A 72,089-nucleotide genomic window follows, 5' to 3' on the forward strand; every position below is an offset into this window, starting at 1 on the left:
CTCATAAAAAACCCTTTACCGTTCGTAGCCGGCTTAAAGCTGTAGGCACCTTCTTTTATGGAACAACATCAAAACACACGCCATAAATAGGAAGAAGAGCTCGGCCAAGCACATAACAGAAGTGGATGCGCCAGTTATTTTGTTTTTAATTTTTTTATTGCTAAGAACCGTATTTTGCATAAAAATAGTGAAACGTCAAATAATCTAGGCGCGTCTTTTGAAAGACCCTTAGGAATTGAAAGGCTGCGAATTGAAGGTATGCTCTGCAATCCAACCGATAAGATTTGAAGAGCCAAATCCCTCTTATATTTCTAATTAGTTTAAAGACACTTGAAAGCATTCATTTTCGATGTTTGTTTACGAAGTAATAAGTTGTTCCATTTAATGTTCTGAACTTCCGATTAGTTTCGATATACTCGGCAGATCTCTTGAAAATGTTCTAAATCTATTTTATCTCCATTTGCTAACAGCCGATTTCTATTGCTCATATGCATACATAACAAAATCAGTAGTTTGTAGTTTGTAGTTTAAGAAAATCCAAAACGAAACAAACACAATTTTTCGAGTTTTCATCTCCAAGTTCTGCTTTTAAATCTTCTACTGACGCTCTATACTGCTGGTTTATGGGAGATGTTGCATTAGTTGCAAATAAAATAGTATACCTCTAGTCTGTCAGATATACCGGCCGTATCATAGACTAAATGAATGAAAATTAAATATATGTCATTACTTGTAAGTCTTATCTTTAAGTACAATCTTCATGTTGTACCTCTAGTCTGTAAGGCTTTTTAACCACAAATTTAATAAAATCAAAACTAAAATTAAAGTCTTTATACCTGTATAATTGCAATATCCTACCTATTCTGAGTGAAGCCCATGAAATGAAAGTAGTTATGGCATTTTCAATAAATTATTTCATTTTCATTTATTATAAGCATCTATACTTACAGAGTACATTTGATTAAATAAATCTCATTCAGGTCTACTTCAAAATTTAATTCACATAATTGTCATATACGAATATAATAAATACATACATATGTACTTTTATACTTGTTGTACTTAGTTAAGTTGTTTTTTCATTTTTTTTTTATAAATGATATTTTATTCGAGTGAGTTCCTACATATGACTGTCAATACAAATATGTATGTACATATATACTTACAATTGAGTTCTAACATATCGACTGCGTTTTCTGTGTTTAATACAAAGTGTTTCCAATGCCTCTAACAAAAGTACACATTTACACACAAATAACGCTGCATATAACATATATGTTCGTTTACGTATATACTTAATAAAATTCATGTTACAGATTGAGACCATTAAATATTTACAAATGTTTTTACAATGCTCAACAATGTCCACAATGAGAAGTTTTATACCAGCGTGCATTGGTTTCACGGACCAAAATTTTTAATATACATTTTTATTTGTTTTATTTTATTTATTTTTATTTCCAAGGGTGAACATTTTAAAACACCACAGATCAAAATATTATAGTAGGTGAGGCAAAGGGGTTACTCTGTGACTCTTGTTCCAGATAATTAATAGGCATTGAATGCTTTCTTAAACTTGGAATATAGAATTAAACTGAGAAACGTATGGAGTACTTCATAACAAATTATCGTGGTGGCAAGTTGTAAGTTAAAGTCACTTGGAGTATGGTGAAATATGTTTTTTATAGGAGATTGTTTCACATATACAAACATTCCACCAGACTGAAAGTAGCCTTCTGAATCGATATCGCATGCAGACTCTGAGAACCATTTATTCGCATACTGCTCACACACACTTAGACTCAACGCTCTCTACCTTACGGTTATATCTGCTATTCTGCAATAATACTGCACAAGAAGATCATCAAAATAATTCCTTCGGAGTGAAAAGTCTTCCCGATCTTATAAAAGTACCAACGACAGAAAATATATAGCAATGAATTATTTAAAGTAAGCGAAACTTAAATATATTTACAGCTCGACTTTTAATTCAGTTAAGATACAATTTCGGCGTAGACTGAATTGGAAAAAGTCTGCTGAAATTTGTATGGCTTCTATATGGGGAAAAAATACAACAAAAATAGATACAATGGCGAATATAACAGAGTGCATGACGATTTTTTAATATTACAATTTTAAAAATTAAAATTCATTTATTTATTTTTTTAATATTGTTCATTCTTTAACCAAGCCATATAAATCAAACTTTAATATATATATATACTATATATACACGGTGGCGCAAAAATATTCCTCCAATTTTGTATTGGTATAATAAATAAATACAAAAAATTATCAATACAAAAAATGTATAATAAATATATAAAAAAAAAATAAATAAATAAAAATTTGTGTGTGATGGAAGTCTTTATTTAGACCTTTACACGCTCTATTATATAACTGCTACACTACATTTGCCATTTCGCAAATGGAGACCAGAGTTCGAAGGCGCCTACTTCCACAAATGCTAAATCTGCAATTTACATACTAAAATGAGTTCGACTTCGCTACAACAGCATACAAATAAATGAAACCCACAACGACAAAGGTAGATCTGTGAAAGCTACATTTTACGAAATTGTGAATACTGGCAATTGCTGCTATGAAGGAAATCACTAAAAATATCAAAAATTGTCAGTTCATGGGAAAAATTATTTCGCGATATTTTGCAACAATTTGGCCTTCGGACAATTTTCTGTGGAGTCATCTTCTAGATAGAGTTAATAAACTAAAAACGATTTAAGTTTTAAAGCAAATGATTCGGTGTGAATTGTTATTGAAATATTTACCAAACTAATCGACATCTTTTAGCGTGCACGCCAGGAGTACTTGGATACTATCATCTATATATCATTCACAAATTGTTCACATTATTCTACTCAGGCTTAATAAACAGATAATTTGAGTTTAAAAAATAATCTTGATCTTGAAAACCCTTTTTAAATGAAAATGTACACTTTTATACCCTATTCCAATGCTTTATTTCAACAATTTTCTCTCGAGCATTCAAAGGAGGCGCCCTTTCAGGTATTGTAATCGTTTATGTTTCTGTCGCTCAAGGTAATTTCCACTTTATTTATTGCGGTGAGCAGAATAATAAGTCGCTTTCCAAATACCATAATTTGAAAGTAAGTTTTCCATCACTTCAAATGGGGTTCTTCATTTGATTCAAAAACCAAATTAATATTTCACACCCTTTACAATTTTCGCATTAAGTTATATTAAAAATTTCGGAATTTGTTACTAGTGTGCAGTGGCGATAAGAGGCTCTCAGCAATAGCAACCAACATTTTTGCCTCGTTTTGAGAGGTGATATTAATGCATGGATGTTTTTTTTTGTATTACTCGTTGATTGCAACAACGCAACTCATACAGATTGAAGTTAAAAAATTTTGATTTCATTTGCGTGTATGTGGCTATTACATTTTAAATATATTACCAAAATTATGTTATTTTACGTATTAGTACGCTAAAATATTTGCATACTCTTAAACTTTAAATACTTATCATATAAAAATAATATCTAAGCTCTGAAAAATATTGTTTTTACAAAAAATCGAAAAGGATATATTCTTAACTTTGATATGGCTGGGGATTTTTCATAAATTGTACAATGGTTGCAGGTTGTCTTTTATTGCGAAGATATTACATATGTAGTTACTAGACCTCAAAGCGAAACTCGTACATTTCCTTTCTTGAAAATTTAAAAATAAAGGAGGGTTAAAAAATAATAATAATAACAGATGCACAATTTTAATACTATATTTACTACTACAGTAATGGCAAAAAGAAAAAAGTAGACGTTTTATTTGATAAAACTCCAGAAAAATTAAGAAATGTGGAGGTTTGAACATTAAAGTAAAACTCCCATATTGACAAGCTATTGGATAAAGATACGGTCCATGCACAACAGCTTTCAGACATATATTTGGATCTTGTTCCTACAACTATCATAGGGGTTATATGAAAATATACCTTTCAAAACGCCAAACTAGGAATAACTTTGCGATTTATCGCTTGACACCTGCGATGAGCGGCATACATTTGCATTATATCGCATGAGCTGAATTTCATGCGATCAGCGGTCAGAGACTATGAAGATAATAAAGGTTCCCACAGTTCTACTGCACCTCAAGAATATTTCAGAAACGCTTTCTCTATTAGTTGTACCCGTCCTACAAATATTTAGATAGCATCACAGTCTGTATTCTCCTTGAGAAAAACTTTTGAATTGGATATATAAATATAGCATCTATGTATTGTTATTCTGGGAATATCTCCAAAAATTAGGTTAAAAATATTTAATTTTTGTTTCATATAGAGAAGGGGAAATGCGAAACTAACTTTTTTTTAATTATTTTTCGAATTCTCCGAAAGTTGCAATATCAACCAAATTAATGGTTTTAGATTTTTATAAAGGTTATGGTTTAAATTTTCATTTCAATAGTCTCGAAGTCGCTACGCAACTCTCATGGAATGATATTAAATACATAAATAGCAAATATCTCATCATGCAGATTACCAAAAATAATGCTCGAAATAGTGATGAAAATGAGATACAATACTAATTTAGAGCGTGAGAAGCATCACTAGGAAGAGAAGCTCCGTACAGCGAAACAGAGTGCGTTTTGAGTCGAATGTTATATCTTTACATCAACAACGCAACACCGCCAACTGAAATATACGGCAGCATGCAATTCTGTTAAAGTCGATGTTCAGAGCAAAAAGCCATGTAACTTTACATGGAACTGATATGTTAGGTTTTGTTTTCAGTAATAGAGTTTCTTTTAGATTTACTATATGTTAGGTGGGCAACTAAGTTCCCGCTGTTTGTGTGTGCTAGTCGATTCTAACATAACCTAAACGTCATAAACCAAGCGTAGACATATGGTAAACAAACTGTTTCGACACATTAGTGATTTTGTTTTGGTATCATTTACTTTTGGTTTTGTGAAAACGTCTGATTTTGTGCCGAATAATCGTCATTTGCGGGAAGTGTTGATTTTCCTCTTTCATTCGAAAAAACGGCGGCCGAAGCGCATCGAAAGCTACAAAAAGTTTATGGAGATGCTGCTTTAAGTGAAACAACGTGCCGAGATTGGTTCCGTCGCTTCAAAGACGGTGATTTTAATGTTGACGACCGACGCGTGAAGGAAGGCCAAAAACCTTCGAAGACGCTGAATGGGAGGCATTGCTCAATGAGGATCCGTGTCAAATGCAAGAAGAGCTTGCTTCAGTGTTAAGAGTTACCCGCCAATCCATTTCCAAGCGATTGCATGCTTTGGGAATGATTCAGAGACAGGGGACTTGGGTTCCTTATGAGTTAAAACCAAGGGATGTTGAACGCCGTTTTTTCGCCTGTGAACAACTCCTCCAGCGGAAAAAGGGAAGGGTTTTCTCCATCGTATCATGACGGGTGATGAAAAATGGATTCATTACAGCAATCCAAAGAAAAGAAAGTCATGGGCACTGCCCGGTCATGATTCTTCATTTATTTTCATAAAAAAAAAGAACAGCGAGAACTTAGTTGCACACCTAATAATTTATTTATTGATGAATATTTTTGAATGAAAATCGGGTAAAATTTTACGTTTTGATTTTAAGCTAAATAGTAATAGTTCATCCATAATAATAATAAATATGTCAAAAAAAAAAAAAAGGAATAAGATGTTTACCTTGCTGCTGTCCTACAAATCAGCGAATCCACATAAGTATTCCCGTATGACGTTTTTATGTGATAAGAAACTTTTTTATCGCAGAATATAGTGCTCTCGCAGGTTTGCCATTGCCAACATTGGAAAATGCCGTTTCCATCTTTGGTATTTCTTGCCCATCGTAGGTTTCCTACCCGGAATTTTCCATATGGTAGGAACAAAATATCCACTGGCGGTCGCCCGCTCGAGATGCATACATATTGTTTTTATGTTGCAAAGAAAGGAATAATTTTTTGTTCTTTGGACAAGCTTCGCCTTGAGCTAATGTATATATATACATGTGTAGTTGTTCATATATTTCTGTGCAGTTGAAGTAAGCTAATTCTTCGCTTTTTGCTTCATAGAAATTATCTACTTACATACATACATTTTAGTTTGAGGATTTTTCTTGTTCTTGCTTGTCTGCATATTTTCCTACTCGTATTTTAATCTTAATTTATTTTCTAATATTTTATCTAGTAAAATACAAATATGCTACAAGTTATTCATATATTCTTACATATATATACACACGAACAGATGGATTAGTTTCTTTCATACGAGCAGTTGTTCGTGACGTTTTCTGTTTTTGTCTAAAATTTTATTCAAATGTATGTTTGTAAATTACTGTTCACATATGTATGTATTTGCTTGCTTGAAGGTTGTACAATTCCTGTATATTGTATTTTGTAAGGATATAAAAAATATTTCAGATATGGTATTTGTTTAGAAACTTGCTGACTTATAAATACATAACGAAAGGTTGCACACAAAGACTTGTACAAAAAACTAGTTGCAGCACACATCTACAAATCTATGTTTTTATTTCGCCCATGAACTATTTTTATTTTTATTTCTATTTCTATTTTTTTACGCTACATTGTTGCGTTACTTTTTAGTCATCTTAGATTTGCCTGTTATTTACTTCGTTACTTATAGCATTTACACAATTTTGCTTCCCGGTTTTTTTTCTCTCAAGCCTGTACATAGTTTTACTACTCATTATAGCTAATCCCATCATTTTTACAATAATCTCTCCATATCTTCACTTTCAGCTTCGCTGGTGAAGGAATCCGTATCGGTAAAGTAATCGTCCCCACGATTTCGTCGACAGCAAACCCGTTGACTGATCTCATCATCACTCCAATGTTCGAATTCTTCTTTATGGTGTTCGAGTATCATGAGTGATGGAAACAGGCTATCGCATGCGCTGCAGCTGCAAGAGAATAGAGAAAGTATTGCAAAATAAATTAAAGTACGGTACATTTTTTTTTTCAAATAGTAAATCTATAATTTCTATTACTATAATTTTATCATCGTTTGGCATTGAAGTTTTCAAAGGCACAAACAGATTCAATTATGAATCTTAGTTTGTTTGCTACTAGCACTAGAAAGCATTGAATAAATGAATGAATGAGGCTTGCACTTGGACCTAATGGTCTTTTGTGCCCAAATACTAGAAAGTATGAACTGTGTGGAAAAACAATTTATGTACATATGGAGATGTAAACTTTTATCTCCAGAACGAGGAGCAACGAAAAAAATAAAAAAACTGGTTTTAAAGTTGAATCAATTATAAGCAAGCTTTCTTTATTTTACACTTTTTTAAATACTATTAGTTTGCTTTCCGTTGCGTTTTGGAAGCATATATCCAAAACAAATGTTTGCATAATAATTCTTAAGAAATTTGTCTGGTGCATTTTGCTAATTGTTGCATTTTCATTAGCGGAAAAGCCCTTAAACAAATAAATATCGGGCCAGTCCATAAGTTCGTGCGTTTTACATACAAAAAATTATTATTATTATATTTTCTTTGATATATTGTGCATTCAACAAGTGATTTTAATCGCGAATAGAAGTACGTATTGTTAAAAAATAAAATGGAATCTTCGAACGCGTATAAGAAGCATATTTTGTATTTTTTTTTATAAAAGTGGTTAAAAGTGCAAGAACTGCTGCTGATGCTGCAGAATACAATTAATAAAATTATTTGGAATTTATGGTGCATTTTGGCATTTTCCTAATTCCTTGGGCAATTATATGATAGTAAAAAAAAAGTTATAAATAGATATTAAAATTCCTTGGAATTTGTATTTTTTTGTAGCGGATAAAGTATTATATAAAAAATAATTGGTAAAATTCTTAATGAGTAGTAGTGGGAGACACTTTAACAATGTAACTGCTACGCGTAATTATATAAGAGCATCCCACAAATATATAAAATATCGCATAAAATTTGATATAAGATGCTTTCCATTTCAATTCAACCGGGCTATTCGGGTCATGTTCTTCGATTTCGATGTAACTGAAATATGTTGCTCTCTGGTCAAAATAATGAGACACGTATTTTTTTGTTTGCCCGAAAAAATTTTTTTTCAAGAGTTATCGGCAATTTTGTTTTTCGCCTCAAACTCGATTTTTTTTTAATAATATAAGAAACATTTTTTTTAAATGGTCATAACTTAGTCAAAAATGAACCGATTTTAATAATTTTGGGTTCAAAAATCGTCATTACTTACCTGAGCGATTTCATTTAGAAAAAGTTGTAAAAAAGTAGTCGAAAATTTTTTATTTTGCAAAAAACAAAAAGTGCGAAACAGGTTTTTTACTCAAAAATTCATTACTCAATAACAACTCATTTTAGCTACTGGGCATTCAGCTTAATTGAAGTTTGAGGTGTCCTCTTGATTTGGAAAAAGTTATAAAAAAAAAATACACTTTTTGAAATATTCAATTTCGGAAAAATTCCATTTTTTTTTCTTTTTTGCTAAATAAAAAATTTTCAACTACTTTTTTGCAATTGTTTCTGCATGAAGTCGCTCGTGTAAGTAATTACGATCATTGTGAACCCAGAATTATTAAAATCGGTTCATATTAGACTAAGTTATGGGCATTTAAAAAAAATTTTTTCTTATATAATTAAAAAAAATCGAGTTTGAGCCGAAAAACATAATTGCCGATAACTCCTGAAAAAATTTTTTTTCGGGCAAACAAAAAAATACGTGTCTCATTATTTTGACCAGAGAGCAACATATTTAAGTTTAATCGAAATCGAAGAACATGATCCGAAAGGGTTGAATTGAAATGGAAAGCATCATAACAAATTAAAGCAAGCAAATACCCGATTCTTACTAACTACTCTTGGTTCAAGAATTTTCCCCACGAAACGCATTTTCACATCTAAGTGGCAATTTTAACGAACGGCTTTAGCAACTTTTTCGACAGAAATTAATGAAATGAACTTATATAACCAGAGTTGTGGGTTTATTGAGGTATACTAGCAATCTGCCACATATCGTCAATCGTCTCCTCTCGGGATTTATAAACACTTCTCTTCGAGCTCATTATTATCTGAAATTCCCCTTTGCCGAGAGTCGCTGCGATGTTACTTTTATATTCAGCCAAGGACTGTGACTCCAGTAGTATTGGGCAAACACCAATAGGTAACGTTTATATTGTTACAATAACAACCAACCGAACTTTTAAGCTTCTTTTACATTTTTTCTAAATTTTAAGATTTATAGAACTTAAACTAAATTCAAAGGCTGCATAAAATTTACAAAGTTTGCAAACTTCTGGGGAGTCTGAAATACTCCATATCATCAGCTTAGCCTTAAGGTAAATATTGAGACAAGTGCATAACAGTAAGAATTTGAAAAATAGGAGCTAAATTGTGCCACAGAAACTAGCATTGAAATATTAAATTTACTCTCAATTTATTTAATAAATAAAGGTTTCCATTTTCTTTGGGACCATGTTGCTTTGAACAAAAATTTTTATTGTAGGATTTACTGAAGTCCCAGATACATGCTAATAAGCCGAAATCGGCGCATGCTCACGAAACTCTATGCTGCACAACATTCCAAAATTTGACTTCCCGCATACATGTGACCGTGTGAAACAAACATTTAGGATTAAGCTGCAGTCCACTCCGTTTTACAACTTTTATAATATAAATGTAAAGAGGTGGCATCACTGTTCGTCGTTGGCATCAGAAGTCGTTAAGTCGCCGAAGTAGAGAGAAGTCGTTAAGTCGCAGAAGTAGAGAAAAGTCGTGAAGTAACGTGGTCTACATTATAATTCGAGAAACATTGTTAAATACCTTTAATAAACATCATAATTCAATAAACATTGTTAAATACCTTCAATAAACATTATAATTCAACAAACATTGTTAAATACCTTCAATAAACATTGTTACATGGGGGCTCAACCTTTGAACACTCTAAAAAAAAAGATGCTATAATGTGTTATAGTGAACTATGTTTCTAAGATCTGGAAAAGAAGTAAATGCAGTAGAAGTTGAACGAGAAAAATCAACGGGAATTGAAAACGAAGAAATAACTCAAGCTAAGAGTGAACACATTAATATCGAAATGGCGTTAAATAACCAAAACTCAGGCGGTATAGAAGGAGAAGGCTTAAATGTTGAACTTTTACGTATGTTGACAGAAAAGCTTTGCAGCGATTCAAGAAGTTCAGTTTCAATTGAGAGCTTCGCAAAAATTGTCCCCGATTACGATGGAGTAAGTATACCTGTAAAGTTGTGGTTAAAGAATTTCGAGGACAATGCAGCAGCATACGAGCTAAACGAAAAACAGAAATATGTAAACGCAAGAAACAAAATGGAAGGTACAGCAAAACTATTCCTAGAGACGGTTACAGTATCAAATTATAATGATTTACGCGAAGCGCTTATATCTGAATTTGACAAAAAGCTTAGTAGTGCTGAAGTTCACCAACAACTTAGGGATAGAAGAATAAAAGATTCGGAGAACATTCATGAGTATATTCTAAACATGCGAAAAGTGGCAGCAATGGGAAGCGTAGAAGAAGCATCAGTTATCCGGTACATCATCGAAGGGTTAAAAATGCGGAACGAGTTGAAAATTCTTCTGTTAAATTCAAAAACGTACAAAGAGTTACTGGAACAATATGAAATTATCGAAACGATGAACAGGAGCAAAGAACGCACCGTAAGCAGCGAAAGGAAGTTTGGTAGCGGCACAGCGGCAGCAACTGCGCGTAGGCATAACACGCAAGCATGGGAAACAAATATGGCCTTTGGAGATGATCCAGCATGCTTGACTGAGCTTTGTGTGTGTTAGTGCAGTCGGGTGTCGTCGTGTCACACATACTTGTTGTCGGCTTTTGAATGATGAAAATCAAAAATTTTAGATATTAGCGTCAAGCACCCGACACGCACACATATAAAGTTCTTGTCAACAATGCTTGATCGTGTCCAAAGGCCAATAGAATGAATGAACGTAAGCAGCACTGCTATAACTGTGGATCGACTAGACATGTGAGATCAGAGTGTAGAGAGGAAACGAAATGTTTCAAATGCAATGGAAATGGTCACATTGCGAAAAACTGCGCAAAACAAAACGTCAACTTAGTTTCAAAGAGGTTGAAGCAAATGAGAATAGGTGGGAACAGTGTGAATTGTCTTGTGGATACTGGTGCAGATGTCACGCTCATGCGGTATAGCACTTACAAAAGATTATTTCAGCAATATCCTCTAAAAGCAAACAGCATAAAGTTATATGGTTTAGGTAACAAAAATACAGACGTTCGAGGCATGTTTTCTAGTACTATTGAAGTAGATGGCGTGAAAACCGAGCATACAATCCTAGTGGTGGACGACAATAATACAATGTTCGATGCACTAATTGGATTCGACCTAATAGAAAAATTCACGTTGACGGTGAATGCGACCGGGTATACATTTACAGAGAAAGGCGTAGACACGAGTATAGCAGCAGTTTTTAATGTTCAAGGCGTGGACGAAATTGATGTGCCGCATAAATACAAGAATATAGTAAATCAAATGGTAATGAACTATTCGCCAAACAATGCAACTGAAAAATGCCCTGTACATTTGAAAATTATTCCCAGTAATGATAAAATATGTTTTAAAGAAAACCCCAGTCGATTGTCGGCAATGGAAAACGCGGTGGTAAAGCAGCAAATTGAAGATTGGTTACAAGAGGGTATTATTCAGGAGTCTGTTTCCGATGTAGTAAGCAAAGTAGTATTGGCGAAAAAAAAAGATGGCACGTTCAGAATGTGCATTGATTATCGAAAATTGAATTGTCTCGTTTTAAAAGATCGCTTTCCAGTTCCAATTGTAGAAGAGGTTTTAGAAAAAATGCAAAGTGCCAAATTCTTCACGGTTATGGACCTCAAGAATGGCTTTTTTCACGTGCCGGTAGAAGAAAATAGCAAAAAATACACAGCGTTCATAACAAAGCAGGGCGTATTTGAGTTTAATAAAGCACCTTTTGGATTTTGCAATTCGCCAGCTGTTTTTGTGCGCTTTCTGAACATAATCTTTCAGGGCTTGCGCAACGAGGGTATAATGGAGTTGTATGTAGACGATATAGTTGTGTTTGGACAAACAGCAGAAGCGTGTCTAACAAATGTGCAAAGGGTTTTGCAGCGTGCACAATTGTACGGTTTAGAGATCAAGTGGTCCAAGTGCCAATTTTTACAAAATCGCATAAATTTTCTTGGTCATACCATACAGGATGGCAAAGTCTGGCCTGGCCATGAAAAATTGAAGGCAGTAAAAAATTTTCCTACACCAAACAACTTAAGAAGTGTACAAGCTTTTCTTGGTTTGACAGGTTATTTTAGGAAGTTCGTCCAAGATTATGCGTTGATAGCGAAGCCGTTGACTCAGCTTCTTAAAAAAGATACAGAATTCAAGATTGCCCACGAAGAACTGGCAGCAGTAGCTATGTTGAAAGCAATATTGGTAGAAGAGCCGGTCCTAAAGATTTTTAAGCAAACGGCAAAGACTCAGCTTCACGTTGATGCTTCTAAATATGGTTTTGGCGGTGTACTCTTACAGCTACAGGACGGTAAGTGGCATCCAGTGTATTATTGGAGCAGAAAGACTACACCACACGAAGAAAAGTTGCACAGCTATGTTTTAGAAGTAAAAGCTGCTTATTTGGCAACAAAAAGACTGCGACATTACTTACTAGGTATTCAGTTCGTTTTAGTCACCGATTGCTCAGCGTTCAAGCAGACGACAACGAAAAAAGACGTTCCACGCGAAGTTGCTCAATGGTTAATGTATTTGCAAGATTTCAATTTTAAAACCGAACACCGAACTGGGAACAGGATGAAGCACGTGGACTCGCTAAGTCGCTATCCAGTTTTTGTTGTTACATCTGAAATTCGAGCACGAATGGTAAAGGCCCAACAAAGCGATGAACATTTGAAAGCTGTAGCAGAAATTCTAAAAGAGAAAGCGTATGGAAATTTTGTTATTAAAGATGAATTGATCTACAAACAATTAAGTGGGCGTGATGTTTTAGCGGTGCCAAAGAGAATGGAGAAAGAAATTATTGATAAAGCGCATGGTGTCGGGCATATGGGTGTGCAGAAAACTAAGCACGCAATTGAACAAGACTACTTTATCCCACATTTAGAACATAAGGTCAGACAACATATTGCTAATTGTATCGAGTGTATATTACATAATCGTAAAATGGGGAAGCAAGATGATTTTTTGCATATCATAAATAAAGGCGATGCACCATTGTGTACAATTCATATTGATCATCTAGGCCCATTAGATACAACAGCGAAATGTTACAAATATATTTTTGCCTTGATTGATGGTTTTACCAAGTTCACTTGGTTATTTGCAACAAAGTCGACAGACGCCGAAGACGCAGTGAAACATTTGACCACGTGGGTGGATATTTTTGGCAGCCCACAAAGGATTATAAGCGATAAGGGCCCAGCATTCACTTCAAAATTATTTAAAGAATTTTGCGCTGCACGTAATGTTGAGCATGTTGAGACAACCACTGGCGTTCCAAGAGGCAATGGACAAATCGAAAGAGTAAATCGAGTTATCCTCTCAGTTTTATCAAAGCTGTCAGCAACGGAACCAAGCAAATGGTACAAGTACATAGGACAGGTGCAGAGAGCAATTAACTCACACGTTCATTCGGCAACTAAGTACACACCGTTCGAAGTACTCTTTGGAGTAAAAATACGAAGCGAGACACGGCCGGACGTGGTAAGAGCGATTGAAGAAGAAATTTTAACTGTATTTGCAGATGAGCGGCAGAAGGTTAGGATGGAAGCGAAAGAAGCTATTCAGAAGGCACAAGCAGTATATAAGAAGAACTTTGACAAAAGACGAAAACCTCATACTGGGTACCAAAAGTTTGATTTGGTAGCGATTAGACAGACACAATTTGTGGCGGGCAAGAAGTTGAGCAGCAAATTTATAGGTCCGTATAAAATTATAGAAGTTAAACAGAATGGCAGATACAAGGTCGAAAAGGCAGCAGATTTCGAGGGACCAGGACAAACATCTACAAGTGCAGACAACATGAAGCTGTGGAAATACATAGAAGACACACAACTTTTATCATCCGGGTCAGATGATGATCAGGATGACCGAGTGTAAAGAGGTGGCATCACTGTTCGTCGTTGGCATCAGAAGTCGTTAAGTCGCCGAAGTAGAGAGAAGTCGTTAAGTCGCAGAAGTAGAGAAAAGTCGTGAAGTAACGTGGTCTACATTATAATTCGAGAAACATTGTTAAATACCTTTAATAAACATCATAATTCAATAAACATTGTTAAATACCTTCAATAAACATTATAATTCAACAAACATTGTTAAATACCTTCAATAAACATTGTTACATAAATGCATTACTGACGAAGAGATAATTAGATAATTTTCGATTTAATGTTTTTATATGGAGGAAAATACACAATACCATCAGAAAATTGTTAAAAGTCCACACGATTGTCGAGCCACTTGAGACTTGCACTTCATTAAACCAAAATTTAATGGGCTTTAAAACTGCATACTCGAAATTTTTCTAAAAACTCTGATTACAAAGTGTGAAATTTTGATGAAAACTTACTGATTTGTTCTTAAATTTTCATATAGTTTGAAATAATATGGATTTATATGGTTTTTATAGGATAATGAACCATAATTTTATCATTGAAATTTAAAAACAAGCAAATAAATTGGCCAAACTCGTCTTAAAGTCAATGCGCTATTATAACTTTATGCTGTATATTTTATAATTTGTTTATTAACAGTTTCCACTTATAGATTATAATATACAATATAACATCATAAATATTTGCATTTGCACATATGTACTACTCACTTAGCCCTCCCTGATAACAAAAGTGCTACTTCTCATAGGAAACCAATTTATATGTTACATATATCCTGTTACACTTCCAGAGTCAATAAGACAAAATTTCAGTAATTCGTTTTCTGAATTTAAATGCAAAAAAGTAACACCATCACAAATTAAACTCAACTCTAGTTACTTATTTCACTTATTTACTAAGCAGATAATTTGGGTTACTCTGCCAGTGAATCAACCATAATAAATTTGACTGTGATGGCGGTGAAGGCACTCATTAGTCACTGCATAAATTGTGAGCAGGCTTCTCCCATTTACTAGTTCTGCGCTGCTTTTCCACATCGACTTATTCCTCTTGATGGTATTGCAAATGATCAAAATAATAATGACCTTAATGACAAAGATAAAGGGAAAATGCGTTGCTTTCCCTTAATACTAATTTGTATAAATGAATAGAAAGGACTCGTTGGTTGAGCTAGCTTGGCGGCTGCTGCATTTGTTGTCTCGTCTCGTAATTAGATTCAGTTTTTGGATTAGTTATTCTCATTATGCTTGCATAATTTATTTACTTACATTTACCCTGCAGGAAAAAATACTAGTAGGGACCTGGAATACTACCAGTTCACTTTTCAGATCAACTACTTTGTGTTCCATCTTTTTTCAATATTAGCCGGTGGTAATTTTAACATAGCGATGTCCTACAAAATATCCATTGTTCGGCCGAAATACTGTTAAAATATCAGTTCATACTAACCAAATCCAACATTTTAAAATATGTATTTTATTTCATGTTTAAAGTGAATATAGAATTATTTCTTCTTTAAATTTAATGTTCAAATTTAATATTACAATTTATTCCTAACAAAATTGAAATAAATTCTTAAAAAAAATTGAATAGAGAAATGAAATGTGAGGTATTTCTAATAACGGTCGCCCCTCGGCAGGCGATGGCAAACTTCCCAGTGTATTTCTGCCATGAAAAAGCTCTTCGTAAAAAATATCTGGCATTCGGAGGCGGCATAAAACTGTAGGACCCTCCATTTGTGGAACAACAACAAGACGTGCACTGCCAATAGGAGTAGGAGCTCGGCCTATATGCTCATATAATTTTTTTTTATGTTATAAAAGTGAAATTTGTGCATATATGGTATATACATTCACTTTTTGGACATAAAAAAAATCCTGCTATGCGTCCGATACAAAGATGATTGATCATAAGGTTTGGCCATTCGAAGCAAAATTGTGAGAGTAACTCGGACTGCCACGTCACCGGGGGCTTGGCCGCAGAATTCTGTCCATCATGCAATCGTTCGACGTTCAAACGCCAACGAAGAAACAGCAAATCAGCTACTTCCTTCAGCCGGTTAACGGTCTGATGTTGGTCACACTTTCAGAATTCCTTGCAACATGTATCCGGTTACTACGAGAGTTTTTCTGCGAAAACTCTGTTTTGAAAAAACCGTTTTTCATTTTCTTGAAGTGCTTTTCTTAATTAAATTTTTATTTATAGGCACTGGTACAGTGTATTAATGTTTATATAAAATCAAAATCCATATTTATATTTTGCTTCATATTATGTAAAAGTTCAGTACCCAAACAAACCGCATATGCATTTATATTTCCATTAGGCTCTTTTTTCTGTGAGTCCAGTCAGTGTTGTGCCCATTTTTATTTCTGTGCTAAACATGATTTTGAGATTATTTCTGGCAGTATGTTTTTGCAGATTCCTTATTGCAGAAATGTGCAAAAGTAAATTTAATGCGGTTTTCCGGTACGATCTTTTCATTAATTTTAATTGAACCGAACGAATATCTTCTGATTATGGCAATGTAATAGTGCATTAAACTTTTATCATCTTCGACTTTTTTGCTTTAAAAATGAAATCCACTGATTTGCAAACAAGCTGATAATTTTCTTACCGACATTATTCTAGTCCGTGACGAATTTCTTCTATCCAATACCAATCTCTGAACGAGAATATTTACATAATATTGTGGTTTTTTTCCCGCAGGGCATGTGTATTAGTATGGTCATGACCACGGCCGTTGTGGATATGTCCCAATGTGGCTTAAATTTAGTTCTGTTTGAGCCTTCGGCTTTCTGTTTTCTTCTTTATTATTCAACATATTTTGATTGTTGTTTATTTTTTTCGAGAATAAGCATTCATAATACTCTTATTTGTTGATGTACGGCATAAATTAAATCGTACAACACCAAACGAAATATAACAAGGTTCTGTTGGCGGCTTATGGTAAATGAGGTCAAGCAAATCTGTCGGACACCATTTTTTAAATTAACGTCTGAATTTTTATTTATTTTATTAGAATGAAAAGCAAGGTATGAGACACAAAACATGTTGAACGCTTAATAATATAAAGACGGGAATAATACTTGAAAATGATGTATGTATTTTAGAGTGTTTCCTTCATATATTTGTATGGAATCAATATAGTAAAAGAAAGTATAAAGAATAGGAGCTATATATTTTAGAACGGAACTATAGAAGAACTGCAGTTGTAAAACTATCCGTACTGTGAATTAAATAATTATAGCAAATGGACTTATTGGCAAGTTTTGACAATTTATTTTTTCATATTCAATTTAAATAATGTTTATGGAAAATAGGATTCATTCACATACAAAAACCATATAAATCCAGGTTTGAAATTTTGTGCAAATAAAAAAAGTAAAAAAAATTTCACAAATTTCAAACCTTTTAACCAGAATTTTTAGAAAACTCCCTAGAATGCGACATTATAGTGTAATAAATTTTAGTGCAATAATTAATTAATTTGTGTTAATTTTTGATTTTTTTTTCTGGCAAGCATTTTCCATTTCATTTCTCCATATAAACAATTCTTGAGAGACACGTCAAAACAGAAAAAAATATAGTGTACGTTACAAGGCGTATCTATCAAAGGTGGTATCGGCAAATCAGCTGATTTGTTTTTTTTTCGCAGTGTCCATGTGTCGATTGAATCCAGCCCAGAATGAATCAAGGCGAACTCATTTTCTGTTTTCTACTTTTTCAATACTTTTAATCAAACGTACAAAATATTGTTATTGGTCTAGTGCTAGCACCTTTAATAAATCCGCCTTGGTACATTAGGATCGAAAATTTGTCATTTAACTCCTTCAAGTACTGTTTGTTATTATAATACTTGACATAAAATGTTGACACCTATCGCAATATAAATATTATATTTCAACAATAAGTTTCGAGTAAGAGCTAAAACACCTCATAGATATGGTTCTACAAAGTAGCGCGAAAAAATCACATTTTCGAATGGTTTATAATTTTTGCAAAAGACATCGTACGTTAATCATATTTCGGACTTGTGAATTCGACAGCTGCAGTATACAAACACCAAACAATGTAGCGTATAAAGGTCCAAAATAAAAAAAGTCTATCACTGAAAATTACTCGGTTTTTTTATATATATAATTGGCGCGTACACCCTCTTTGGGTGTTTGGCCGAGCTCCTCCTCCTATTTGTGGCGTGTGTCTTGATGTTGTTCCACAAATGGAAGGACCAATAGTTTTAAGCCGACTCCGGACGGCAGATATTTTTATGAGGAGCTTTTTCATGGCAGAAATACACTTGGAGGTTTGCCATTGCCTGCCGAGGTGCGACCGCTATTAGAAAAATGTTTTTCTTAATTTTGGTGTTTCACCGAGATTCGAACCGACGTTTTCTCTGTGAATTCCGAATGGTAGTCACGCACCAACCCATTCGGCTACGGCGGCCGTATTCTCTCCATACTTATCCTTTTTTTCTTCCTGTTCTACTTTCTTTTCTATTTTTCGATTCACATATTTATATATACATATATTTGTATACCGCTAACTCAGAATGAAAAGTTTTTCAGTCCAGTCTATCAAGTTTTACAGCAAAGCACAAACATCTTTTACGATCAATATTTTTTAACTAACTTATTTTGCAACATCTCGAATACAAAATTTCGCATATTTAAAGTTAAAGCAGTTCTAATCAAATCGATTTCCATAACTTTCATGAACAGTTTTGGCATTCTTTGAGGTTCATCAAATTTTCAGTGAGAATTCCCCCGCTACCGGGAGCCAAGAAAGGAAGCGAAACGCATTATCCGAAAGAAGAAAAGAGAGACCAAAGTACGTGAGTGCGAGGAGTTGAGATGCTGGCCAATAGGAGCAACGCCCGGAAATTTTTCCAGAAAGTTCGGCGACTTACAGACGGTTTTAAGACCGGGGCGTTTTCCTGTAAGAACAAAGGCGGCGATCTGGTGACTGACATCCAAAGATACTTAAATTATGGAGTGAACACTTCTCGAACCTGGTGAATAATGGCAATATGACGCAGAAGCTTGGACGATGACAACATCCAATGAGGCGTAACATGGAGTGTTTGAGAGATGGATTCTACGCTAGATTTCTGGACCTTTTCACGTTGAAGACGGCGCATTAGTTGGCATAGAGTAGCGCAGCGAATAAAGATCCAGCGGTCATGTCGTCCGAATAGATACAGACGCTCCGGCTTTGAAAGTATTCGATGCGATACCAGCTGGTGGTAGCAGAGGAAAAGGAAGGCCTCTTCTGCGTTGGAAAGCTCAGGTGGAGAAGGACTTGGCTTCACTTGGTGTGACTAATTGGCGCCGGTTAGAACAAGAATGACTGGCGCGCTTTGTTAAACTTAGCCAAAATCACGTAAGCGTTATCGCGCCAACTAAGAAGAAGACGATCAACTTTTCATTCACTTTATGGATTTTTTCATCCCTTTTCAATGCCGATGGTTTGCTATTACGTTCGTCACTCTCGATAGACTCCCGATCTCTTCTGAAGCGTTTATAACACACGTAAATGGCGGGTTTCTTTATAGTATCATTACCCAAACAGTTTTTCAATATTTCTAAGGCTTACCATTTTCACTGCAAAATTTAATACAATCTCGTTGTTGTAAATTTGAATAAATCTTTAAAACTGTAAAAAATTAAAAACAAGTGCAGGTAGATTTACTCTAGACGGCGTGACTTTTGCAAACACCAAGCAATGGGAAGATATTTGGGGTAGGAATGTTAATTATAGAGCTGGTAATCAAAAAACAAAAAAGCACAGAACTCAAATCAGTGGACTTAAAGCGTTATCTGGCGTTTGTTGCTTGAACATTTTGATCATGTTGGTGTTTCTCTTTTCGAAAAGGACAGAAATTCTAAAACTTGAAGGAGGTTTACGAAAAGTAACATAAATAAGTGAATAATAGTGAAAATAATCCAAATAAGGTCGCGCACAAAATTCAATACACTTACGCTCTTATTTGAAAACTTTTGAGTAATAAGCACGAAGAGAGATATACCGACGCTGGTTGCTCATACGCCCGGACTACTCAAATTGTGGCGAACTAAATCGAGAGCTCTACTTTAAAGATTTCGCTTTAAATCCTTTCGAACCAACATTTACGAATTTGACGTTGTATGCACCTTGGGCGAATAGAGTAAGCTAAATATAAAAACTCACACGGCTGTGACGGCCGTAAATATAGATATATGTATTTCTACTTAATTATTTTGTTTCCTGTGCAAGAAATTAGACATCCGGGGTGTTGTTCTTAGTGTGAGTATAACGAGGGTGACTTTTCTGGTTTTTTGCAATATACAATAGTGTGACACAACAAAGCTCTAGTGCTTATTTCTATTGCTAAAAAATGGCTTAACTTTTTTTGTTTTTAATCCGCTTTAAATTATTATATTATGCTATTTGGTGAATCACTTTATTTAAATATGTATGCGCAAATTATTTTCCTATAAAACAATGTATTAAGGACTTACAAAGTAGTGAGCAATAAAGGAGTACTTTATGCAAAATGTAAATCGAAAAAAATCACTTAAGCTCAATTATGAACTCCCAAAAAAAGTTGTATATCCATTAATATGCATATTTACAATATAATATGTATGCACAAATATAGATGTATACACATTTTTCCATAAATATCTGTTCTCCAATATTTACACTCGGTCAGGCGAAACACGCCCACACATAGTAACTTATAAACACACAAATGTGCATACATGTGCTCATTCATGCAATTTTGGCCTTTGAAATTTGGTAGTTCGGCGTGCTTTTTTTTATTTGAATGCAAAGGCCTGAATTCATTGGGCCTGCAGTCGTACTTTGGACTTTATAGGGTAAATTAAATTCTTTTTATAAACTATTTTTGCTCCATTGCTAATAGAATTTCCGTTCTTAAATAAAACGGCAGTGATTTTTTACGACAAGCGAAGCTTGTGATTGTGATTAGAGAATTAGTATTTCATGAAAACGCTTTCCAAATGGCAAGAGGTATAGTAAAAGTAATTGAACGACCAGCCAGCGAAGTTTTATCAATAGATCAGTAATTTCACTTTTTCACAAATGTGTGGATATGAACAAGTAATTCGCCAAAAGGGTGCCGCGTTTTCTTTCAAAGTCGCGAAAAAGGTTATCTTCCACTAAAACAACGTACCGTTGCCCCATACTGTAATCGTTATGCCAAAATGACATCAATTAGTTTGTGGATTGCACCGTCATCAGCCATAATCTTCAGATATAGCCATTGCATCATTAAAACAACAGCCAGTTGAGTCTTCTGAAAGACCCTTTAGAACATTCGATACGGCGAACACACTTCGCGCCATAACTCTTACCGGCTGTACCGCTGGTAACAAACAAATTGAGTGTATACTCATCGTTGTCGTGTTTATAATGAAATCTAAAATCAATACACGTTTTTAATAAATAAATAAACAAAATATATTTGTTGAAAAAATTTCTTTTCCGCAGAACACCGAGTGTTTAAACAAACGTTTTCAGGACCTCGGCGAATTGTTCTCGTATTAATTTCAGTGCTATCGTTTTCTTTAAATACCGTTCTGATGCCTCCGGTACCTTTAAACCTACTTTTCAAATTCATGCGTTTCAGACACGGATCTTTCCTCGTGCTGATATTTCTGTCGCTATTTAAGCTGGCTCTCATCTTCAAACCTGGACCTTTCCTAACCCTTCCAAATTTACCGTTAGCACACAGAGAAACCCCAATATTTTCAGTTATTATCGGAAAGTATAGGTGTTTTTATTTCCCTATGGCCAATACTTTGCTTTTTTCCCTAATTTTTCTAAAACTAGACGGGCATAAGCCCGTCATTTAATTTCCATGAAGTACAAATACGCCATGATTCATCATTTATTCATATTATATACAATATATTAATATAGCTCACTGGCCCAAAAACCCTTTAAATGCAAGCTTACTACCACTGCGGACTTTTATCCCCGCTAACATATTGACATGCAAATTTGGGTAGCTATCATTTTGAATATTCATAATTTTATAACTGAAAGTTTTGCCAGAATCACACCCGCCAATGGTATGGTGGCAATTGAATAATCGAATACTCGAAAGAGCAATATTTTTTATTGCTTAAATGTCGGGAAAAGCATTTTCATTGAAAGCAACTCACATTTGCATGCCGGATTAAAATGCATGGAGACCATAAATTATTTGATTCTAAATGCTAATAAACTTGTGGAATTTCGTATTTTTTTTTCCTTAATTTCCATTTATTAAAATAGCTGCGTGATTTTCGCTAAATTGTCGGGATTTAACTTTAAGTTGTTTAAGTGCCAATTTTTGTTGTAGATTTATGCACTTAGATTAAGTGCCACAATACTTAGTTAATTAAAATAATATTTTTATTTTTATTGAACATTATATATATATATATATAGACACATGCATCCCTGAAAGCAATTAACTGCTCATATTTAAAGTGCATGTACTCGTACGCACAAAAAAAAAAACGAAATATTTTTAGAGGCTTATACCCTTTCACTTTAATGGCAATTGATTATTATTAGAGTATGGGATTGGATTGCCGGCCGCCGTAGCCGAATGGGTTGGTGCGTGATTACCATTCGGAATTCACAGAGAGGTCGTTGGTTCGAATCTCGGTGAAAGCAAAATTAATAAAAAAAAACATTTTTCTAATAGTGGTCGCCCCTCGGCAGGCAATGGCAAACCTCCGAGTGTATTTCTGCCATGAAAAAGCTCCTCATAAAAATATCTGCCGTTCGGAGTCGGCTTGAAACTGTAGGTCCCTGCATTTGTGGAACAACATCAAGACGCACACCACAAATAGGAGGAGTGGCTCGGCCAAACACCTAACAGAAGTGTACGCGCCAATTATATATTTTTTTTATGGGATTGGATGGATATGAAATTGTGACATTTTTATAATTAATTTTATAATTATTATTTCCCTTATTGAATAAGGACTGTGACCTTACTTATATACCCACTGTCACATTTTATAAAATAAAGTTCCAAAATAAATACGCTAATAACTATGCAGATAATACCGCAATTTGTACACAATTTTATATATTTTCATGCTATTATCTCCTGGCATAATTCTTTTTTTTATTGAAATGTTATAAATTTTTATTTACATTCCATAAATATTACACCTAGTATAAAACTAATAAGTAATTTTCATTTCACAATTTGAAGTAGCTTAAACAATATTGACAACTAAGTCTTGCGGTTTCTTTCTTTTTAATCTTCTTTTTACAGTTGCTTCATCGATTAGTACGGAAGCTTCTGCGTTAATGTGTTTTTTTAACTTTTCAGCATGCTTAACTGCCCAGAGATTGGCTGGGTCTGAGACGGTTTTTAAATTTAAATCCTTGTGCAGATCTTCATTACCCACGTACCAGGGAGCTTTAACGATTTCCCTGATTACTCTATTTTGGAGGCGCTGTATAATGTCGATGTTGGTCTTTGCAGTACATCCCCATAATTGAAGACCATAGGTCCACACTTGGTTGTAAATGAGGAGTTTGTTTTGAGTTGATAGCTCAGAGTTTCTGCCAATTAGCCATTGGAGTTTTTGCGTCTTTAGATTCAGCTCAGCAGCTTTGATTTTCACGTGCTCTTTCCACTTGAGCTTTACATCTAAAGTCATGCCTAGATGCTTTGCACTATTAGCATTTGGCACTATTGCTGAAAAAATATGAACTGGTTTGTAGATAATTTTTTTATTAGTAAAATCCACGTGAACTGATTTGGTTTCATTTAGCTTTATGTTCCAATTTTCAGTCCATGTGACTACTTCGTCAATGGACTTCTACAGTTTCTGGATGGATTCGTTTTCAGTTGATCCAACAGCTAAGATTCATGTATCGCCAGCGAATGTAGCTACTTTGCATACTTTTGGTACTGGCAGGTCTGCGGTATAGAGTAGGTACAGTACTGGGCCGAGTATGCTGCCTTGTGGTACTCCGGCCAATATTTGTTTTATTTTCAAATACGCCTGCTTTTGCTTTACTCTAAAGGACCTATTTGTTATATACGATTCCAAAATGTCAGTGAACTGCAACGGAAGAAGGGCTTTTAATTTACAAAGTAGTCCTTCGTGCCATACTTTATCAAATGCATGGGCAACGTCAAGGAATATTGCTGAGCAGACTTTATTACTCTCTAGCGCGTCTTCTATTCTATGGCAATGGCATAAATTGACAAGCCCAAATATATTAAAAAAATCATAAAAATCAAATCGTCTCGAACCAATAATGACACAGCCGATGGGAGTACCGTTTTTTTTGTTATAAAACCAAATTTATCAATTATTTAATTTTACTATTGACATTTAGAAAATGAATTTTTTTTAGATTTTTGCTATTTGGTACAGAATTACACATAAGCAGACAAAGCAGAGATACATCTTTAAGGTACTCCCAAACAATTGCGGTACGTTGGTGTCAAAAACTTTACGGCAGCTAGCACAATTGACGGCATGGGGCTAGTGCTTACAAGGACTTTCATCAATTCGTCATCCAACTTTGAGGACTCTTTCATATCGGGATTATATGTTTGTGTATTTTTTTTTTGTGCTGGTGCTCAATGTCTTCTTTTCTATAAAAAATTTCGAGCTTTCATCAAATTCGCTCCAACCCATTCGGCTAAGGCGGACGCTTGTGAACACTTACATATGTTTTATTATTGGGTATGAGAATAAGTTTCCGGCGTGGTAAAAGAGGTGTCGCCGCTGATACTATTTTTGTGTTCGCTCTAGTAATATATTGGTGATTTGAAGGTGTATATGTGAGGTCTCGATCGTAGTAGTTGACATTCGATATCTGACATCAAAAATGCTTACGTTCGTCCCGGAAAAACAGTGGTGAAACACAGAAATCTTTATTGGGATAACGCAACACAGAAATCACTACTATCATAGAATAACGCAATACATTTGAGGTGCAGTCACAGAACCATAATAGCGCACTGACTGCATTATACTTAGCGGTAGGTCAGTTTCTTTGTTCGGTTAGATGTCCTGCTCATCAGGAGCCAATAGAAAAGTGCGTGCATAAAATATGTAAATTCGGCACGACAAACATCACGCCACCACTCGTAGTAAGCTGCAGTGAAAAATCACACCACCATATATCATCGTTTTCTTTTTCGTTTTCGTCACTTACTATTCTTTGTCATCCTACTGCTAATACATAGTTTTTAGACATATTCATCCTTCACTTGACCGCGCAACGCACCAATTAATTGTAAAGATTTTGACAAGTTACAAATAAATAAAAATTAATTGCTAATAAATTTTCTAATATTCAGAACTAGAAAAACACGTCTAGCTCCAACAAACATCATTTGTGAAAAGTCATGCATCATTATTACCTTTTAACGAATAGTCCAGCTGAAATACTACTGTGGGCAAAATGTAAGGTGAATTTGGTTGTAAAATGAAAAATCTTTATTTATTCTTGTAAATCAATTTCGTCCCCTTCAAAATAATCCCCTCTCGATGAAATATACTTATGCCAACGATTTTTCCAATCCCCGAAGCATGTCAAATAGTCCATTTCCGATATAGCCATCAGCACCTTCTTCGATTCAGCTTTTATCTCCTCAATCGACTCGAAATGCGTTCCCCGGAGTGGTCTCTTGAGTTTTGGGAATAGCCAGAAGTCACACGGGGCCAAATCAGACGAATACGGTGGTTGCGGAACGATATGCGTGGAATTTTTGGCGAAATGGTCACGAAGAATGAGTGCAGTGTGAGACGGTGCATTATCGTGATGCAAAAACCAAGAGTTGTTGGCCCATAATTCTGGTATTTTTAGACGAATTGCTTCACGTAGACGACGCATAACGCTCAAATAATATTTCTTATTAACAGTTTGGCCAGGTGGAAGGAATTCATAGTGCACCACACCACGAAAATCGAAAAAAACTGTCATCATGACCTTTATTTTTGAACGACTTTGACGTGCTCTTTTCGGTCTATCCTCGCTTTTAGCACGATATTCGCTTGATTGGTCGGTTGTTTCAGGGTCGTAAGCATAAATCCAAGTCTCATCTCCCGTAATAATGCATTTGAGCTTGTCCTGATAGTCTGAAAGCATTGTTTCACACACATCAACGCGACGACTTTTTCCAAGAAATTGAGATTTTCGGTACGAACGAGATTTGACTTTTCGTAGGCCCAAATGGTCTTTCAAAATGGTTTTCACAGATCCTTCTGATATTCCGATCATATCAGTAAGGTCTTTTACAGTCAACCGACGATTTTTGAGCACTAACTCCTTCACTTTATTGACGTGTTGGTCATCTGTTGACGTCGTTGGTCGTCCGGAGCGCTCCAAGTCATCAACACGTTCTCGACCCTGTTTGAAGTCTTTGTACCACTTATAAACATTTTTCTGTGACATGGTCGAATCACCAAATGCCTTCTGCAACATGCTAAACGTTTTCGCAGCCGAAATTTCATTCCGCAAACAAAATTTGATGGCACTTCTCTGCTCAATCAAATCAGGCATTGTAAAAATCGAAAAATGCACTCATGGTCGTTTGGTAAACACAAGCGTAAATGTATTACTGATAATGACATTCACATGAAAGTTGGCCCAGATGTTATTAACAGTGCTGCCAACTCATGAAAAAAATAACTAGAGCGAAATTTTAATCCCGCGAAGTTTGACAAAAAAATTCACCTTACTTTTTGCCCACAGTAGTATGTCGTATATACAACTTGTAAAGAGTGGTTGCAACGCTTCCAAAGTGACAATTTCGACGTGAGTGATAAAGATCGCGAAGGGGCACCGAAAAAATTCGAAAATACTCAACTACAACAATTATTGGATGAAGACGCATGTCGAACGCTTGATGATATGTCTAAAGAGTTGACTGAAAGCAGGTAACTGGATGCCACATCAATTAAAGGAGAGAGACGTTAGGTGACGTATGAGATACTTCTTGAACGGCAGAAAAGAAAAGGTTTTCTGCATCGCGTCGCACTAGCCATGAAAAATGGACCTTTTGTGATAACCCTAAGCGTTGAAAATGCAAATGTTGGAGCTTGCCCAGTGAACTAAGCCCATCGACAGCGAAAAAAAAAATTCATTCTTCAAAGGTTATGTTGTACATCTGTTGGGATCAGAGGGGCGTCATCAATTTATTTTTACTTTTTTTCCTTTTTCACTCCTCTCGGGAGCATAGGGCCTAGACAAGACTTATCCGCGTTGGTTTCATTAATCTAATCAATTTCTGACAGGGTAGGTGATTAGCCTGCCGCTATCCCTCCCAAGTAGTGGGAATGCCCACCTGTTGTTGCTTAAGAACAACGCCTTCTTACTGCTTTCAGCGCCATCTGTGTGCCACATTTTTCTGGCAGAAGGATCGCACAGATGGTTGAGGACTTCGCTGAAGTGGTCTATCTGCGCTATTGCCGTGGGTGCCCACTACCTCTTCTTAGTGCCTCTTGATACAATGTGTAACTGTGGGCTTTTATTTGTTTTTGCTTGTTTCAGCAGCCACAATGCAAATTATACGCTGACTATTGTTCGGGAGTAAGGATGTAAAGGATGGAAAGGATAAGTTTTTGGGTTTGAGATTTTTTTTTAGAAACAGGAAAGTAGGTAAATTTATAAAGTACGAAGACCGTGCTTTAGGTGAGACTCGAACCCATAACTTCTGGGATGGCAGGCTAGTGCACTTACGCTAGACTACCGAGGCCATCATCTATGATATTATGAACTCCTTAAACTATCTGAAACCATCACTGGCGACTCCAGCTATGATGACTAACTATACATGGCTAACTGATTTTGCTGCATGACAACGCCAGGCCACACGTTGCTAAATCGGTTCAGAAATATTTAGAGGGACTGAGTTGGGAAATCTTGCACCACCTGCCATATTCCCCAGTCATTGCTCCTTCGAATTACTATCTGTTCCAATCAATCCTGTCAGTCCTAATTGAAGTGCGGTTCACTTCTTACGAGAGCATCGCAAACTAGTTCAATGTATGGATCAAGTCAATTTTTCGTTAGAGGAATCCGTATGCTACCTGAAAGATGGAGTAAAGTTATAGCTTCCAATAGCACATGCTTCACATAATATTACGTATTATTTAATTGCTTAAATAACGCGTAACTTTGTCTAAGAAAGGACGGAAACTTATTCCCTTACGCAACTTTATTTTTTAATTTGCATAAAGTTTGAAAGTTGGACTTTTACAGTTTTAGCAGGAGAACTATATTTTCGTAAAAAAGATTGTTAGGCATATCTGCAAGGTAGGGGCAGTAGGGGGAAAACAAAATGGCGTATACTTTGCTGTTGCTTGAAACCTCTAGAATGTTAAATTTGATAGTCATAGCTCACTGAGCGTTTTCTGAGTTCGGATGCATAAGGGTAAATGAAGTTTTACAATTTAGAGAGCAGATTAAATTATAAAAAAGTCGAATCAGCTGCTCCGCTGCTACTACCTTGTCGATGTGTATGAAAGTCAAGAAGGTCGTTCATAGTAAATAAAATACGTTTGCAGAACTGTCGGCTAACATACTGCCAAATTAATGAAATTGATGTGAATAGTGCCCCTAATATTTTTAAAAATAACGGCCAAACTAACCCACATGAACTAGAAATATTGGGTTAAAATGTTCCGCAAAAATAAGCGCCATTAACTTATATTATTGACTTTTAAAGACAAAATGGTAAATGCAGGTTTATAGGTGTTTTTGTTTTTCATATCACTTAGATTAACTTGATACACTGTAAAAAATTGTGAAGCATCAAAACAAGACAAAAAGTGACCTCTAAGATCTTTATTTTTCTAAATTGTTATACCGCATTCTTGTATTTTCTCTCGTGCCACTTTGTAGTACACTGTAATTATTTAAAACCACCAAGAGTTTCTATGTTTCAGAATACAAATAAAGAATTTAATCAAACTATCTCTTTATCTTCCCAAATCATAGAAAATGTGTTTTCTTATAGCGGTCACGCCTCGGTATGAAATGGCAAACATCCGAGTGTTTTTCTACCATGAAAAAGCTCTTCATAACCATTTCCCATTCGCCGCCAGCTTAAAATGTTAGGTCACTCCATTTGAGGAACAACATCATGATGTAAGACGTAATAAAGGTCGTAGGCACCAATTATATAGTCGTATATATCTCATTATCTTCAACTTTGGTATATTCAACGGTATACAAACCTATTTCACTGGGGTTTAAAAAAATATTGTTAATTATTCCTGAATATTAGGATTAATGAAGTTCAAATATTTCTAAGTACTTAACAAACTTCATCGTGCGCCTGCTTCTAACTACTCCCACACAGCATTTTAATTTTCCATCTTCTTAGTTTATTCTGAAGTTCCATCCTTTCGTCAGTCCACTCTTTTTCTACCACAAACACAGGTTGAATTCAGCCGTCGGCGAAACTTTTTACTTCTTTCGATTAAGGTGTGGAAAATCTGTAAAACTAACTGCATTTCTACACATGATACAAGTCGTGTAGGAAATATGACTTTAAAGGTACGATAGCTCAATAAATAATATAATAAAATAATAATAAAAAAAATATAATAATAAGTAAAAAGTTAACCTTTTCTATGACAAATTCTCCATTTCGTACTTTTATTTATCACTACTAATCAAAAATATACGCGAGTTCAAAATAATATTAAAAAAGTATTACGAAAAATCCTTAAATTTGCATTGTATTGCATCAAAGCCTTAAAGTTCATGATGAAATAAACCAATCCAAAATGTGAATTTAAGTTACAAAAATATGATTGTGTAAGGAAAATGTGCCCAAAGAGCCGATAAGTTTTAACAGGAAATTGAAAAAATTTCTCAAGGAAGGAAGAATGTCGCTGCCTACCGCCCCCGGCTTAGAAATGTTGTACTCAGATTCATTTAAGAAGCTTAGTTTCATAAGTATTAATATTCTCGTGTTATATATTGTGTATATATAAACGTAGGTAAGTACGTACAATAAGACATAATATAAGCATATACGAGTACGACATAGAATATGTGAGTGGTCTATTTATGCTATTTAACATCAACATCCTTGCTGATAATAATCGAAAGAAAATAATTTGTTGTCTACTATTCCATCAATTAAATATAAGTACAAAAATACCTTATTAGATGGAAACTACCTTTTCTAACTTTCACTACATTCATAGGTTAGGAGATACTTACCCAAAATGACGTTTTTTCTGCTGATGAGAAGCCAATTGTCTATGACAATGGAAAGCTCTATCACAAACGTTGCATGTCAGAGATTCATCTATGAATAAATAAACAAACAAAAATGTAATATATAAAGGGATTTATGTAATGGCAAAGAAAAAATAGGAGATATAAAATAAATGGGATTTGTTTACATGTAAAGCCAACTGTTTGCGCTTGTGTGTGAAAATGATATGTTTTTGTAGATAATATAGCTGAATTCGAATTAAGATGCATGTTGAGCTTGAAAAAACCTCTATTTGCCAAATGTTATGCGGGGAATGGAAAATGATTTCCTGGTGTTTCTTGTGACCAGATTTCAAGGCCTATTGAATGTATACTCAAAACAGTGCGAATACGAACACGAATTCGGATAAAAATATGAATACGCACATTAATGTGGATACCAATACGAATATTAATCAGAATATTAATAGAATACGCGAAAATAAATTCGAGTAATAATACGAATAACAATGTTAAAAATATGAATATGAATATGAATATGAATATGAATATGAATATGAATATGAATATGAATATGAATATGAATATGAATATGAATATGAATATAATAGAATGGAATACGAAGATGATTATGAATTCAAATACGAATATGAATGCGAATAGAATATGAATACAAGCACGAATACAAATATGAACGTGAACACGAATACGGATATGAATATGAGTACGAATAGCAATATGAATATGAATAGAATACTAATATGAATGTGAAAATGAGTTCCGGTACAAATATGAATGCGAACACAGATTTGAATATGAATATAAATGAAAGCATTCATTCGAATATGAATATGAATATTAATAAGATTACAAATATGAATATTAATACAAATACGTGTACGGATACGATTGACTATACTAATACCATTACGAGTACTAACTCCTATAGAATGTTAATGAAAACGTATACGAAAGTGTGTGAAAACAAAAGCGAATATAAGTATAAATGCGGGTAGAGTGTTGTTTGTGTTGTATAAGGAGCTATAAGGAGAATTTGGCTCAAACAAATACATTTTTCGGTTACTTAGTACAATTTTGGAATCATCACTAGTACAAATACGAATGTTAACATAAATACAGCCATTTGGATTTTCTCATTTAATGTGTTTACATAAGGCTATGTAATATTTTAGGTATCGGAGACAAATTTACTTTATTTAGAAATAATTCTAAATCCTCTTCTTTCAGAATCATATTTGTGACATGTTATTGCTTTTGTTTGTTTGTTATTGCTTTAAGGCTTTCTTTAATAAGTAAATATTTAGCTAATTTAATACACATACAAATTTATTTTATTAAAATAGAATTAAATTTTACGAACAATTTTTAAGATATTACTTTCGACTTGACATCATCTTCAATTTCCTGCCTCTAATTAAATTGCTTTCTGTATAGTTTGCACCCTTACAACTGCATATCTTCGTTAATGTAACTAGCTACATATGCATTTTACCTTTTCTGCTGCTTAGATACTCACCATAGTCATCATCATCTGACATCGCCATTGCCTGCAGACGGTTTATGGTATTCTCATCCACTTCCTTTTGTCTTTGCAATGCGGATGAATTTGATTTTGAAGCACCATTGCTCACACCGCCCGCACCCGCACATAGACCCGTCGTAACATCCAAATTACATATACCGCCACCATTTACGAAATTTCCCTGACAATCGGGCAGTGTGCATGGAATCATGCTGCCATCAACCACAGCTTCACCTTCACCTGCGCCATTGCCCCCATTCCTCTCATTCCCATGCCCATGCGGACATATAATACTGCCATTCCCATTGATATTGCCATTGACGTTACTGTTGCTGCAACCACTGCCTGACGTTATTATTTTGAAGTTATCATAATCATCGAAGGGATCATCGATTTTGTGTTTTTGCTGTGAACTGGCATCATCCGAATCGGCGCTAAGGCGACCGTATGCTTTGCGAGGTGGCCGCTTTACGTATTTATCTGAAAATAAAAATACATCATTACACTTCATGTGCGAATATGTGTATGTATATATACATATATATTTATTAAGTCAATAAAAATCGATAGCTGGTCAGAGGCAGGTTGCACATAGAGAAATGTATTTATACTATGTAAAGGCAGACACCTCTGGTTGATAACTACGTGATTGGATAGAGCAAATGGTAAGTAATGCAGAAATCAAATGATTTAAAATTTTAAGGTTTCTTTAGTTGCCTGATTTGTCATATATAAACTAATTTTTAAATATTTTCAAAATGTTATTGTACATGCATTTGCTTAAATTAAGTGCATATGTCTAAACATTATTTTCAATCCAACCTAACCTTCGGTAGACATACTGGGGTAAACTTGTTTCCTTCGTACTCGTGTACTCGTTCAATTTTGTCCATAGAGAACTGGTGGTAAGGTCTCCAAATAAACACGACATACTCTAATACTTATAAAGTTCGGAACAAAGCAGTAAATAGCAACTTAAAGTTATAAGTAAACTCTAGCTATTTCTCTTTATAAAGCCAAGGACGGAGTATGGCATAAGAATACAAAGTGGCATAAAAAACAGCACCCGATTTTTGATTTCTTCAACAGATTTTGTTATAACATCCCAGTCTAAAACATCCTGCTCAACCTCTTCCACTGACCGACTCAAAAATTTAAAGCTCAGAGTCGAGGTAGCATTTAAAGGATATGAATATTTTAGTCAGGTCCATCACTAACTAAATTTGCTTTAAAAAGTCAGCAAATAGGTTTATCACTTCAGAAGGTGGCTAATTTATCATCCCGAAAGAAAGCAGATGGGATACCAGAACTCGACTTCTTAGATTTGATATGTTGTCAAACAAATCGAGGACTAGATTTAATATTGTTTTCAACACTTCGAATATAATTCTTATATAAAACTTTATTTACACAATTACATGTTTTAGTAATGCTGGTACAAAATACAAACTTCATCTCTTGTCTTAAAGAATCTCTCTTCTTAAAGAATTCATTACGCTGATTCTTTAGTCTCTTAAGCTTGCGTGTGAACTTAGGAAGCTTGCATTGCAAAGGGATAGTTAGGCGGCAAATCTCAACCACTTGAGTCTTGAAGATAGACTAACATTTTGCAACGTCTGAATCAGTTTATTTCTAGTACAGAATTATCAGCGCATGACAACTCACAATTATTGTAGTTAAATTGAATTTTTTCTTCTTGGGCACTAGTAGCAAATTCACGAAAATCGCTTATCTGTAGCTGAAAGAGATAAGGATACTCCGATGTGTCAAAATCGATATTCTCACTGACAAGAAAAAGGGAAAGAATTCAACTGCGTTTGTTTTGAAAATAATTAATTTGCACTAAATGAGTGCTTAAAATTTTTTCGGCGACACAAGCAGCGATAACTGATTATTTTCTTTCTTTGATAAAATAGCAAGTTGAGGGAAATTATGAGACCAGGAAGCAAGACTTAATTCATCAACTACACATACGAGTAACTGTTTATGCGCCAGTGAAAAAATATTGACCGTATGAGCTCTATGCGAGCGTTGTCCTTTGTATTTTGGATATTCGCAATACTACGCGTGGTGAGTTGTAAATCGATATTTATATCGAAAAGTATTTGTATTTTTTAACATCAGCATCAACTGATAGCGCCAGATCGTCATGCGACATATCGCAAGATAGAAGCATCGTTAGACATAAGTGAACATTCAATATTGCATGAACATTTGATCATCAAGAAGATTTGTTCTAGTTGGATACCGCATTGTGTCAGTTGGTGTAAAAAAATGTTGAAGAAATCTGCCAAAGCCGTGCAAAGCATCGTAACATAAGACAAATTGGAATTATGCATATGAACTGGAAACAAAACATTCACCGACTGCAGAGGTATTCCCAGACGAGCTTATTCCAATGAAAGTTGTTCGCGGAAGAAGCTCCACAAAGCAAATATGTCCCCTATTTTTATAGAAACTCTGCACATGTCGCAATTGTGCCACTAGATAAACTTAAAATCGAAAAACAGCCAATTCTGAGTGGTTATGGTACACAACCATTTGTTTGCAACAGTTTTCGTAGAACTACGACGATCCTTCCAAGACAATGTGAGGTCTTACGTATTGGCTCACACAAGAGAGTTTTTGAGTACATAAAATATCAAATTAATAGGTCATCCACCTTCCAGTCCTGATTTAGCACCTAATGATTCCTTTTTTTCCGAGCATCCAAAATTGAATGCGAGGTCAATGTTTTCCAATACTTGAAGAAGCTGTTAAAGCCCTTAAACTAAGGGAAATGAGAATTCCTCCCACCATAAGCCAGACATGTTTTAAAAGTTTATTGTGAATTTAAGGTTGGCATGCATTATTGGCAAATAAAAGATTTTCTATCATACAATGATAATTTAGTTCCATGGTGCACAAACGAAATTGGGATTTTGATTTGGAAAGGGTTCAATGAGTTGAGTGGCAGCAGCGGGTATTAATTTCCTTCAACAGCTTCCTTCTTCATTTTTTATTTCGAAACTGTATCTACGTAAACTAAATCCCCTTCCAAGGTCCAATTGTTATTCAAGTTATCAAGGAAAACCTCAATTTTATTGCATAATACATTACATACTAAACAAACACATATAAAATATATGTAAAAAGGGATTTTTAAATTGGTCCACTTGTGCAAGTTTCACCAAAAGTTCAAATAACAGTCACGGCTAACAGCTTAAGCAGAAGTGTAATAGTAACTGCCCACGTGCCGCAGTATTGTATTAGTGGAAAAAGTAATTTCGCACAGCATAAAAAATGAGGGTCAGAAGGTTGAAAATAGGTTTGACATTTTAAATCTGGATGGCGTTGGTTTGTGTGTCCCAACACACACACACATGTATATAAACATGACTGAATGGTAGTTAAGTAATCGAGGGTTTTTGGCAGTGAGATTTAAGTGCTCAATTTAATTTGTTAACACATAAAAAGGAAGCTGTTTGCTATTGTACCCTTTAACTCCCAATTTAAAAAGCTAAAAAGTGCCTAAGTTTGGGTGCAATCTACCTTTTCATAGAATACGCATGATTCTAGTTTATAACTTTCTCATTTTTTGAAACACGCTGGTTGTATATCTTTCACTCTATCTAAATCAGTCCGAAATACGAAATTATTACACAGACGCATTTCTTTCTATACCAATTTTTCTACACCAGTTGTGTATAATTGTGTGTCTGTGGTCACAATCAGTACTCACCCATAATTGCTTAAGTTGGAAATCCTACTTTCGAGGAAAACACTTTATATGTACATCAAACAGGGCAATTCTCTCGCTTAAGACAGATAGACTTTCAAATCATTAATGTGTACCTCTGGGCTTTCACTTTTTTCCCTGCAATACCTCGAGTCTTGACAATAACGATACACTTAATTAAAAAAAAATGTCTGACTTTTTATAATGACGACTTAGAAGGAGATAGTGAAGAAGGGCCGATGATATTAAATAATTTGCAATATATAATAAAGTTGAAGGAAAGGTAAAAAAAAGCTTTTGCATCAATTAACAAGAAACAGACAACGACTGGCGCTTTCTTTCTCATGCTAACCGGCGCCCTCCACCTTCCTAATCTGATTTTTCCAATGCAAACTTCTTCTTCCCTATTACCACCAGCTGGCACCGCATTGGATATTTTCAGAGCTGAAGCATTTGTATTCATACGGAAGACATGGCCTAGCCCACGTTCCGCTTTAGCTTTATTCGCTACACTAAGTCTATGATCTGGTCGCCGTAAAGTTTATACAGCTCATTGTTTCATCGTCTGCGATACTCGCTGTCGCCCATGTGAAAAGGTGCATAAGTCTTCTGCAGAATCTTTTTCTCAAATACCCCAAGCGGCTTCTAATCAGATATCGTCATCCTTCAAGCTTTTAAGTCACACAATAAGAAAGTTATGATGAGACTCTTACAAAGTGTGAGTTGTATACTATATACATAAGTATTTATTTACTTATTTTATACATTTATACCTATTTATGAGAGAATTTTACCCAAAACCGTCCCAACCCTAAAATACTTTATTCCTTCATATTCCGGATCTACGATTGTTTGGCGTATCGGTGTCGATTCTGCATAAGTAGTAGTTTAACCTACTTAATATGCAAAGTAACGCGAATTTCGAAGGATGTCGATAAGGGTTCTGATTAAGGTAATGTACGTGAAGCTAATAATGGCAGTTCGATGAATGGTTGCAAAATTTTTCGAAATTTTGTTGGGTTGATTTGTGGTTTTTTAGTAGATTTGGATCTTCTTTGGGATTTGGAAGAGGTGACTGTTTGGCTCTCAGAAAGTATCAGCTTGAATAGTTTCTATGTCAGCATCAGTTGAGAGTTGTTTTTTCTTAACTGGAAGTATACGAATCGGAGCTATAGGTACCTTTGGCGAAATATTTGAAAGCATGATATTACAGTGTGACATTTTGGCAGATCTAAAATATTCGTTCATTACGTGTTCTTAGTCTTTGGTGAGCTGCGCTGCTTAGGATCGTCCACTCCGAATTAAAATCCGGCCCCATTCATTATTGGCTTAACGCTGGTAGGGTCTGACTAATTCAATTAATTGATTTCGTCCAACTTCTAGCTCCAATGAAATTCAATCTAAAAATTCAACCTTGGACTACTCTTTCGAGCAAAAGTGATTAATAGTCTTTAGTTTATTGACTTTATAAATTCCCCGATATATTTCCATAATTGAACGACTATGTTGATTGTAGAATATGGTAAGCTTCACCAATTCACTACACTTTTCAAATTGAATTTTTACAATTACCAACTTTATTCTGCCGTTACTAAGTCCATTCATGTTAAATTAGCAAGCCGAAGTAGATTACCCGTATTCAGAATGGTTGTCACAAGAAATAGTGTCGGCAATTTAAAAATTAAGCAACCAAAAATACATTGCGTGTACCCCATCCAGATGCCTTAGTGTAAGGCAGTGTAATGTATAGTTATATATACATATTATATATTATTATAAAATATGCTCTGCAATATATATATATAAGAATGCAAATATCTTGCATGCGTAGTAATGTTCACTTTTTAGCTTTGTGAATTTTCCAATTATTGGCTTAACATGGTTTAAGTATTTTAAATTAAATTGAAATTAAATGCAATTATTACAGTCCGATGGTTTCTATGAATTTTTGCGAGATGAATGCTTTTTGAAATTTTAAATTGGTTAAAATTGGAATTTGGCAAATTATTAATTGACTTTGAGTACTCTGAGTGCAATTGTCTGATTTTATATAAATGCCAACGAAGCGTACTTTGAATGAAGCAAAATAACATATTTTATATAATTCTATTGTGGAATGAATTGTTTTAGATTTATTTTATTTAAGAAAATCTAATTGAATATTTTAATATGAAGTGTTCATAATTTTTATAATAAATCTATTTAATTGCAAAATATGATAGAAATCAGCAAAAGTGGTATTAAATTTTACCAAAAATTCTATTCTGTAAAGCTAATGTTGCATCCACGAGTGATGTAAGTATTTCCTCCTTTGGGAATAGGAAAAACTAAAGTTCGTTATTTAGATTTTAATTGTAGGCCTTAAAGATAGTGCATATAGTACAATAAAATTAAATAGTTGTCCTTTATTTAAGCAAATTCTCTTGAGGCACTCAATAATTTTCAACATTTCCATCACAATATCTGGAAAACTTCTGGGTATGTAGATTCCTAGGCCCTTTAATTTTAGTAAAATGATATAAATAATATAAATTAAAGTACAGTATTGATTTTTGATTTTTTTTTTGCCGATGTTGAGAATTTTCTTGCATATACTCCTAAAGGACATGTTCAAAAGCCTATGCCAGAAAATGCTCAAAATTGTATGCATAAAAATTGAGAAAAATTCAAACGTACACCTCATTAAACTAAAATTGAGTTGGCTATAAAACTACATAAGCAGTAGTTTTCTAATAGTTCTTTTTAAAAAATATAGAATATTAATGACCGTATTTTGAGATTTTTTTGAAATTTGTTAAACTTTTGTAAATTTTATACAATGTTTGGTGCCTTAATTTATAAAGTTCTACCATATAGGAAAATGAGTTAGATTTTGGTAAAAAATGTGTGATTGAAATTGAGCATGAAAAATATTGTGAATATTGTATAAGGTAAAATGACATAATTATGTGAGCACAAGTGTATTTCAGCAACGGCAGCTTGAATTTCATGTTTCAATGACTATTTAGGCCACACACTAAAGCCTGTAAATGTCCAGTCACCCTAAGGTTTATAGCGGGTACCGGCTGTTGGCAAAACGTTGGCAAAGATTGAACTTTGGTAAGTCATTTGAACGTTGGTAAACCGTTTCTAGACGTTAACCAATTTCCCCGCCAAACAGTAGAAACTCACGTTAACTTTGCTGTTCGACAAGTGTAAGCAGTAATGAACACCTTTAATTCACTTGAAAATCAAAACAGCGATCAAGACGTATGGGCTTTCAGCAACTAGGACTCCCTCCACGAAAGGTAAAAATATACGTATACAAAAAATATAAAATAATAGCAATAGTGTACACACCTCTATACATACTAGGTTGTTTAATAAGTTTTGTGGTTCGCTACGAAAAATACATTTTTGTGGTTTGAAATACACTTTATTATACAGTATAGTCTCCCTGAACATCAACGTTCCAACGAGATTCCAATTTATGAACTCCATATCTGAGGTGAGAATCTGGAAGGCTGTATGATCTCAACATTTGATGAATAACTTTTCAACGCATGAACTTATTTTTGGTCTGAAAAAAGATGGAAGGTGACATATCTGGTGCATCCATTGAAATCAACAAATCCATATTCAATATTCTAACAATTCGCACTTTAGTTCATGGATTTTAGCCATTGTCAAAATGATTTTGTGACACGCTGCATTGTCCTGATGAAAAACAGTTTTTTCTTATGCAAACTGGGACTTTTTTCATGAATTTTTTATTTTAGCTGCTCCAAAAAGTTACAAAAATATTCAGAATTTATTGTTTTACCAGCTTTCAAGTAGTCCACAAACAAAACTCCTTTCGTACTCCAAAAAATTAAAAGCAGCTTCTTGGCCAGTTTCTGGACACGATCTCATTTGGGAGTCAAAGAACCAGGTTCATACCACTCTTTCACCTCCTGTTTTGATTAACGATCATCGTAATTTACCCAAATATCATCCTTAGTGATGAATCGATGCACAAAATCCACTATATCCTTTCGGAAACGCTCCAAATATTGCAGAGAAAGTCGCTTTCGAATGTGTTTAACTTCCATTAGTAGCGAACCAATGAGATTTACTCCAAAATGATTGTATTTTTTCTACGATTTATGGTGTTGTGGCTGTTGGACGTCCTTGGCGTGGATCGTCTTAAAGGCTTGTCCGCAACCCATCTTTCTACTGTACTAATTGATGGCGAAAGGTCCTTATACACTTTCAACATTTGGTCATAAATTTCTCTTGCTTTTACGCCTTTCAAAAATAAAAGTTCAATCACAGTACGAAACATAACTTTTTCTATTGTAGAAAATACTGTGACACGTCGATACTAAATGGCTTGAAAACAAAGAATGAATGGGCAGATTAAAATGAAACTATGAGAAGTTCATGTGAAGAGTGTACCAACATAACAGAAAAAAATAGGCTAGTAGCAACGCCATCTTTAATCGAACCGCAAACCTTTTTGAACGACCTAGTATTTTTGCTAATAAAGTGCTGATATATGATTCTTCTTCTTCGTCTTTGCTTTAGGATCATATACTGATGTACAAAAATTGACAGATTAAAAATATACACAATTATTCTTAAGATATTTCTGCCACTCGTTGGTCGGCCATTCTTTGACCATGCATTCCCTCCGCCGCTTTCTACCCCACTTGTACGACACCTGTTTGTCGTATCTCTTCACTATGCATGAAGTCCCGGCTAGTGAAGCTTGCTCTAGCGCGCAATGTGTGCATTTCGGTATTTCATAGTTCCTGTTCGGTGGTTTTCATATCCTCTCTCAGTAGCTTATGTCAGTATGGGTTTTACACATATTTTGAATATTCTGACTTTTGCTTTCGTTCTGAGGTTTTTATTATATTTTATGGTGTCTCTTTTCTTTTGAGATCACAAAATATTGGGGCGACCGCGTGAGCCACGTCATCGTTTGCGTTGTTAGCAATGAACAACTGTTGTACCATCTCTTAATAGTTGGCGTAATATATATCATTAACGGTGATCCACGAAAGAAAAATGTTATTTAATCGGGAGTTTTAGGGGGCAATTGACATCTCCGCTTTGACAGATTATTCAAATTTCGATATACAATTTGAATATTTCCCATTCAAGCGAAAAATCCTTTTTCGTACTCATAAATATCTAACCAATAGTTAACTTTCTGACATATCACGTACATCACACTGGATAGGGTAACCTGTATAAATAATATATGAAGTAAATACCAGCTTTATGAACATAATCACTTTTTTCGAAATGCGCTTTAGTTTTATTTTTAAAGAATGCACTAAAGCATACTTCCGGCTTTAATTACCAGCAAAAACAATATCATCCACTGATGTTGGCAATAATGGCCGCACTACGCTCTACAGACGCGAACATGATGTCATTTAACCCACTTAGAAATTCGCATAGCAGCATTCTGCTCTGTAGCTTGCAGCACATACATACATATTCTAGTAATAAATCTAGACATTTATAGAAAACACATACACGTACATTCAAAAGGGCATGAGTGCTTGCGCCTCGTTATCCTTCCGACCATCTGCTTAGTGCATCAACGCTTGGAACTGCTTTTATCATTGCGCCGAGTCGTTAGTGCGGAAAAACGCGGAAAACTGCTTATGGGTAAATCGTTTGCGGCATCCTTTCACTTCAACGAGAGCGTAGTATTCACATTTTTCACTCAATGTTTTCCATTGTTTTCTGCTTTTCTTTGCGATGACGTGGACAATACTTTGCGCACTGTTACTCAAGTACAGTTATTTTTGAGATTTGACGCATTTTTTATGTCCGCACGTCAGAGGCAAATGCATCTCAGAGTTGAGAAATGTTAAGCACTTTGTTTAAAAATATTAGTAGGCATAACTGCATGAGCACACAGTTTTTAACTGAATAATGACAAATACATAATCACTTCAAACTTGAAATGAAATGAAACATTACTAACGGAATAAGATTGAATGGAAACTGCAAATGTTACTAATTCCCTGGTGTTACCAAAATTTATGCAAGATGGGTAAGATAATTAATGCTTTAAATTAAGTGTAAAACATTTCCTTAAGATGAGAAGAAAGTTTGAGCTTCTGTTTCTATGCAAATTCTACTACAATGTGAGTAAGTGTTTTATTCAGTAATGTCGGAATCATACAAACAAGAACATTTTTGTTTATTTTAGGGGAATGGCGATTCCTCCTAAATATGTTGATTTTAAATACCAGTTTTTAAAAAATCATGATTTCAGATTTTATAACTTTGCCTGTAGTGGTGACCTGTAGCCACCTAACAGCATCTTCCAGCGCATTTGTATCATAAAAAGCGAAAAAGATAAGCGGCCGTCGTAGCTGAATGGGTTGATGCGTGACTATCATTCGGATGTGCACAGGCCTGAAGTCTCGGGCCCGAAACACTAATTGATAGAACAAGTTTTTTCTCATTGCAGAGGCAAAAGCAAACCTCCGAGTGTATTTCTGCCATGAAACCGTCGTAAAAAAGCAACCATCCGCCATTCAGAGACAGCATTAAACTGTAAGTACCCCCATTTGGGGAAAACCATCAAAACACACAACATAAATGGGACGAGGAACTCGGCCAAAGATTAGCGCATATCTGACCTTTGAAAGAGTGTAAATCTCCAATATCTAGCAGGAATTTACAGAACTCTGATTATCTGTTTATGATGCCACATATAATGTAAAATTTTTCAGTTTGTTTTCGAAGTGCTGAGCAGTGGAAATGATATAAACATTTTTATATTGTACATGATATTTGTCGTATTAACAAAATTAGCAATAAAATATGTAGAAGTAATTAGCAAATCCATTAGAATTCAAATCTGTATCAAAGGTAACATAAACCACTCCCAATTATTCAAAAATTCCATAGAAATATACGTTGTTTACGATAAACTGCAGTTCCTTGGAGTGTCCAATTGGACTGGAGCTAGTTTTAGGGTTAAGCCTAATGATAGCAGTCAAATAAATCAAGGCCTTCCATTATTAATGTCATGAGGACCACTGGTGTGCACTAACATTTGCAAATGACAAGATACGATATCAGGAAACAGTTTCCTTCTTAGACAGGTCACAGTTTCCTTCTTACGCGTCACAATCCATGAGGACGGCATGCGGTCACGATAGGCGTCATCAGCGATCCATTGTGTATATTCTGTTTGGACGGCTTTCTCTACACTTAGATGGTACATATTTTGGTCGAATTCAATTATAACCAAAGAGCTACATTATTTTTTCCTTTACAAACTCCTAGGATTTAAAAAATCTGAGAAGTTTGCATAAGAGTATTGACTCCCGACAACATCAAACCCTCCCTATCTATCTCTTGGCTTTAAGTGCAGTGAACCTGAGTATCTGGAAAAAGTTTCCCTGTTGCCCTCCCTATAATTTATAAATAGGGATAGAACCTGTTTTTCTTAAGTTCAACGAGCAATATTGCCTGGAAAAATTTTCCATTCCAAGTTTCCATCGTTATCTTTAAAATGAATGTCTAGTGACAGACAAAAAATGTTGATACGATTGCAAAACTCTAAATTTTATATTATATTTATATTTTCCCTATACATTTTTATTGGGAAAGAGTAATTCTAGAGAAAAGTTATAATAAAAATTATAAGAAAACCTATATCAAAACGTGGCCTACGGTAGAATGGACCCTCTCATTATATTAATATTATTTTTGATACGAAATGTTCTGAAATTAAACTTCGATTATGAATACGATTTGTTGTATAATCTCAACGACATTTATACCTAGTGAATAAAAAGGTAATCTACATGCAATACTCCCTAAAGAAATCTCTTTCATTAATCAAATTCAGTGCACCAGTTTTCGAGATTAGTCTGGTTAAACATAAAGTGCTGATTACACAAGAAAAACCATCCAAGCTTCAGAAGCAGATAGGTAATAGGTGTTTTTGTTTCAGCTGCATTAGAACCATCAATATCGATAACTATGGTATGACAGCTGAGAATGGCAAACTGTGTTGACATTTGGGTTCAGTAAAGTTTGGCAAGTCATCATGAATTGCTTAGCTCCAGAATAATATTTCTAACTTCTAAAAATTTACTTTGAAAAAAAACATCTGTTCACAAAGTTTACTGAGCACTGGCGGCATCATCGGTGCTTATTTCTTTCAAAATGAGAAAAGAGCTGTCGTTACAGTGAATGGCGAGCTCTATCAAGCCATGCTAAGTGAATCTTTGTTTCCAAAAATAATCAGCATCACATCCACGACCATTGAAAGAGAAAACAACATACATATATAGGAGAAAAAATTATAAAATCAGTTTGAAAACATAATTAGTACTAAGAGTACCCGTACTCATGTTCGATGCTTATTACTTGGAAGGTTTCAAGCGTGAGCTCGCGTACACTGAGTTTTTTAGAGTAATTTGAGCGCTACGAATTTTCATGCTTTTTAATTTTGTTGTCAGCTTTTTTTTTGTTTTAGAAATTATTGGTCGTTGGAACGCCAAAGTGCTGCCCTAGAACGAAATTCTAGCTGCTATAGATCTACTCGCACTGCTCGATACTCGGGCAGAGGTCTAATTCGTTTATACCTGTATAATATTTTTGTTACGAAAAGTTTGTGATATACCATTCGAAAATGTGCTTCAGTACTGAAGGGTCCCCAAATTGTTAAAAAATAAAAATTTTACTTATAAATCGAAGAAGAGCTTCGGTTACCAACCCTGTCAAATAGCTCTCAAAAAAGTTCTAAGGGACAAGCTGAAGAACATAAAAAGTTGCTAAACCGTTTTGAAACCCTTTGGAGACAAAAGGATGCCCCGAAAGGTATTTGTGTTCGTGTGTTCACCTTATCTAAACTATTATTATCGCTACATCATTGGGATCATCGTAACCGAATGAGTTTTATATCCCATTGATTATGGTTTGATAAAATCCAAGTTTCGAGTGACTTAAATATTGCGTTGATTTTTTTAAATTTCCGTTGCTGGTGGTGCTGGGTATTTTATTTCCTATCAAATTTCGAGCTGTTTTTGTATGACTGCATTAGTTAGCTCCAAACACTGCATTCCATTGCTTGGTTTTCATGAAAGCCTTGGACCAAAAGAAGAAAAGAGTGGTTAATTTACTTTCCACCGTTCATTATACCAAAGGTTGTGAAGGCGAAGCAAAAAAGCATCGTTCATTATTTACTATTATAATGCACACAAAGCTGGCGTCGATTGCATAGGTCAAACGGCCACACATTTGACATCAAAACGGCCAATAAGTGGATGGACCTTTGCATTCTTTCGCAACATGTTGAATGTCATGGCATTGGCAACGTTTTGTATTGGCAAGGAAGTTGATGGGCTCAGAAAAAGTGATGCGAGACGAAATCTTTTGCCGACTTTATCGAACACATTGGTTCTTGCAAACATCGAAAATCGTATGAATAATCCAGATAAATAATAATTCTCTTCTCGTTTGGCTATGGAATCATTTCTCAGCAAACCAACCCCTGGGAATATTGTAGTTAACCAACCAGCCGAAGCCGATACACTCGCAGCAAAGAGAGTTTGTCGTCTTTGTCTACAACGTGGCGAAAAGTTTCGTCGAAAAACTCGTTTCTATTGTATTATATGCAAGAATCCAGTATGTCAACAGCACTCACAAATCTCTTATACATGTTTTGTTTGCCTTCCACTGAATCCATAAATAAATATCATTCCATGTTTTACCATAAATTTCATTGAAATCAACTGTTTTTATTAAATTTTCGAAGAAATGAGTCAAAATAAAGAACAAAACAAAAAAAACCTTTTTTTCACAAACCAAAATATTTTTAGCGATTATTTTTGCTTCTTTAGGTAGCTCAATGCATGCCAAAATCAATGAAAAAGATAAGAAATTAAAAATATATGAATAAAAATATAAAATGAATTGCAAGTGTGACACATTCGCTACATATTCCCATTTAAATGCATGAAAATTCATGGGGTCTATCCAAAAACGTAGTGCTCGAGAACTTTTAAAAGTTTATGTCAATAAATCAATAAAAACTTAAATTTTAGGAAGCTACGTGGAAGATCAAGCCATCAGGTGTAATCAAAATATGTTAAGTCGAAACTCGAAAAGGTCTGGCCAGACCCGGATGCCCCGGGTAGGATTAAAAATATTGAAATTTTGATGAAAATTTGTTAATTTTTTTAGATTCACATACAATTTGAAACCTGGATTTTTTGGTTTTTATAGGAGAATGATCTACATTTGAAAGTAGATATTAAAATTAAAAAAGAAACAAATAAATTGTCAAAACTTGCCCATAAGCCTTGTATAGTAATTATTCAACGCAGTTATATCTAACTTTCTGATGAAAATCGTATCTTGCAGTTTTCGAAGCCATTTGGAACTTCAATGGCGCAGCTTGGTTATACTCAAGAAAAATTATGAGATATAACTGAAAACATTAACCGAATATTTTTAAGGTTTCTATCAATTCAAATTATTTAGTCCTTTCAAAAAATTTACCAAATAGCCCAACAGACTCCTAATGTTATTATCTTCCTTAAAGACATCAAATTAGACTTCAACTACTTACTTTTTTATACTCCTGCTGGCTATTAATTTAAATATTTGCGACATGCTTTCAAGAACATTTCACTTTCAAAGCCTTACCGAACTTTGCTCACTTCCTTTAGAACAAATATGAAATTTCTCGAGCGAAAAACAACAACTAAGCAACTTTTACACTCCATATTTTTATTTAAATTTCTTTGCCATCACTTGACATGTTATCACAGTTGTAAGTTTTAAAAGTCCCTATCATTGTTGCTAATGCGTTACACTGTTGTTGTGTCGCCACATGCATACTCAAGCAAATGCTGCTGGTAAGAAATTTCCTTTGGCAAAACCTTAATCTAAAAAAAAAATCACCCACAAGTACACGACGTAAATTTATTAATGTACGTGACTGTAACGCACCTCGCCAAACAGAAGACGGTAAAAGCAATGCAACAACAGCAACAACATGAAGTCTCCACCTGCTGTTTCCTTCTTGTGCTTCCGGTGCTTGCAACAAGCAACACATCGCTGCTGTTAGTAGGACTTTGAATTTTAGCATGTATGTGCGTCTCTACAACTTACTACGGTTATATGCAACTTGAGTTTAGCTGCTGCAACTTAGGAAAATAGGCAGTGAAAGCAGTTTATATGAAAGTGGAGGGTACGGGATGAGAGGTAATACATGCCATAGATGTTGGTTGTCGTCAATCTGGTTGTCAGTGTGTTGCTGCTTGTTTTCATAGTTGTTGTAATACTAGCATTTGCTTTATTATTGTATTTGTTGTATAGAAGTGCTCTTGTTGAGCAATATTCTGTTCATGCCTTAGTGCAAGGTGCACTCTTAGCCTTGTCGCTGTTCCATCCATTATACATAAATCAATGTCGCTGTCATAGCCTGTGTGCTTACAAAGTCAAGTTGTTGTATAAAGGCGGAGGTGCAGAGAGAGAAAAGTATGTTGAAAGGTTTATGAGGCATACGTGTGTGGAATGAACTATGAAAAGCTGTAAAGTAAGGAAAACTTGTAAGTTATATGTAACTAATGTAATTACAGCAAGTTCGGTTGCACCTTCACAAACATATATAAATGCATAATGTAGCAATGATGCAGCTGCAAGGGGAACACATAAATGCAATTTTAACTATTTCGCTTCATACTTTCAATATATTTTTTCTTCAAGTGATTTTTTATGTGTTGAAATAAATACTTGAGAACTCTTTCATGCATAACGGAATAGAATTTTGAGCTTAAAATATCGCATGTACATGTACGCTCCTTATCGAAGAGCCCGAACTTTTTAGGCACAGTAACAACCTGTAAATAGTTTGTGATACATACTTTTCTTTAATCAACCTATTAACCTTCTGCTTCATCACATAGTTTTGCATGTTTTGCCAAAACATCAAACGAGGTAGCCGCAGCTTGAATGATTTGCGCAAATACAATTTTGGCGAACATATGGTATTATAGTTGCAAGGTGCCAAATCGGGTCCTTATGGTGGTAGAAAAAACTTAAACATCGATCGTTTTAATGGTTGGCTGCCAACTTGTGTGGCACAAATATTAGTTGAGCGTACGAAATCATAAGACTCGGTTGAAATGCGATACATATATATGTATGCGGCTGAGGGGTGCCCAATTACAATGATTTCACAAACGCTTTTCATAATTTTTTTTATAAAATAAGGCAGTTTTCGATATTTCGATAATCCACGATGTTAAATTAATTAATTGAAATACTAATAGAGGCGTGACAGCCATAACTTAAACACGATTTGACGAATATTTATTATACGCAATATATTCAATAAAATGTATAGTCACCACCATTAGCTATAATGGCTTCACATCTTCTAGTCATATTTTGTGTTTATTTCTGCACAAGTTGTAGAGGCAATCGGCACCCAATCAGTCGAATTTGCCTGATCGACCATATTTGTTTTGCTTTGAGTGCCTGATTAACTATTGCCTAAATATTTTCAATAGCATCAAATAAGGGCAGGTGAAGAATATGACTTAAAAATTATGTAATTTAAATGACTCAGATCGGAAACATCTTTCATAATGGTGAGGCGCGATTCCTTAATGAAATATAGCAAAAAACTGACCAGATTTAAAAAACGATATCTCAGAGCATTTCCTAAAATTAGGTGAAGGTGATTTTTTCATATCAAGCCGAGACGTTATTGAGATCTGACTGGAGCTTAAACGAGTCTGAAAGCCTTTATAGGGATCTCAACATTTTTAAAAGGACAGATACCTTTGAAATTTCGAAAATAAAGTTTTTTTTCATAAAACGATAATATAATCCTTTAAGAATATGCCAAAAAAACTTTAGAACGTAAATTTAAGTATTTCTTATATTATAGATCGTCAACCGTGACCAACCGTATTCAAACTTTAGACGCGTTTCTCTCAAATCTATATTTTTTGAATTGGCGTACACGATAACTAGAAAAGTTATTGACCGATCTCCCTGAAACTTTGCACAAATCTTTTTTATGATATTACTTGCTGTACATTTACAATTTCAAAATTGTTCGAAAAAATAATTTTTTTAAGCAAAAATAGTAGGAAAATTCGCCCCAAAATTAATTGTTTTTTTGAAGCATTTTATTCCGCGATTTTTTTTCCATTTTTTTTTAATTTGTATAAAAATTATGACATTAATAAACAAAAAAGTTTTTGGTTTCTTGTATTCCAGTCACTGACGCCGATGCTACAATATCCGCCGATTGAGAATCCCCGCTGTGACCTTCCTGGAAGAATTGAGTGTACATCCGCCATTTTAAATAATTGAAATAAAAAAAAAAATTATATTATTTTAATGTATAAAGAAATTGTATGCCAATTTTGAAAAAAAAAATTGACTTCTTCATTTTAAATAATTTTTTGAAAATCAGGCAAAATATGGCCGTTTACAGGTATCTGTCCCCTTAAACTGTCTGCTTTTAAAAGATGCTTCGCAAATCCCTCAGATAAATCATTAATAAAGATGATGAAGAATAATGAGTAAAAGACCCAGAATATCGACCTGAAAAGGGAACGAAGGTACTATATAATATAGAAGAAACATTATCAAAACAACTACACATTTACGGCACGTAGGGTACGACTTTACCCATTTAAAAAAAAAAATCAAAATGAAGAGAAACCGAAAACTCTGCAAAGTAAAGATTTAAATTAGACTCTTTTATGAAGCGTAGGATAGGTTTTATTCCAGCACCGCATAGTTCCGTAAAATGGTATTTCAACAGTACATCAAAATGGTATTTTCCTAACAACCCTACTCTACTACTCTCTACTGCTAGCTAAGGCTGGGCAATTACAGAGGAAGCGTTTTACTGTTTCTTCCTAGCCTAGAAGAGTGGCTACCTATCAGCCAATGACCGGTGACGAAAGTCACGACCTTCGAGGCGTTCTCTCTTGAGAGGTTTAACAATTCTCCTGATCTTTTCTTACCTATTTGCGGTAAAATTAGCCTGGTTGTAAAACATGTATTTTCTTCTCTCCATGACCTGTTGGCCTGCTGAAGAATATTATTTTTTATTCTTAATTTGCAAGTTGCCATAGGAATTCCAGTATTGCCTCTGTTTTCAAGCAGAAGAAGATTAGTACCCTTTCTGGCCAGCTCATCGGCCCTGCAATTTCCTTCAATATCTCTATGTCCTGGAACCCATATAAGTCTGATCTTGAAGACAGTGCTAATATCATTTAGAGCTGCCTGGCATTCGTGAGCAACCTTTGATTTTAGTATAACAGCCTCCATTGATTTGATGGCTGGGTGGCTATCCGGGAAGATATTTATCGTAGTTTTTGTTACGGCGTGTGTGTTAAGGTGCACGGTTACCTTCTTACCTTACCTGATTCTAGTTATAATTCTTTAGAAAAAACTCCATAGTCTACTTTATTTTCTAGCTTGAATCCATTTGTGTAGAAATTTATTTCCCCTCTTCTCCATGCTCTTTGAGTTTACCACTCTCTTCTAGTCGGGATGCTAGTCTTGAAGAGCCTTTTGAAGGTGGGTTTAGGAAGAGAGTAGTCAATTTCCTGGTTATAACTACTCATGGTATGTAGTATAGAAGTGTGGCCAAACCGCCGGGCCTTTCATAGCGCCGCAAGTTTACTAGTACCTCGAGCGCTTTATTAGTGGTGGTCCTTAAAGCATAAAAATGCAGTTGTTTGGACCTTGCTCAGCAGATTTATTTAACTTGTCTTTTGAGTTAATGGCCACCAACAAGTACTCCGTATAGCAAAATAGACCGAAATACCGAAGTGAAAAGCCAGTGTGTAATGCGAGGTGTTCATTCCCATTTGATTCCGACTGCTTTTTTGCATGTGTGCAATGCAATGTTGGCCTTTTGAACCCTGTTATCAATATTAGATTTCCACTTAAGTTTCCTGTTTAATATGAATCCTAAGTATTTAACATTCTCCTTCAAAGGAATCTCCACACCCTTGAAAATCTCCACACCCTTGGAAACTGTGGCCAGTCTGTGTTTCCTTGTAAAGAGAATTAGTTCCGCTTTTTCGTGGCTTATACCGAGTACCCTACTCTCTGTCCGATTACTCAGCATGGCGATAATAGAGCGCAGAATATCCTTAAGGGCGCTGGGATACTTTCCTTTAACCACAATTGCCAAATTAGCAGCGTAAGCTATGACGTAGCAATCCCTCTTTTTAGATATGTAATGCTTTGCGGAAAAATACACCCTTTTTTTAATTTTTGATAATAAGTTCGAACAACTTTGATGTGGTAAATTGTTTGGAAATAAATCAGTAATTAGAGACATGATTTTGACTGCACTAGATACGAGAAATTACCAATATTGTGGCTAGGACCAGCAAAAGAGCATGCCTTTAAAATATTTCTATATGTTTAATTCAAAATTTAACTTATTCCGTATAACCAAAGCGTCATCTAATGAAGCAGTGATCATATTAGGACATAAGCAATTGGATTGCATTTTGTTGAACACTCTGCATTTCTATATCACTTGGTCTACTGCATCAAGAACTGATTTAGAAACACTAAAGTGATATAAACATTTTTTCCCATCTCTTACTTCAACAAAATGTTATGAAAACTGAAAAATGCAAATTTTTAGAACATGCCATCCATTCGTAATATATTCGTGTGTTTGGTTTAAATATTATTAAAGTATTGAACAAATAAGCTCCCTGTTTAAGCATCCTGCTGATACCATTGTGGGCATAAATCAACTTAAACCATCCCCTAATACTGGTTTTGATGGTCTATCGGTTGCTCTCATTAAAAGTTGTCCTGATTTGATTACGCCTTTGAAGCACATTTTCAACATACCAAATTTTTTGGAGTCTTCTTTGATGACCTTATTTTCTAATATGATCGGTGTTTCAGCAAATGAGGCTTTGGTTTATTAATTAAATTTTGAATAAAACATGAACAAATGTTTTAAACGTATATTCTTTTTTAACTTTTATTATGCCTTTCCTTAAAAACGGTATCAAAAATGATATTTAGAATTATAGCCAATTCAGTGCCCTATGTATGACCTAGGCCTGTTGCTATTTTTTCTCTTCATTAACGATATCTCCTGTTTTTCCAATTAAAATTTTCTTCTATACGTGGATGATTTGGAAATCTAATTAATATATTATGGAATTAAATGTGCAGAAGATTCATCCATTCCTTAGCGTGACTTGAATTACTTATACAGATGGTGTGTGCATAATCGTTTGTTCCCTAAATCGTAAATATTTTTCTAACATCTTACTATGATACATCTCGAACTCGCCGTTAAAGACAATTAGTGAATTAAAGGGTTAGGGGTAGTCTTAATTTTCAAAAAATTTGATTTTTTTTGCATTTTCTTAAAATATAATATCTTAAAAATATTAAGTAAAAACTTGAAGTGAATCCGACAAATACTTTTCGAGTTATGCAACAATAAAAAAGAGCGCTCGGGAGCTCCGGAGAAGATAGCAAAGCTTTAAATGCATTGTTCTCAAAACTATGTTTTTTAAACTGGTGATCACTGTAACTTAAAAACCGCTTGGTAGATTTCAATAAAATGCATACTACTTTTGAAAAACATAAAAACCTCGTGACTGATCGGAGTATTTTTTTTTTGAAAAATTTCGATTTTTTTTAAACAATTAATTGTTGGTTTTTTTATCGAAAAAGTCGAAACATAATGTATTAATGCTATGTTTTTATATTTGAAAAATAAAGCAATTGACTAGCAAAAAAAAGTTAATAAAAATCATAATTTTTTCCGTCCTCGTGTTAGGTGTAAAAGACTTGGTTGTCTATTTTGACTCCAAGCTCAACTTCACCACTCTTCTAAATCGTGCGCAACATTGGTCTTTACTCGTCGAAAAAGTTCTTCGTTTTCTGATCCCTATATTCTCAAACTGTTGTACTTGTCCTTAGTTCGGTCCAGATAAGAATACGTGGTATTCGTTTGGAGAGTCAACGTTTAAGAAGTTACTCTAAAACGCTTGTCATAAAGTCTTTGTTTGTATCTATCTATCTTATAGTCTGTAAGCATCCTATTTGTTGATTAATGAAAAAATAAATAAATATATAAAAAAACTCATTCCCGCCCGTAAGTATGCAACAAGTTGCGCTTTTGTTTTTCTTTTCATTTGCTAAACAGATGGCTGTATAACCTATCTCTTCTCATAAGAGCTAGTCTGCGATTCACTATACCATAAGGCTCAATAATTTTATGCAAATAGTACCACACAAACGTACGCTAACAGAACTTATGAGCTAACAAGCTCGATAAATTAACCCGTAAACACTACCCCTACCGCTAAACATGTGCATATTTTTATTTTTTTATTTTATTCGCCTGTAAAAGTTTTTAAAGAGAACTTTGGTTAAATTTCTTTCAAATAATTGAATTCCATCTCGTCAACTTTTAGGTATAAGACTTTAAGTTCAAATAGTACTAGATTGCCCAAACTTCATAAATGCCTTCTATAGCAACCGAATGTAGGCACTGCTTCACTTAAGTTTTTTTTTTTTTGTTGGGGTTTTTTGTTTTCTTCTTTTGACTTAATTCTCTTTCCAAAGTTAAACCAAAGAATTGGATTAGGCCGTCATACTTGTTCACCCTCCCTTCAACTCAATCAACTCCATCGACTACATCAGCTACATTGTAGTGGATTACTGTAACAGTTTGGAAGCCAAAATATTTTGCTTGAAATGTCTAGAAGATTAATTATAACACATTTTTGTTGAACTTCAGTAAGAACACTCTTTCTTATTTTGTGTTAACTTTTTGTTTCATCAAGTTCAAGTTCGACTATGCAAACCACAAACGCTGCACATCATCAATCAACACGGATATCCCTAACAACAAGAACAAACAACGAGAAATATACATTAAGTGATAGACACTAAAGCATATGTAAGATTTATTAAAAAGTGTATGGCAGAAAATCAATTGATATGTCCGAAGTCGCAAATAACTATTATATTATACGAAAAACGACTTTTTGCTCAATTGCAAGTCTTGTTTGATAAAAAAACTTGACAGTTGGACGATGTATGTACCAAGTATTCTCGTACATATTGTAAATGACGCAAAGACACAATAATTAAGTAGCATGTACCAGATAGTGTACACTAACATATGACATACGCGTACATATGTAAGTCTACTCGTAATAGGGAGGTTTGTCTAGAAATTTTAAATATCGATATTTTTGACTTTTGCTATTACAATTTCTTACATAGCTTTGATTATGCATTTACAAAATCTGTCGATTTCCGTTTTGAATAAATGTGAATAACTTGAATCAAGCTGCGAAGTGAACCTATGTATTAGATTATTTTTTATTAACCTCCATGAAGGATACATTTTATCAACCAGAGATGACTTAAGGGTGCAAAAAGAAATAAAATTTTCCATTGTTATTGAAACTTGGAAAAATATATTGAACAATTTAGTTGACAAAATGAACTCTACTGTGCTACATGATTAATGGCAAGGTTTGCTCTTTCTTATAAAAATTGTATTATAAAATATGCATACACTTATTTTTTATTGCTGAAATAATTAAATTGCAATTACTAGATGCACCACCCTTTTTAGTGTAGTGCTTAAGTGACTGAAAATTGTGGGATCACAGCATTTAAATATGAAAGAAATTTATTCAGTCAATTTAATTGTACATTTATCATCTTTCAACTTAAATAAAGTAATTAAATATAGACAATTGAGGCAATTTTTTTTAAGGAGTTTGTTCGTGACGATATAATTTCTTCCGTAATATAAATGGCGGTATGCAATTTCACCTATAAAACAGTTTGTGACTTCTACGCAGCATGCCATAAACTCCTTGGTACTTGAATTTTCAACATACTATGCGATCCAGTGGCAAACCTCTGAGTGTATTTCTTTCATCCGAGATATCTTCATCTCTAAATTTAGACAATCTGCACATCTCATCTGATAACATTTTCAAGGGAATGCTTTCTCTCAAACCGTCATCACACACAGATGCTGATGGCCTTTCAGCTATTTTGCCTAAGAATTACCCAGCACTTTGCTTACGGGCACTTTCTTAAAGGATTGGAAGTTTACAATCACCACACCTTTTTTGAAAATTGAAGAAAATTATAGGCAGATTTCCAAGCTATCAATCATCCCTAAACTGTTTGAATACATTGTAAAGGGCAAAATTTATTTTGCCAACATGATCTTATAACTAGCCGCTCTTTTAGCGAATTTTGTATGTCGCCGTTTTCTAAATGACTCCAAGTTGATTGCGTTTACACTGGCTTCTCGAAAGCATTTGACAAAGTGTCGCACGAGATTTTAGCAAACAAGTTGGCTTGCTTGGGCTTTCACTCCACCTTTCTGCAATGGCTTAAGCCATATTTGAAGGACAGACGGTGTGTGGTAATAATTTGTGAAGTTTTATCGAACCACTCTGTTGCTACTTCAGATATGTCCGAAGGGAACAACTTAGTGCCACTTTTTTATGATTTTAATCAATGACATAAGCAAATGTTTTACATTTTCTGATTTCTTGCTTTTCGCGGATGATTTAAAAAATCTGTTAAAGACTCTGTTTATGCTCAGAAGCTTCAACTCGACTTGAACAATCTTCATCGTTGGTGCATCGAGCCTGTCTTTAAATATTAAAATATATTTTCATTTTTAGCTCATCCTATACCATTTCTAATAGTATATTATTAGTAAAGGAAGGTGTAACAGAGTTTAAGGATTTTGGAACATTATTCGATACGAAATTTTCCTTTAGTGGTCCCATAAATTTTATTCTTTCAAAGTCCTATTCTGTTCTACGGATGTTTCTGATCCGTACACCTATAAAATGCTGTTTACGGTTCTTGTTCGCTTCACTTAGAGTAGGCTGTTATCATTTGGAGACCTTACAACCAACTTTCGGTTAATAGAATAGAGTGTGTTCAAAAATTTTTTCTTAATCAGGCATTACATTACATTCCTTACTATTTGAGTCGCCTGTTTCTATAATTCCTATAATTCTCGGCTGGAGCTAACTTATTTATAATCTCTAGAAAATATAAGGACAATTGTCTTAATTTCTTTTATTTTGATTGTTGCTAATGCCATCGCTGACTGTCCAGTTCTACTTGAGCGGATAAGCTTTAATGTTCCACAGAGAAGATTTCGCAATTCTTACCCTTTTTATGAGGGCAACTTTAAGACTAAATTTGCGAGTAATGCACCTATTGCTGACGCACTTCGAGACCATAATTCATTATGTAGTGGTATGGCTTGATTTTGCTTTATCCAGATTTAATTTCGTAAACAATTTAAATTTCGTTACTTATTATTGTATTTATATTATATATATTTAATTGGCGCGTACACCCTTTTTGGGTGTTTGGCCGAGCTTCTCCTCCTATTTGTGGCGTGTGTCTTGATTTTGTGCAAGCCGACCGCGAACGGCAGATATTTTTTATGAAGAGCTTTTTCATGGCAGAAATACATTCGGAGGTTTGCCATTGCCTGCCGAGGGGCGACCACCATTTTGGTGTTTCACCGAGATTCGTTCTCTTTGATTTCCGAATGGTAGTCACACACCAACCCATATTGATTTGATAATAATAATAATAAATGCGATGAATGTAAAATATGGAAACTTACTATGGGGCATGCATTCGCAATGAGTTGATTTCTTAGCAAGGTTACTCAAGCACCAAATACAGTTTGATTTTATTTGAGTATTAGCAAATACACTACTCTGGTTAGATGAGCTCGTATGAAGTCAAATCTTACGTATAATATATCATGAATCATTAAATCTACTTAGGGCAGTTGCTCTAATATATAAGTGCAATCTATTTGAAGCTATGCACATTTTAAACTTTATTCCTTCAGTAGCATTGTGAATGAGTAGATACTCGTACGACCCTTTTGTTTCTATTGAAATTTGTGTTTAATAGACTTTAGTATACTTCTACGGTTTTTGTGAATAGGTATTTCGCGAGTAAATTTTTGTTATACTGTAAGAGCTTGAGATGAAATGCAAAATGAAAAAAAGAAATGCAAAAACATTCTGAATTCAAATCAGCACACGAAAGCGGAACTTGATGATAAAGCAAGCTTACTTACTTGTACTGATTGCCACAAGAATGTGGTAGTAAGAGAACTGGTATTTTTTGTTATTTAAAGCAACCAAGTAGAAACCACTCAAGTAATTTTCCACGCATGCCACAATGATAGCGTTCTCAATACCACAACAAACACACGAAAACAAAAGAAAGCATGTTGATCGGGTGTATATATATATATAGCTTTGTGTATATGTGCTTATGTGCTCCTTGAAGTATGTAGTACATACATATACCATATAAGTGCATTCACTCCAGCTGCCACATACGATATGTATGTAGCTTCTGCTAGCTTCTACTACGACTCATTATTCTTCTTGTATGCTAGCATATACTGTGCGCCAGAAACGCACATACTATACAAGCAAGCATATCATACGCATGTAAATACATCAGTTTTCACTTCATGTGTATGTTTTGGTTTATCCTACTTTAAATTGTTGCTTATATTCGGTTACTTGTTTGCGTATTTGATGCATCACTGCGTAATTCGCTTATATGTTGTTCATATTTTACCTCACCTCTTCTCATCTCATCTCACCTCATCCCATCATCAACTTAGTGTTAATAATATTTATAATTTAACAGCAAAAAACCACCTCAGATAAAAGTCAAAGAAAAACGTTAAAAATTGTTCCAGGTAAAAATTGTTGATGCCCTTGAGGTGCCCTCGACCTCCTCTATAAGAATTCGGCGTACTTTTTAATTTCCAAATAAAAAAATCCCTTCATAAATAGTTAAAAGGTAACTTTTATTTTTTTTAGTTAAAAAATAAATGCTAAAATCTGACCTCAGCTGTCCGACGAAAATTCAAAGAAAGGTTTTTTAGCAAAAATGTCAACTTGATTGAATTTGGTAACAATCGTTCGATTCATTTTGACCTCTAGATTTCAAAAATATATAATTTGTTGGTCGGCCGCCGTAGCCGAATGGGTTGATGCATAATTGACATTCGGTAGTGCCCGAGCTTGAACTCCCGGGCATGAAACACCAAGTATTTTTGCCGTGAAAAAGCTTCGCATAAAAAACAATCTGTCATTCGTGGGCGGTACAAAACTGTAGGTCACGTTCATCTGCAGCAAAATATTTGAAGAAGACGGAGATGCTCATAAAACGTTGACGACTTCCGCGGAGGGGGCCAAAAAAACCTATCCAAAGAAAGATCAGAAGATTTGTTGAGCAATTTCAAGGAAAAGTGGTGTTGCTGTATCCTCAAATGAAAACCTCGAATTCCAGTGTGCATTAAAAGAAGCCCTACATTCATCATCACGCATTCTAAAAAGACTAAAATGTGCTAAGGCAAAAACAAATCCGAATTGAAATTGGGCAAACGTAATATTCACGGTTGAGTCTTCGTTTTGAACGAATAGTTGCTCATCGATTCTGGTAAGGATTTTGCATTTTTTTGTGTTTATCGCCAATTTCAATGAGTTTTGATGAATAAAAATAAAATTTACCATCATTGCATTACTACCGTTACCTGCGAAGAAGTTTGGTAATAAGCCAGTCTTGGTTTTCACAAAAAGGCAACGGTTCCAAGCACCGATGCTGAAAGTGTGTAGAGTGAAAACAGCAAAATGGGATTGAAGTGTTGGGTTTTCCTTCACAGTCATCTGTTGCCAACCCTATTGCAAATGTTTGGCAATAGTTGAGCAAAAAGTCAAAAAAAAAAAAACAAATACGGACGAGATGCGAGATATTTCAAAGTTAAATTTTTGATAATTTAAAATAGTTTCTGATGATTTCAAACCTGGTTTTTTCCATAATATTGAGGTCGCCTAAATTGAAAAAAAACCACTGATACAAATATTTGGTATCCTTATATACTTATATTCCATAAGCTGTCAGAAAAATACTATGAGAACCTTGGGATCAACAAAAAATTTTAATTTTGTTGCAGGGTATAATTCAAAAAATCTTTAAGACTAGAGAAAATGATGGAAATTGCTCAAGGGCTGTGCACTGGCGTAAAAAATTTAGCACAAGAAAAATTTTGGACTGCTCTAGAGCATTTGCTTTTCAAAGATTTTGGTTTACAAAGAAGGTCAATTTTTTTGGGTTGTAATAGTAGGATTATTTACCAAAATAGTACTAAGAAAGGAGAATCGCCACACACCATCTTTTCGTCGACTTCAAAGCTGCATTCGACAGTACGAAAAGGAGTTACCTGTATGCCGCGATGTCTGAATTTGGTATCCCCGCAAAACTAATACGGCTATGTAAGATGACGTTGCTCAACACCAGCAGCGCCGTCAGAATTGGGAAGGACCTCCCCGAGCCGTTTGATACCAAACGAGGTTTCACACAGGGTGACTCGCTGTCGTGTGACTTCTTTAACCTGATGTTGGAGAGCATCGTACGAGCCGCAGAACTTAATCGCTCAGGCACAATTTTTTATAAGAGCGTACAATTGCTGGCGTATGCCGATGATATTGACATCATCGGCCTTAACAACCGCGCTGTTAGTTCTGCCTTCTCCAAACTGGATAAAGAGGCAAAGCGAATGGGTTTGGTGGTGAACGAGGATAAAACGAAGTACCTCCTGTCTTCAAACAAACAGTCGGCGCACTCGCGTATCGGCACCCACGTCACTTTAGACAGTTATAATTTTGAGGTTGTAAAAGACTTCGTTTATTTAGGAACCAGCATTAACACCGATAACAATGTCAGCCTTGAAATCCAACGTAGAATCTCTCTTGCCAACAAGTACTACTTTGGACTAAGTAGGCAACTGAGCAGTAAAGTCCTCTCTCGACGAAGAAAACTAACACTCTACAAGACTCTCATCATGCCCGTCCTAACGTATGGCGCAGAAGCGTGGACGATGACAACATCCGATGAAGCGACGCTTGGAGTGTTTGAGAGAAAGATTCTGCGTAAGATTTTTGGACCTTTGCACGTTGGCAACGGCGAATATCGCAGACGATGGAACGATGAGCTGTATGAGCTTTACAACGACATAGACATAGCGCAGCGAATAAAGATCCAGCGGCTACGTTGGCTGGGTCATGTCGTCCGAATGGATACAAACGCTCCGGCTTTGAAAGTATTCGATGCGGTACCAGCTGGTGGTAGCAGAGGAAGAGGAAGGCCTCCTCTGCGTTGGAAAGATCAGGTGGAGAAGGACTTGGCTTCACTTGGGGTGTCCAATTGGCGCCGGTTAGCACGAGAAAGAAACGACTGGCGCGCTTTGTTAAATTCGGCCAAAATCGCGTAAGCGGTTATAGCGCCAATTAAGAAGAAGAAGTACTAAGAAAGTATCATGGCAACCCGAAAGTCGTAAAATATTTTTTTTTTAATTATTGTGATGGAAACGTGGCATCAGATTATGAAGCGACCAAACTCGTTAGTCGAATGAGATTAGTACTACGAAAAAGTGCACACTTAGTTTGGCAGCATTTCATTACCAGCAAGGAGTCGATTTAACTTGTAACTGCAAGAGTATAGAGATAGTAGAAAATCTAATTAGTGTAAATAGTACAGGGTGAACGATTAGAAGTGTTACCTGTTCAAAACACAATAACTTTATAGTGTGAAATTAGTTTTTATTGATTTCAAAGACAAAATTGTTCAAAAATAATTACAACTTTAACATATATTCACTTTAGCTCGATATGACCACCTTTTGCCTTGACTATAGCCTTCAAACTGTCAAAAAATGAGTTGCATCCTGCACGAATGTGATCTTGAGGTATTTTGGCCCATTCCCGTATAATCGCTTTCTTCAGCGCATCCATACTGGCATTTTTTTTTAGTCCTCACCTGGAATAGTCCATCGGATTTGCGTCTGGCGAATTCAAAAGCCATTGTGTGGACGAAATGAAGTGTGGAACATGATTTTTTAAACATTCTTGGTTCACACTAGCTTTATGAGACGGTCACGAGCCCTGTTGGAACGTCCTAAAGCAGCTTCTAAAACTTTTTCCCGATAATAAGTCGCATTCACTTTGACACCAGGCTCGATAAAAACGATTGGAGAGCGTCCATCAGCGGTCACTGCAACCCCAACCATTACTTCCGATGGGAAATTGCTTCGAGTGGCCATACGTAGGCTCAAATTCTCGTATGAGCGTTCGGTCAACTAAACACGATCGTTTTGAGTGTTTATGAACTGCTCAATTGGGAAATTTTGTTCATCAGAAAACACAATGTTAGGAAATTCGCCACGCTCGTGCAAGTGCAACAACTCCTTTGCTCTTTCGCACCGAACTTTTTTTTGCTGGGGTAAAAGATCGTGCGCTTTTTGGAACTTTTAAGCCTTGTCCTTGAGCTTATTTTTCAATATGCGTCGAATACTGTCTTGCGATATTTTCAGTTCTTTGGCCATTTTTCTTCCACTTCGACGTGGATTTCGTTCAAGTCGAGCCTTCACTTTCCGAATCATTTCTGGCGTTGTTGCGGTTTTTTTTTGGTCGACCTCCATAGCGTTTTGTAATGCTACCAGTATCATTGAGGTGACTGAACTCACGAACAATGGCTGGTTGTGATTTTCCAGCCAAATATAACGCAATCACACTATTACGTTTGAATTCTATCACAGAAAAAAAAATTCAACAAAACTGAGACGCAAATGCTTTTGATGGCTTATAACCAATATATTGAACTGTCATTAGAACAATTTTGACGTTGATGTTACGAGCTGTTTTACAGATACAAGCAGTGTGAAGTTGGTAACACTTCATATCGTTCACCCTCTATTTGCAAGCTTGTTCCTTTCTCGGCAACACAATGTGTTTAGATACCCTCAAGCGACCCATTCTTAGAGTATACTGATTCCAGCACACGTTTTTTTAATCTAGCTTTTACTAACAATTGCCATGTCTAATATGCATATGCGCATATGTAAGCAGTAAAATACGCTTATCATACATTTTTAATATTTTTATTTTTATTTTTACTTGTATCGCTTATAAATTATACAAAATTGCTGCTTCTACTACTACTGCTTGTACTGGTAGGTGTAATTTTAATGGCTTCCGTGCACCTAGCAGCTTTAGCAACAATGTGTGTGTTACGCAGGGATGCGCACAGCTCGCAAACATATTTACATAAAATATACTACATGGTGCTGTTGATGTCGTCATTATAATAGTTCTCGCATCAGTGCGACTTACGGTAAAACTTTTACGTTATTCATTTAAAAATGAATGGCTGCTGAGCTGAGAGTACTCGTCTACTTGGTTTTACATATTAGTGTATGTAGAATGTATGCACGTATGTATGCATGCATGTGTGCGCATGAATGTTTGTTAGTACAAATATTCACTTTAAATTATAGAAATTATGGGTGTTGTTGTAGAACTACGGTAGATATTTTTAATCTATTATACACGTAACATTTCATATTATGAGTATTCACAGCTATGTAAGTTATGATAAAATTATGACAAAACTTTAGCTTTTAATTCCACTTGAAAAATAAAATCTAAGGCATGTCGCTTAATTATTTTAACTTTATTAGAATCTTAAGTACGAGGTTTGAAATTTCTAAAGGATTTCATAGTTATTCGCTCAGACACTGTGCGGGAGGAATGCATGCTGTGAGATTTGGAATTACCTCGAGTCCTTTTTGCGCTGGATGTATGGAGGATGGAGTGGAATCAACTCAGCACCTTCTCCTTAGCTGCCCTGCTCTGGCGGGGCTAAGATCCAGGCATTTTGGCTCTAACTTCTTTGCTAGGTCTGCTGATATAGCTGGCGTTGTCATTAAAAATCTGATGAATTGAATCAGCAGCAGAAAGCGGTTGACGCAAACGCAGCACAGTCATTGTTCGTAATCCACCCTCCTAACCATCCCAGCACCACCTCTTCCCGCCCTCTCCCTGCATCCCATCGGTCTTTCACTTTCACCTCACCTCCTTCATAATGGTAACAGAAAGAACGAATCCGACCAGGTGTGCTCATTCCTTGGGAAACCATACAAACCTAACCTATTCGCTCAGAAGTTTGTCACTTTTGTAAGTCTAGATAAATCTGTAGCCGTGCCACTGGAATGTTCCCTGTGGTGGCCTAATTATTTCATAGCCCAGGTTTGGAATTATGACATTGCTGATAGGAGAGTGGAAATGCAAGAATAGGGGATTTCCATCAGCTACCAGCTGGAGCATAGCGAGTAAACTGCCCCACCTTGCCTCTGAAAATGTTCAGGGTTACTATCCACAAAGTTAAGATAGTATGTGGTACGACATCAGACAAGCTCGCCGATTTCCAGAATTTGTGGATTGGGTCAATGCACTTTATAAAAGAGGCATACAAGTTTTACCACTGAACTACGATGCCATGGATTTCTATGACTTTCCTAAGACCACCGCTAAAGCGAACGCGAAGTAAAATTGCAAACTATAATTTCATTATCCATTTTAAAATCAATGCATGGAATCGATAAAATTGAGGTGAACAATTTGAAAGAAAATAAATAAGCTCTCTGCTATTCACAAACTTAATTCATATGCACTTGTACATACAAAATGCAACACCTCACAACCGTTTCATCGAACCAATGAACCCCAAATCCCGCATCCATTTTCGCTTCCATGTACACATCCGCTCATGCCGTCGGCACAGCGAATGTGAAATTCGAAGAAAAAATAACGAAAAAACAAATAATTGCAGCGCACAGTGGCCCGAGAGTCGATTTTTGAAAATTAACTTTTTTATAAAAGTGAATAATGATTTATAATAAGAGGTAAATATTGCATTTATAGAGAAAATATGAGTAGAAAATATAGTTATTATTAAGGCAAATGTAGACGTTTAAAGTGGATTGTTTTTTTAAATCATGAAAGAGTTCGAATACAGGAGCAATCATGACTGACTTCCTTTTTTTATGCTCTAAAATATTGTGGGTATTTTTGTTTTTTTCTTTGCGCCACATACAAAGTTGTCCACTAGGAAAATTCGATAAAAACAAAATTTCTAATATTTTTAACCATAAATAAATATACAAATGTTATTATTGGGCCCTAGTGCACTGCGACCTCTCGTATAATCTAGCGTGGTTAATCGCCTATAATATTTAGAAGGCTTCTAATGAATTTCACCACTTCCTCAGGCCTTTTGATCTATACAGCCAATAGATTTAGAGCCACACAAGCTAGGTATCCGAGACTTCGTCTTGCGGGAGTAGGCATAATTGGAAATGAAATGCTTTGGTTCTTGATCGTCCAACATTAAAAAATGACAGACGCTTGTTTCTGCTAACCCTTTTTTGCGGAAATGATAACTAAGACTACAATGTGCCTTTTAGTACAAAGAGTTCGTAAGTTCGCACTAATCTGGTGGAGAGCCTACTTGGTGTTTTTCTAGAAGGAAGTACAAACTGTTTTGCCTGTCTCTTTTCCGGAGTCTCCATCCAGCGTTGTAATAATTCCGTGTGCTCCTAGCCGTGAGCAATTTCATTCATGTGGGCTTTGTAAGCTGCCAAAGGGCTTCTGGTTTATGGAGCTTTGGTGTAATGTCGAGTTTCGCTAGGAAGTCCGCCTGTTCATTGTTTCTATGAAATTCATTTCCTCGCATGTAGCATAGCAAGACAATGTTCCTTGCCCCTTGCGTATTGAGGATAGTGAATCATTCCTCAATGAGTTTGGATGTTATTATACGTTGTTTCAAGAACACATGCAAAGTCAGAGAGATGGCACTAAAGGTGAATGTCGAGGTTGTGTTTAGTTTGTAGCATCTTTTGGAAGAACACCCACTAAACTTCTGCCATATCGGTATAATTTTTTTGTATTTGGCATTCGTTTGAATCGAGGAAGTCGAGTGATTTAAAAACAAAAAACAAAAGAACGCACCAGCTCACGCCTCAGCAGTTGTGGCTGCAAAATAAATGAAAATAGGGTTCCAAATTGTTTCACGTTTCCCTTATTCTCCACAATTGGCTCCTTCAGATCCCTCGAATAACTATTTGTTCCCCAATTTGGCGGGAAAAAAGATTTTATTTAAACGACGAGGTGATTACAGAAATGAATGATATTTTCTCAATCTTGGACAAATCTTATTAGTCGGAAGGGATCAACAAACTAGAATAGCATTGAGAGAATTGTATAAGCCTAAGGGGAGAATATGTTGAAAAATAAGAAAGGTTTACCTCAATCAATTATATATATACATAATTAGCGCGTACACCCCTTTTGGGTGTTTGGCCGAGCTTCTCCTCCTATTTGTAGTGTGCGTCTTGATGTTGTTCCACAAATGGAGGGACCTACAGTTTCAAGCCGACTCCGAACGGCAGATATTTTTATGAGGAGCTTTTTCATGGCAGAAATACACTCGGAGGTTTGCCATTGCCTGTCGAGGGGCGACCGCTATTAGAAAAATATTCTTTTTATTAATTTTGGTTTCACCGAGATTCGAACCAACGTTCTCTCTGTGATTTCCGAATGGCAGATTAAGATTAGATTAAGTAGATTTTAGTTTTGCACGGACTTTTGCAACGAACCTGATATTGCCTGGCTGTACAGGCCTGTATACCAAAATGCTGATACGCATCGAAGTTGCACCTCCTTGAAAGAACACTCTGTTCCAAATTTGTATGCCAAGCATCTCCGTACTGTAGGATAACAGTAAATTGGTATCGATCTTACATCTGTGTATATCAGATTTCGGAATCAGGTTCAGCGTATGTTTTACCTGTCTCCCAGCGTGTCCGATCTAAAATCTACCTATAATATCTAGAAACTTCTAGAGAAGGAGAGAAGTTATTACATCACGAATTTTTATTGCAGGATTATTTAAGAAATTGATATCAATTTCCAAATGCCCTGTGAAATTCTCGATCTCTTGGCAAGAAATATTATGGCAGCTGCCTTCTCTATCATGATAAAAGGTCAAGTGACTTTCAAATGTAGAACATTTATATGAATCTTTTTGAGCAAAGAGTCGAGAAACGAGATGGCCTTTTAACTGCAAACCAAATAAATCTATTTAAAAGAACTTATCTATTTGCTATTTTTTTCATTCAGTCAATACATTTACTCATTTAGTTTTGTGACGTGCGATACACCAAACATGCGTGGGGAATAGATTATAGATAATACTGCCATCTCTTATGACTTTGGGTCGGCTAGTAACTTTCTATTGCCTAGTGTAATTTACCAAAAAATATAAAGTGGATTTTTTTTGAAAATGCGCATGATATTTCTTTTCCGCATTATTTTATAAAATTTACAATGAAAAATTGTCTACTTGTATAAAGCAGTCCCACTGTGCAGCTGGTTGAACAGCAGTATTGACAATTTTCTGCTGCACTCAACGCATTATTTACCAATGTATTCCGCGCATGTTGGTTGTTTCATGTGTAAATGTGTGCATGTGGTTGCGGCTGCAATTGCTGTACCTTTGTTGTCCTGTCTGCATACAAACGCCACACTTACGCACACAGTCGCGAATGTATTTATCAACATATGGGGCACATTGTTGACATTTTGGTTTTGGCACCAACATCGCCGTTCCCAACCGATTTCCGACCTCATGAACTTCCCGCTAGTGCAAATGCAATTCCTACCAACATTTCTGTGGCTCGCTGGTAGAACACGCACGATTTTCATTGTTCTTGTTTTGCTTTATGTGAGTGTTTTTTTTTGTGTGTAGATGGGCACGCATCGTTGCACTCAGTAATGGTCAGTGATGAGATTGTTGCAACATATCCATGCGCATATGCTTGCACGAAAAAGCTTTCGCCTGTGAAAACTTCCAAACCACGGTAGTGTTGATAGGAAATTAATTTCATTTAGGTGCAACATAGTTGGTCCCACCAGCCGCGGCCCCTCGGTGCAGTTGGCTTCAGAGTTTATTGGCCCCATTTGATTCTGTTGCCCTTTTCGGAATGCGCTTCGTGGGCTGGCGCTAAATGGTAGTTGTGAGAACTTCCATTCTTGCTCGCTTGCAGCAAATTACCAAGAGCCATTGCATCCGCGTGTGGTGAAATTTCAATTAATTTTCAGGTATGACATCTATATAAAAATACACATACATGTGAGCGTATTTGCATACTCGCTATGCTTGGCTAATTGTTATTTAATTTAAAAATCATTGCAGCTGAGTATGCATGCCTTTATATGCGTTAATTACGCAGCAACGTTGCACATATCGTATTTAGGGTGTAGGGGCGAATGAGTACTTTTGCTAACATGCTTGTAGGTAATACTTGTACATAATTAAATTTAATATGCGTAGATGTGTGTATACATAAAAACGTATTTTCTAATTTAATTCTTTAGAGAAGGTTGTGAGTTCGCTCCTTATTAGGGGCTTTTAATATTAAATGACAGGAGGTGTTTTCCACCCACTGGTCACTCAATCATTTGCCACAGGAAATCGTCATAAACTTCTGAATATTTATAGGAAACTCTAAACGCAAACTTTTAATTGGACACTTAACTCTGCACAGATCCGTCACCCTTGTTTTCGATTAGCTTTGATAATTAAAACTAGTGAGGAAGGCTTAATAACTTAGTGGCGTTTTATTTAAACAATAAACAATCATTATATTAATAAGTTAATTAATTATATATTCACCATCGCTGTTTTCAATCTCTTCCCACTTCTCGACCAATTTGTTGATACCGTTCCGCCAAAAATCGCCTGGTTTGGTGTCAAAGAAGTTGTTGAGCCAGTTCTTAAGGACCTCTTTGATATCACTTAGTTTGACTGGGAGCGGAAAAAGTGGTAATCGGTCAGCGCAAGGTACAGAGAATACGGAGGATGCTGAAGGACACCCCATTCGAGCTCTTGAAGTGCGACTTTTACGACTTGTGCAACTTGGGGCCTGTCGTGAAGGAGCATGGTTTGACCATGTCGATCAAGCCTTTTCAGTCGAATGGCCCCATCCACGCGGTGTAGCTGGGCAATGTAGAGCTCCTTGTAGATCGTGGCACTTTTTTTCCAGCGCATCATGCTCTCCCAGTCCCACCAAACACATAACATGATCATTTTTGGATGAAGCTCTGGGTTGACTTTCGGTTTTGGTGTATCTCCTGTAGCCACTCACTCCTTTCTTTGCTTCATATTGATATATAGCCACCAGTTCTCATCTCCCATGACAATTCCGTACAAAAAGCGCTGTTTATGACCGCGTCTTGCTCGATGACGGGCACAATGCTGAGAAGCAATCGCGAATTCACGATTGGTTTAGGGACCGTTCTCCTTCAAAAGTGATTTGAGATGTTCTTCATCAAATTCAGAAGGCCTTCTGTTACGGGACGTGTCATTGACATTAAAGTCGTCATTTTTGAACTTTGCAAACTATTTCCGTGCTGTAGACTTGCCTATGACAACTTCTTCATACACGTCGCAAATATACTGGGCTGCTTCGGCAGCTTCTTGACCTGGATAAAATGCGAAGAAGAGCAGTTGTCGAAAATGTCTCCTGGCTATTCCATTTCTTAGCCTCAAACCCAATAAAAAATTAAATAACTCAAAAATACAATTAACATAGTTTTGTAGAACAGAAAGAGTTCTATCGAATGAATACAAACCCTTCGCCAAACAGCAAACAAATCGTTGTTAAATAAAAGAAAATATTAACACGCTACGAACTTATTCCCCAACCCAATACTTTCAAAAAAAAAAAAAACACAAATACCAAAAAATATGGACCGAATTACAGAGATAGGGATATATTGTGACTCTAAACTCACATTCAATAACCATATAGACTACTTAATTCCGAAAGCATACGCTACGTTCGCTTTTGTCCGGCGTAATTGTACACATTTCTCATTTGTTGTTACGACTAATTCAAAATATGTCGCCTTTATATGAAGGTCTTCCAAATGAGCGTATACAAGAAGTTTTTATAAAATTTGCGTTGCGTCTGCTGAACTTTACCTTAATACTTTTGAATTTAACATCAGTACACAGTAGAAAAACACTTTTGTCGTGGTCTTACGAAGGTAATCTTTCAGTATACTTTTCAGTAACTTGCGTAAATTTCGCCAAATTTATGTGCAAATAATCAAATTCAATTTCAACATGTTATGGATGCAGCCATTGCGCAAACCTAAAGTGAACTCAGTTGTATCAAAGATATCGACTTGTCGTTTATTGGAGGGGTATTGAAAAATCTGGTCGAAAGTCACAATCAAATTTATAGATTATATTTATAAGTACTTAGCTAGTAGGAATATAATTGTATTCCTTAGTTAAATAAATAAATATATATAAAGTGGGAGTAATCTTTGCCCAATCTTATAAATATTTATTTCGGATTTACGTGAAGTGAATCGAAATACGTGAATGAAGTCGAGTCATCTTTTTTTACTCAAAAGCGGCCATGGCAGCGCCAATTTTCTTAAATTTTACTTCCGTCTTATTTCTTGGGTTCATCATTTGTATCAAATTTGAGTAATTTGGCATGTTCGAGACGTTTTTATTTTTTAAGAGAAACATGCCAACCAATCGTAATACGTATAATATGATGTGTTGAATAAATTTTAAAACTGTATCGATAGGAAACATAAACTATAATATAAACTCATTTGGTTGGAGGAATAAAAATTATTGCATATCTTAAGGGGAACTGGGTATTATTTGCTATTTTTGTATAGACCTTTTCTTTGTTTTTCTGAAATAAGGAAAGAGTTCTCCAAAATATTTTGCCGGCCTTACAATCGGATTGTTTGTGAAACTTCTCCAAACAAGGGTCAAAAAGAAATAGTTTGATGTAGCTACTGGTTTGAGATACTCTTGTCAAATTCTAGTGTATATGTCGAAATTAAGTATTTCACTCAAAAACAAAAAGAATCCTCTGGCTTATGTGAAGCGAATAAATAATATCTACAGTATCCTTTTAGCAGTTGATTTCATTGTGATTTCCAGCAGTGCCATTGTGACCGGGTCTCCATAGCGAAATATTTAGATAAAACCCAAAGAAAACTCATGCATTCTTCGACCGATTTTAAACAGAACATCAACCAGGTTTGGTTGTCGATTCTACAAATTTACAAAAAAATTCCGTTTTTTCTTAATTTTTACTAGTTAAAATTTTACTTTTTTAGTTATTTCATCAAAAAAAATATGTCTGAAATTATTAACCAATTTCTCAGTAATTATTAAGCCTATCGAGAATTGATGTGTATACTTTTTTTGTATTGAAAAATTTAATGCATTCCATTCAGGCTACGCTATATCGAAAAATTGTGTATAAAAAAACTTTAGTCGATTTTGCGAATAAGTGTAATGAGCAGATCGACTGTGTTCTTGATATCAATTAACAGCATGGGGAACACTGCAATAATTCGGAATGTTTAGTTTAAGTTCCTCGCGGAAGACTGCCACACCTTGGACCATAGATGATAGCTTTTCAAGAAAAGGATATAAGTATTTCTTAATGTAAGTTACTGCCACAAACATATTTTTTAGTGGCAGTTATTTTTTCCAAAGCAGTACGGTTTTTTCATACCACTTAATACCGCATGGCATGCCAAAGGATTATATTTTGAAATATTAAATTACCTATAATTAACACAATTATTTCTGCATAAAGGGAATTATAAACAGATTATTGCAACACAAAAGGCCTTCATATATAAAACTCGTGAAAAAATAATATTGCTATAATAACTATTTATGGCACCCGTCAATGCTAATAATGCAATTAACCCAGCCCAAGCAGTTTAATTAGAAAATTGTATTTCTCTTTTATGCCGCTATCAGGCCACATGCGCTCATGTTGCAACAGCAAATGCCGCCGAGAGTAATGCAAATAATTCTCATAATTTATTGCATTAAAGGTAGCAGTGTGGCTTATAATTTGTGCAGCAAGCGATTAATAGAGAAAATTGTAACACTCGCTGAGCGGAGGTTTAATTAGATAGCAGCAGTTGATTTAGGGAGACATTTTAAACATTCTAGGTGTACTCAACACCTCCGCTGAAGTAGAATCAGAGGAGTAACAAATAATGCAAATAGGAAATGCGCCGTTCATTTCACTTACGTACAAAGAAGAAAGTAAATGAGGGAATATGAATTGGAGAATGTTTAGGTAAATATGAGTGCATTAGTGCAAGGAACAATAATTAGCAAAAGATTCAAATGAAGCTCGGAAACAAGGAAGTTTCACAAAATGAATAAACTGCTGCTGTGCTACTAGGGCGACTAGAGCAGACTAGCACACCTTCATCAACCGCGAGTGCCAAGGCGTATGAGTAATACTTATATGGGTGGCTTGGTTGCGTCGTAAAACAAAAGCAAAGACATGTGAAAACAATTGGCTTGCATTTTGTGTAGGTGAGGTTAGCATGACTTGTGGATATAGACTGTATCCTGTTGTACATTTGATGACTTCCGCGCGCAAATGGCCAACAAAATGTGGTATAAAGCACTCGTAGTGCAATCCTTAAACGGCAAGCTACCACGAGTGGACCGCACCTCGTTTTGAACATGCAAAAAGTATGGGATTGTGCTATTTCTTTCTAAAATATAATTTTTTACTCTCTTGCGTGTTTCCACTAAGTAGTTTGCTGGAATTTATGGCCAACCCTTTATGACTCGTAGGAGTACATAAATATTCCTGCTCACATTGTTGTTGTGTAATTCAATTTATGCATTACGCATTTTGTTTTCTGCTACGCATGCAGAAGCTGAAGCGCAACTGTTTCGTATCTTTATGCTAGCCACTGCTCTTCGAAGGGTTTATAGGGCATTTGCTTACATAGTATTTTTTGCGTAAATAAATAGAAATTAATATTTCAACACAAAAAAAAAAAACGCTGAAAAAATGCATAGTTAATCGCGAATGCATTAGGAATCAAAGACAGTATTTAATAGTTTTGATGAATGGTTTACATTGGGATGTAACACCTAGAGATGATATCTATATTTACAAATAAAATCTTCTGCCACCTGGTTATCATTGTAAATATAGAAATCTTCACAAAGAAATCGATAACCTTTAAGGTTGTTACGAGATGGCTGAATTATTTCACCCAAAAGATAACATAAGTTCCTGGTTACTGCAGCATTGAGGGGAACTGCAGAGTAGATGAACTACCAAGACTCGCCACTAAACTGACTTATGGATGCACAGACAATGTCAGAAGCACAGCATTGCAGATATCTCAGCTACTTAGTTTGGGGAGAGTGTAAGATCCGCGAAAGGTGGCGGAAGGGACCCACCTGCATAACCATAAGTCTAATAGGTTGATATGGGCAGAATATGAGCGTGGAAAAAATGAACTCCGCATAAGCTATCTAGACGAAGAAGAAACGATTTTGCATCTTCTGTCCTGCGCTATCCAGACGCACATTTCCTATTTAAATAAACAATTTTTCAATAAGTTAGAAGATGTCAGCTCTTTTGAAATCAGAGATATTCTAAAATGAACATTTCACATTGGTTTTA

At 35.3% G+C, this 72,089-nt stretch overlaps 1 protein-coding gene across 1 annotated transcript; it reads right to left on the bottom strand.

Annotated features, from left to right (window-relative positions):
- Window positions 1-6,544: 6,544 nt before the first annotated feature.
- On the bottom strand, window positions 6,545-35,618 carry LOC129235945 (uncharacterized). Its single transcript, XM_054870041.1, has 4 exons — window positions 35,615-35,618; window positions 31,888-32,373; window positions 30,354-30,441; window positions 6,545-6,909 (listed from the first exon to the last, which is right to left on the bottom strand). Exons 1-4 carry the CDS (start codon window positions 35,616-35,618, stop codon window positions 6,717-6,719), a joined length of 771 nt encoding a protein of 256 aa, XP_054726016.1. The 3' UTR covers window positions 6,545-6,716.
- Between the last annotated feature and the right edge of the window lie 36,471 nt (window positions 35,619-72,089).

Source organism: Anastrepha obliqua, chromosome 1 (genome assembly GCF_027943255.1).
Source record: "Anastrepha obliqua isolate idAnaObli1 chromosome 1, idAnaObli1_1.0, whole genome shotgun sequence".
In the NCBI taxonomy this organism is placed as follows: domain Eukaryota; kingdom Metazoa; phylum Arthropoda; class Insecta; order Diptera; family Tephritidae; genus Anastrepha; species Anastrepha obliqua.

Coding starts and splice junctions, on each gene's coding strand:
- LOC129235945 (XM_054870041.1), bottom strand. Junction 30,442..31,887: donor GTCAGATGATGATGACTATG/GTGAGTATCTAA, acceptor ATTTATTCATAG/ATGAATCTCTGACATGCAAC. Junction 6,910..30,353: donor CAGAAAAAACGTCATTTTGG/GTAAGTATCTCC, acceptor ATTCTCTTGCAG/CTGCAGCGCATGCGATAGCC.